Source organism: Crinia signifera, chromosome 19, assembly GCF_055691185.1.
Source record: "Crinia signifera chromosome 19, ASM5569118v1, whole genome shotgun sequence".
NCBI classification, from domain to species: domain Eukaryota; kingdom Metazoa; phylum Chordata; class Amphibia; order Anura; family Myobatrachidae; genus Crinia; species Crinia signifera.
In genome coordinates this window covers 91,004,763-91,076,851 of record NC_139226.1, presented here as the reverse complement: position 1 = coordinate 91,076,851, position 72,089 = coordinate 91,004,763, and the positions used below count along the sequence as shown (strand labels likewise).

Here is a 72,089-nt window from a genome sequence, read left to right as displayed (position 1 = left end):
CCGCAGGCTGCAATGTAACAGCCGGGGGGGGGCGGGGTGAGCCGGGGCGCGGCGGAGGGGAGGGAGCCGGGCAGCGCTGAAGCTGCCTGAGTTCAGCTATGAACTCAGCAGCGCTGCCCGGTGCTAATCACTGGCAATCCCGAGAATTTTCCGGGCTTGCCAGCCTGGGTATTAAGGCATAGCCAGGAAAATTCTCGGGATTGCCAGTGAAGGGGTTAATACCACAGATGGTACAGATGGCAACTGGTGAGACTTGACGTGAATATAAATGGCAGCAAATACAACAGGAGTACCATAAGATGAGCATGAATAACAATAAGAGGTGCAGCGTAGGAACGCTGGTGCAGTCTATGAAAGTACAGCCTGCTTGGTAATGAATGGAGCAGTGTAAGACACTGATGGAGTCCTGATGAGGTGTAACATAGATGAAGGACTTGCAATTGGTGCAGTGTAAGAACACTGAGGGAGGCAAGACAATAATAACAGTAGCGATGGTATTGGTGCAGTGCAGGAACACTGATGAAGTCCAGATAATGACAGTCTCAGGAAATGCAATATGAATAAACAGCAGAGTGGTAATGACCCTTGAAGGCTTAGAGGAATGCCGTGGAAAGCGGGTCCATATAATAATACAGGAAATACTGGACAATCTTAAATTAACCGTACCAATGGTGGAACATCGATAGTGCTGATAATCACTGAAGAAACTGGAGTGTCACCGAGGTTGCAAGAGAATCACCGATGGTATATATCAATGAAGAATAACGAAGGAGCTGAAGAATCACTGATGGCGCTTGGATGTCACCGATGGTGAATACCGATGGTGGAACATCGATGTAGCTGAGGAATTGCCAATGGTGCTTGGAAGTCACCAATGGTGAGAACTGATGGTGGAACATCAACGGATCCAGGCGATGATGGTGGAACATCGATGGAGCTGAGGAATGGCCAATGGTACTTGGAAGTCACCAATGGTGAGAACCAATGGTGGAACATCGATGGAGCCAGGCGAGCTGCACACTTGGAGTACTCAGGTTCTGGGGCAGAAAGGAAAGCTCTTGGAGAACAGCACCTGGAAGCAGCTAAGGAGACAGAGAGAGAGAGAGAGACCCATACAGGTAGCACAATCTGGTCAGTATTACTGGCAACTGGCTTTACTTACCCAGCACCTATATAGCAGCAGGGAATTGATGATTGGCTGGGCAATTACCACTGCTGAGAGCTTCACAGGATAGGCTGAGATATACCACATGACCAGGAAGAACATGGACCGCTCCCATGTTTAGGGAAATCGGGAAAAGCTGTATGTACAGCACATGGAGCATGGCTATGGTAATAGTGGCGGGATAAAATCCGCAGGAGACAGGGGCTGACAGACAGACATGGATTGGTGTTTACCTGCAGCAACTGCTGCACTGGAAGACTGCTGGATAGCTGACACAGATGAACCCTTTGAGTGCTGGATCCCTGCACTGCGAGCAGAGCACACACAGCACTGATGGAAGCATGTTCTGGAATACAGTGACAGTCTTGCTAAACCATTGGAAGGTAAATATACCTGTCTTAATACTCTGGCCGTGACAGCATACCCCTCCCCCTTTAGGGGTGGCCCCAGTACACCTCTTCGGCTTATGTGGAAACCTGGCAGGGAATGCTTGAATGAGTTTTGGAGCATGGACATCTGACGCATTGGTCCTGTACCATATCCTTTCCAGTCAATTACATATTGAACTTGACCGTAGTGGATGCGGGAATACAGGATCTTAGCGACCTCATAAACACTTGGAATGTAAATACTTGTATACCTGTCTTAATACTCTGACTGTGACATTGTGTAAGATAGGGTCATATCTGGATATGTTTTTTAGACGCATGTAACATTATTTGGAGACAGTGTGAATGTGAGGAACAAAGGACAGTTGAGAGTTGAGAATGACCCATAGGCAATGAACTTGTGGGGTAGGGTAGATTGTCGAATTGTCAGTTATATATCAGGATGGTAACTGCTCTTGGCCGGCAGGAATATAAGTAATTCAGTTTTGAAAATATTGAGTTTGAGGTAGCGAGAAGACATCCAAGATGAGATGGCAGAGAGGCATTCAGAGACTCGGCACAAAACCACTGGTGACAACTCTGGGGTTGATACATAAATTTGAGTATCTTCCGCATACAAGTAACACTGAAATCTGAGAGAGCTGATTTGTTTTCCAAGAGATGAGGTATAGATTGAGAAAAGCAGAGGACCTAAGACTGAGCCTTGCGGTCCTCTGACTGACACTGGTAGTGAAGAGGAGATGAGATCAGAGAACTGAACACTGAAAGAGCGATCAGATAGGTAAGATGAGAACCAGGAAAGGGCTGTATCATTAAGACCTAGGGAGTGTAGTGTTTGTATGAGAAGAGTGTGATCAACAGTGTCAAATGCAGCAGATAAATCTAGAAGAATAATTAGTGAGTAATGGCCTTTAAACTTAGCAGTGACCAGATCATTCACCACTTTAGTCAGTGCTGTCTCAGAGGAGTGTTGGGAACAAAAGCCTGACTGAAGTGGGTCTAATAGGAAACAGAATGGCAGTAATCAATGCAGAATGGGAGTCATCACTGTTTGAACAGAGAAGGAAAAGTACCAGTAGCAAGAGATAGATTGAAGATTTTAGTTAAGGTTGGAATAAGCACAGGAGATAGTGTTCTAATGACTTGTACAGGTATAGGATCAAGAGGAGAGGTAGTGGAGTAGGAGGATAAGAAAAGTGTGGATACTTCCTTTTCAGTTGTGGGCTCAAATGAAGAGAAAGTACCAGAGGGTTCAGGTGGGGAAGTGAAATTAAATGCTGTAGCCATACTGTATATACCTCACGGCACCACTACTGGTAGCTTCTATTACAGAAGGTGTTATAAATGGCTAAGGATGAAAACAGCTTGTGTTGAGGTTGATGAAGGGTTGTTGGTACAATGATTAGAAGTTAGTGGGTGGTGATGAGTCAACACTTTATGGAAAGTTATTGGTTTATAGCCCCTGATCATGTTTGAGGTGCACTTGCCAATAGATAAATTGTATTACAGTATATCATCTGTCACTATATTTAGGGGATGTAGTTAGTATGCTGACATTCATGACACCGGCGGTCAAGATGCAGATGCCAAGATCCAACATAATCACCAGCCAGAATCCCGAAGCACAGGGTCTATTCTCACTCGTGGGGGTCTACCACCCCCATAGAGAGGGAATAGAACATTGTTGCAAGAAAAACGAGCCGCCACAGCATGGTGAGCGCAGTGAGCCCGCAAGGGGCCTCTTTGAGCTCCCCTGCTGCTAGCATACCCGTGGCCGGATCCTGATTGTCGGGAAATTATACTGAACCAGTATTTAAGGCTCTATTTGGTAAACATAAAATCCTTTCTTTTTTAAGCTTTTAAGCATTACAAAAATTCTCTTTATTTTATAAAAAGAATTGTAGTGAATTTGACAATTTCATTGAGTTTCCTCCTCTCTTAGGGGTGAATTTACTAAGATGGGAGTGCCATTGCAGGTGGGATGTTGCCAATGGCAACCAATCAGATTATATTATCTTCTAGAAGGTGCTTAATAAATAAGAAGTATAATTTGATTGGTTGGCCAGAGCAACATCCCATCTTCAATAGAACTCCCATTTTAGTAAATTTACCCCTTAGTGGGGGTTGTACTAATTCAAACTACTAAGTGTAATGCCAGAATTTGTTGGTGTTACCACTTATTTCTGTGGCCCTTGGTAAGTGGAATCGGATTTGATCCCACCAAGTATCCCACTCTGCCGCCACGTCCTTCTGCAAATGTGCAGACTCCCAGATCATAAACCCAGAAGTCCAGGGACCGGCGCTGCATATGTTATATCAAATGTTGGCACAGTGTCTGGAAGTACCGCAAAACATTGGCATGTATCATCCTCAGTGACACAGAAAAAAATTACGGGGATTCCTGGCAATGGCTACCAGCAGTGCCTCTGTCCTGGGTAACGCCAAACCTAGGGGTGAATTTACAAAAGCTTCTAAATATGAAAAGAGGTTATGTTGCCCATAGCAACTAATCATTTGGCAGCAATCATCCATAATTTATCTGGAAAGTAGAAGTCCTCTACGAGGACCCCCTGCTAAGCATTTCATAGCTCTCGTTTCTCTTGGTTGTATGTTTTATGACCAGGTAAATGAAAACATTTAAAAAACAAGAAAGATAAACATTTTCTGTTTTTTTTTACATTAATGAATGTATTTTGTTCTAATGGTCTCTTTTTTGTATTTTTTGTTTTATTTTTAAGGAAAAACTTTGACTGATGTTTCCTCTGGACCCGTCATTTTCCACTTGTTGACAGTTGTTGAATATTTCAATGAATTTACTGTTTTAGAAACACAGGATGTCTTCATTAAGGAATTGGAGAAATGGGTGAATAAAGAAGAAAAACTTTGTGACTGGAAAAAGCTCTCAGAGAGTTTTCCTGAACTGGGAAGTGACTGGTAAGTGAATGGTCTGTGATTAGGGCACATGATGCACACACTTCTGAATAATATATTATACAGTAATTACGAGACAATTGTATGTATGAATGTGCATATGTCCAATTGATGGTGGCACTAAGGGGTGTAACTAGCAATTTGAGGGCCCCATAGCCAAATCTTGTAAGGGCCCCCCTCCCCCCATCACAATGACCTATGGGAGTGGGGGCAGATGAAAAAGTGAACGGAGTAAGAGACAAAGAGGGAGGGAGGGAGGGTGAAAGAAGAAGAGGGATAAAGGAGGGTGGGGGGAGAAGGGAAAGCAGTGGGTTGAAACAGTTGTGACAGCAGGCATCACTGTTACCTTTCTAATCTCTCCCTTCCCCCAGTACAGGTGGGACTGTGTACCTTGCTCTATGCCTCCCACTGCACACACTTCTTGGCTCCTCTGCACTTGCAGCCTGATGATGCTGAGTCACCCTCACATGCTGCGTAGAGGAGAGGGAGAGGATCCGGGTCCCCTGCATGTGCTGTGGAAAGGATGGAAGGAGCCAGGTCTCCCACTGTCCCACACTTGCATCCTAGTACTGGGTCCTCCCCGCAATCGTGTCCCAGCACCGGGTTTCCATTCCCTGTGCACTCGCAGTCTGGCTCTGGGTCTCCACCTACTACCAGCCTGGTGCCGTGTGCACTACAGTCACAGCCTAGTGCCAGGTCCCCCCATACCCACAGCCTGATGCTGTCTTCCACACTTGCAGCCCAGTGTCGGGTCCCCCGCAGTCGCAGCCCGGGAAGCCACATGCACAGAAATATTAGAAAAAAATGGTGCAAGGGACTGCATTTGGGGCCATCCCAGCAGCCGGCCCCATAGCAGTTGCATCCCCTGCACCCTCTATAGTTACACCACTGGTGGCACTCATAGGGTTTTGTAGAAAAGGATTACAGCTAGAGCCATCCTCATCTAGCCCTTTAAAAGGATTAAGTGAGCCAGAACTGTTGGACTTAATCCTATGCTAATCCCCTACTGTATTGTTCAATGTATTGTATTGCTTCTGAGAACAATAGGCCTTGGTGAGCCATGGCTTGCCATGGCTATCCAGAGAAGGCTAGTTGAAGAATGCTCCATCTGTATAGCACAAATCGGTGTCTCATTTTGATGTTTCCATCCCCAAGGAGGATTATCAAGAACATGCAGCATATATCTTGATATATATATATATATATATATATATATATATATATATATATATATGTATAGGCGGCTGCTGATTGGCTGATAGAATTCTCTTAGTCAATCAGTGACAAAGCCAGTGTTTTGAAAGTGTTTTTTTATTCTGCCATCGCTTACCACTGCCTGCCCCACCGCCCGGCACCCTCTGCTCATTGCTGCCTGCCATATGGCAACCACCACTCACCACTCACTGCCCTGCTATCCAGGACCTGCCGCTCACCACTACCTGCCCCACCCCGTTGACCTACACATAGGTGTGTGCCCACGGTGCTTCCCTGCTGACACACAACTATGGTATCGGAACCAATACATCGTGGGTGCTAAAGAGCACCCACAATGTGCCACTGATAGGCCTGAACCCACAGATTTTATGTGCAGAACTTTCAATCTCTAGGGTCCAATCCGATACTCATGGGACCGTGCATCCGGTTGGATGGGATGTCTGGAAAAATGTTGCAGCTGCTATTTTTCCAGCGATAAACCACATTGCAGCTGCGCATTGCACATGAGCACAGCTCCGAAAAAATGATGCGGCTGACATTTTTCTGCCAATTTCCGCAGCATGTGTTATAAACTTATTTAATGAAAAAATTGTTTTGTTACACACTATAACATAAAATTGGCCAATTTGAAGACTCATTGGATTCTTCTTTATAACTGAATGTCTACAATTTTCTTTAATCATTCAGAAAGTGAGGTGCATTAATATTACAAATGAAAACTCCATGTGCTAGATGATTCTAGGACACAAAATAAGACCAACATTATAATATATTTATTATATATATTTCATGGAATAGTCGGCACTCTCCTCTCTGTCACAGCTGCCGGGTGCCTTGTGTCAAAAAGTATACAACAAGACTGCGCTTACCGGCACTCCTCGGACTCAACTCAGAAAGCAATAATACATGTACGTACAGTATGTACACTGCCTGATGACGGGATTACATTAAACGGTCCCGAAACGTTGCACAAAGCCAGTTGTGTCCGGTTGAAGTTTATTGCTTTCTGAGTTGAGTCCGAGGAGTGCCGGTAAGCGCAGTCTTGTTATATATATATATATATATCCAAGAAGATAAAGAGCGCACTCACCAGACTTGAGTTAAAACTTCAAACTTTTATTTGATCCATTAAAAATTCCACAAGGCAAGGTCGACGTTTCGGGTCATCGCATGACCCTTTTTCAATATTCTACTAGGACTATACTGTATATATATATATATATATATATATATATATATATATATATATATATATATAGATATATCTATATCTATATATATATATATATATATATATATATATATATATATATATAGATATATCTATCTATATATATATATATATATAGATAGATATATATATATATATATATCTATATATATATATATATATATATATAGATATATATATATATATATATATATATATATATATATACACAGTATAGTCCTAGTAGAATATTATTTCAATTAAATTGTTCATAGTACAAAAACAAGAAAATGAGTAACAATAATCCTTAACCCCTTCCCGACATTTGACGTACATTTACGTCATGGTCGGGATGTACTTCCCGACACATGACATAAATGTACGTCATGACTTTAAACTGTCACCGCGTCTATAGACGCGGTGACAGAGGGACGATGTCTGCTGTCCCTGACAGCAGACATCTTCCCTCATTGCCCAGGGGGGGCACTGATGCCCCCCCCCCTCAGCGATCGCTGCGATTGGCTGTTCAAACGTGAACAGCCAAAAGCAGCGTTTACTGTGTTAGGTGTATAATTTTGACTCTGCTGCCCCCTAGTGTCCAAAAAAAATTAAAGGAGTTTAAAATAATGATTAAAACATAAAGTAGACATATGATCTTTGTTAGTTATGAACTATTTTGAGTGGTATGATTATTTGTCTCACAAGCAGAAAATTTAACATTTTGCAAATTGCAAAATGTTCAATTTTTTTACGACATTTTGGTATTTTTCACAAAAAAAAAAAGACTGTATCGACCAAAATTTACCACTAACTTAAAGTACAATGTGTCACGAGAAAACAATCTCAAAATCACTGGGATAAGTAAATGCAAAAAAAAGTTATCCCCACTTAAGTGATACATGTCAGATTTGAAAAAAAGGCCTCTGTCAGGAAGGCAAAAACAGGCTGCGTCGGTAAGGGGTTAATTCAGCAAAAACAATATTAGATCACATATCTAATAGAGTAAGTCACATTAAATATGCAATAAATGAATCAAATAAAAAAATGATGTACAGTGAATGTACAGTGTAAATGTAGAAATGTTTATCTAATTACTTTTATCTCTTTCCTCAGGGAAAAGTGGTTGGAAAAAGAGGACACTCTAAGAGGAAAAATGAAATACATTAAATTATGTAATCTTGACAAAGATAACCCCACAGAGCCCTTTGTATTGGAGAGATCCGACTGTGTACTGAGTGCATACTTATTACAACATGTTAGCAAGGATAAAGATTCTTTCTGCAAAAATCTTAAAAAATTATCCTCCTTCATAAAAGAAGGCGGCCAACTTATATTGTTTGGCTGCTTTAATGGAGAGTATTATAGAGTTGGGAAGCATACATTCCATATCTTAAAAGTTAATGAGGACTTTGTAAGGAAGGCAGTAGCAAGTGCAGGACTTACCGTAGAATATCTTCAGGAATTGAAGAGCACAGTAGACATTGATATTGCAAAATATGGCAATGTGTACTGTCTTAGGGCTGTCAAAGAGACACAAAAATAGTACAAACATGAGTTTTAGGTCATTTTATAATTAGACCAAGAAAAAAAAGGATAAGGAAATGTCTTCAATGAAGGATTTCTTTTATTTTTTGAAGATTGGTAACATTTTATCATTTTAACATTTTATTAAAGTCATAAATAATTAAAGAGAAAATAAATTCTGCATCTACGAAAACTACTGTAATGATAATGCCATACAAAAAGACATATAAAAGTTGACAATTATAATGTTAGTAGTTATATTATGAAATGCAAAATGAAAAATCTATAATTGAAATGCATCTAGATTGTAAGCTTTACATAATGTTACCTAATTTTAATTAACCAGTACTTTATGTTGTAGTGTGATTACTGATTCTTTGCTTCTGGTTTCAATATTATTATATACAATTAACATGCCTAACAAATATCTCATTACTAATTAAATGCATAAATCACACCAAAATCATCATTTTAAATTTTGACATTAAAATGTTTCTGCAAATAATAGTAATAAAGACAGTTGCTGTAATTGACACTTTCTGGGATTTACTTTTTTTTTCACACAATGTTAGATATTTATTATTAGTATTTATTAATATATTTTTTTTAAGTTGTGCTGCACTATACAGTGCTGTATGAGCCATTGGCGTAACTAGTACTCTGTGGGCCCCATAGCAAACTTTATAAAGGGCCCCCTCATTGTCACTACAATGCTCCTTAGGGACGATTTAATTCAGAATGCTGTGAATAGCGCACTGTAATGTGTGAGAATGCTGGTAATCAGGAATGTAGTCGTAAGTACCTGCATTCTCTGACTAAAGTGCCCTGGAGATTGATGGGGGGGGGGGGGGTTAGAGGATGAGTGAAGGGTTGTAGAAGAGAAAAGAGGTGGGTTGTAGAGGAGGAGGGGGTGTAGAAGAGGAGAGAGGGGGTTGTAGAGGAGGAGAGAGGGGGTACAGGAGAGGGGGGCTGTAGAGGATGAGAGGGGGTTGTAGAGGAGGTGGGGGGGTTGTAAATGAGGGGAAGGGGTGTAGAGGAGGAGAGAGAGGGGGGCATATAGGAGGGGGGTTTAGAGGAGGAGAGGAGGAGAGGGGGTTGTAAATGAGGAGAAGGGGTGTAGAGGAGGAGAGAGAGGGGGGTGTAGAGGAGGGGGGTTTAGAGGAGGAGAGGAGGGTTGTAGAGGAAGAAAGGGGGTTGTAAAGGAGGAGAGGTAGGTTGTAGAGGAGGAGAGGGAAGGTGTAGAGGAGGAGAGGGTGTTGTAAAGGAGGAGAGGGGTGTAGAGAAGTAGAGAGGGTGTATAGAAGAGGGTGGGGGAAGAAAAGGAGAGGGGGTTGTAGAGGAGGAAAGAGGGGGGTGTAGAGGAGGAGAGGGTGTTGTAAAGGAGGAGAGGGGTGTAGAGAAGTAGAGAGGGTGTATAGAAGAGGGTGGGGGAAGAGAAGGAGAGGGGGTTGTAGAGGAGGAAAGAGGGGGGTTTAGAGGAGGAGAGGGTGGGGGTAGAGAAGGAGAATTTGCAAATTCAATGATTACTGAATGACTGCACATGTGTACCATTCACATTGAGCATGCACTGCTGCAAATAGCGACTGAAAATGTGAACAGATTGTAATTGCAATGTAGTCGCAGCTGGAATGACAGAAACCTGGCATTTGGGGTCAAACCTTCTGTTTTCTGGGTATGTTTGAAAAAACACAGTACACTACTGCAACTTCTTCGGTGGGGAGAAGTCGCAGCCGATCCCACTTAAGCTGCCCAAGAGCTTCCCGGGTGGCAGGAGCACATACAATATATTGTATGTGGTTCTTTTACATACAAAATATCGTATGCATTCCCACTCCCTGCAGCGATTTGGCTGTCTGATTAGTAGGTTGGACCGCACATCGAATCGGATATCAAATACATTTGATTTGACCACTTTTCATCTGACTTCTCGGCCGGATATGTCGGAATCGGGTGAAAAGTGGCCAAATTCCACTAGTGTATGGGCAGCTTCAGACATAGGAGGCTATATCCAAGGGAATAAACTGCACCTACCATAAGGCTGGCTCACGTTCCAATGGTGCAACCAGGGCTGGTGCTAGGGTGTTTTGCGCCTCCCTTCCAACTATAAAATTGCACCCTCTCTACCATATTTAATAAAAGGACAGAGTGCAATTAAGATGTGTTATCACAAGGGAAGAGTGTGCCAACACAACAGAACTCCCAATTGAAATTATTCTACATAGTAGCACAATCTTATGTTACGACACACAATGTATACTCCTTATTCACATTACGACACACAGTAGTACCCCTTATACATATTACACCACACTGTAGTGAAAAACCGATTAGGCCTTTCCTGTGTTGACCCTTTAATTGTCATCACCAGTGGCCTCCTTCTCCCCACAGCCTTTGCAGTGTCGAGTGAGTCATCTCTTATTTAGCGCTGCGAGTAGGGGAATAACCATTCGATGGTGAATAATGTTCCCCCTGTGTACGCGGCTGCATACATGTGCACAGTCATACACAGGGGCAGGGAAGTGTAAGGGGGAATGCATTCAGCGGGCGGCTACCTGCTCGCTGGGCTCCGAACACACGCAGCTCAGCGAGAAGGTCTGAATCAGGCCCACAGTCACTTGCCTGCAGATAATAAACAAGGTCAAGAAAGTGAAAGGTAGAAATAAAGCTATAGGAATTATAGACATAGTAACATAGGCCCTTATTCTGAATCGTGCGGTACGGCCCGCGTGCGGCCGTACCGCCGATGTTTTCAGTCTGCACATGCGCAGAGGTCAATCTGCGCATGTGCAGCCCAATTCGCCGCAGACGTAGTTCGTCCGCCGCAAAGGGGGCGTATAGGGGCGTGAGGGGCTTCATACCCTCATTTCCCTATGCATACGCCCCGCGTTTCATGGGCGTTCCCATGCAAACGCGGGGCGTATGCATGCTAATGAGGGTATGACGCCAGTGATGGGGGCGGGAAGCTGACGTCGCCGGATGTCAGCTCTCAGCCCCCATACAAGCTATCACACGGACGATTGTCCGTGTGGTCTCAGCTTGCGGGACCTGGTGGGGCGTGCGGCCCTGCCTTCGATGGTCGCCGACCATCGAATGCAGGGGGCAGCTCCCACCATGGTGGAGGCGTACGCCCCACCATTTTCTTGCGGATCGCCAGCCGTCCGTGTACGGACGGCCGTGGCGATCCGTATCGTGGGCGGGGATTGGTTTGTGCGGCCGGAGCACCGTGTGCGGCTCCGGCCGCACAGATCTGAATAAGGGCCATGGTTATTAAGGTTGAAAAAAAGGATATTAGTCCATCGAGTTCAAGCTTTTTTGACTTGAGTAAGTCATATCTATAGGATTCCCTTAGTGGCCAAAAATGTACTTCATGTAATTCAGTACGGAATTTATTTTCTTCGAGCCTCAGTACATGCCAGCGTGTCCTAAGTATAGATCTGTTAGTGAACATATGTACATGCCCGCGGGTCCTAAGTATAGATCTGTTAGTGAACATATGTACATGCCCGCGGGTCCTAAGTATAGATCTGTTAGTGAACATATGTACATGCCCGCGGGTCCTAAGTATAGATCTGTTAGTGAACATATGTACATGCCCGCGGGTCCTAAGTATAGATCTGTTAGTGAACATATGTACATGCCCGCGGGTCCTAAGTATAGATCTCTTAGTGAACATATGTACATGCCCGCGGATCCTAAGTATAGATCTGTTAGTGAACATATGATTCCTAATCCTGTATTTGAACATACTAATCATATCACCTCTCAACCTCTGTTTCTCCAGTGAAAATATATTCAGCCTGGTTAACCTATCTTTGTATTCTGGTGAATATTCAAGACCTTTTACTGGCTTAGTCGCCCTTCTCTGTACCTGTTCCAATTCATTTATGTCCTTTTTAAGGTGTGGTGCTCAGAACTGAACACAGTTTTCCAAGTGTGGTCTCACCAATGCCTTGTAAAGAGGCACCATCACATTGGCATCCCTTAAATCCATTCCCATTTTAATGCACAACAAAAACAAAATCAGGCTTAGTATCTACAAATTGTGCAACCACATGTGTATTACACACTGAAATTAAATATTTATCAGTGCAATATATATGTTTATTAAACCTTGACTACATTAATAATAATTGTATCTGCACTCACTTTTATACAATCTTTAAGTTCCCTTTTAATAGTATCCAGTTTGCTTTTGCTGCTGCATTGTGCACTATTACCCAATTTTTCATCTATGATGACCCCCATGTTCTTCTCTACAGTAAAATTCCCTATAATAACTACATTTAGCCTATAAGTAGCTTGTTCAGTTTTGTTCCCATACTGAACTACTTTAAATTTTTCAAAGTAAAACCGCATTTTCCACCTTTCCGCCCACCTTTTCAGTTTAATTAAATCACCTTGTAGTGTATACACATCCTCTCCTGAGTTAATTTCTTTACTCAATGCTGTGTCATCTGCAAATATTACTCACTATGGCCCTTATTCTGCCTGGTGCGAAACGGGGATTTTTTTCTTCTGCGCATACATACCATTCGCTATGCGCATGTGCAGCGACAGTACTCCACTCATGAACGGACCTTTCCGAGCAAAAAATCATGTCCGCAAGCACACGGTCACAGTGGGCGTAATGTGGGTGTTTTTAGGGGAGAGGCCAGAAAAGTAGGCAAAACTGGACATATTCCTGGGGTCAGAGGCAGAACTCTGGGAGACAATGGAGTCATCTGCCACCGGGCTCCTTCTCCCAAGGGGGCACCTCTCCTCCCCATGCAAGTATAAATCAGTTATTTAAAAGCCAACAATATTGCTTCTTTGGCTGAGTTCTGAGAAATATATATTGTATATAAGGTTTTATTGGGTTGTGTTGTGTATATGTTTGTGTGTGTGTGTGTGTGTGGGGGGGGGGGGGCACAAATATATATCTTGCCTCCGGGCATCTAGAACGAACTTACGCCACTGCTGGACGTACACAGGGGTGTGTACTGAAACTGCACGGAGGGGCAACCGCCTTGCTCGGCGAGCGCACGGTGCATTTTTGTCCCGAAACATTCGGATGCCAAAGAGTGCTCCATACCACTCTAAAGCTGTGTACACACGGTACACTTATTGCTGGCAATATGGTCGTTGAGCGATCATATTGCCAGCAATTGGAGTGTGCACCAACGATAAGTCGCCGGGTGCGCGCTCCCGTTTTCAGCCCCTGAATGGTCACTGGTCGCAGATTAAAATGGGACAATGAGCAATATGACTGCTGAGCAATATATTGCTAGCAATATATTGCCAGCGACATATTGCCCCGTGTGTACGCACCTTTAGACTTGAGTACGGACGTTCTGGGTCTGCTAATTAACGCGAAACACAAGTAAATTACATACACCTGACTGCAATATTAACCTATGCTGCAGGCTATTTAGTGAAATAGCTTATGTCATTACCTGCAAGCCATACACAGCCCTGACTTAATTTGTAAGGTTCTCTTTCTACACTTGTCACCATTTCAAGGTAGGTTTATATTTATGTTGTATTATACAAAATACACATGTTTGAATATGTGGAATTAGTTATGTGATAACCATCTTCACCCTTAATGCAAGTGTGCTTTTAATGTTAGGAAAACAGGATACACAATTCATTGGAGTCAACATGTGTCAACTGTTTCACTGCAACACAAACATACGCTTCACATTATTTATTTACACACATCTATCACGTTTAACTGCAACAATGTGGTTTTGTTTCACCTTTCTTACCTGCAATGTTTGTTAAGTGTCTTCTGCTCATGGACACAATTTTGTCCACAATCTTACAAATAGTTACCTTGGACATTGATGTTTAACTATCCAATCTTCTCCTGACTTTCTTTCTCACACTCTGTATGTAAGATGCCAGGAAGCACATTATTGACAAAACATATCTCTAGCAAAGGTTAGCAACATCTGCCCATCAGTCTGTAACATCTAATTTGTAACTTCTTAGGTGATGGTTTCACACTATCCATTTTTGCATGCTTGGTGGAATCACACATCTTCACCTCTACCACTCACTATCAACATCCATCACTGTTGTTTGGGAAGGGAGGACACATATGTATTCCTCTGTTACAAATGTCTCATTAACCCCATGGTTGCCTACCTGACCCACTCCATGAGGGAGACAATGCTCTGTTCCTGGACTTAACTGGTAATGTATGAGTAACATCACCTGCGGTGAAACACCTTTCTCAGCTATTAAGTAGGTCACCAATCATAAATTACCTGGTAAATGGTGGAGCTGAACATTTTCTTCCTCATGGAGAGGGTCAGCTAGGCAACCATGATCAAGCCATCCCTTCATCCACCTCAACACCATACTCAATGATGTGTATGTACACACAAATAATGTATTGATGTTACATAATTAACACAAAACATTTCACATCAAACACGTTCATTTAATGTTGGAAAATAATATTTATTGTTGTTAAGCAGCACAGCTATTTTCTTTTAAACATCACATCAATAAACAATGTATGTTACCATCAACAATGCAGTTTCCACATTTACCTGATATCTCAGCAGCAAAAACCTCAGCCGGGAGCTCGCTATCCATATTAGCTACCCCCCTGATCTCTGCCTCATCGATGACATCTAAGGCAAAGTACTCCAGGGGGGTATACTCCAGATTGGAGGACATAGGACCACTCCCGGTGGTCATCAGGGGCTGGCTGGCAACTTTTAGCCTGGGGGGGGGCAAGTCCAGGACACTGGCCCATAAGTAACAGCGCATCATTAAATGGTGTTTTTTTTTTATTGAAACAAAAGATGTATTAATAAAAATCTTGGGGGGGGGGGGGGGGGAGAGTATATATCAATTGGTAATGTAGCCTGTAGGTATTAAAAAGGGGGTGGTTCTGAATGTCAATGCTCCTAGCAGCAGGGCGGACGTGTCATTAATAAGTTACGCTACCCTGTGTGAGGCTTGTTGCGCATGCTGTGTGTGCTCAGCTGTCGCTCGCTAAGTGGAGCACAAGGGATGCCGGATGGGGTCCCGACAGGCATTTACCCGACGTCGGGATCCCGACTGTCAAAACACCGACAGACAGGTTCCCGACGGCCACCTGCTATTTTCCCTCGTGGATAGAATAGGTGGCCACCGTGCCCGCAAGGGGCTTAGTTGCGCTCACCACAGTGGCGTAACTAAGTTTTGGGCGCCCCCCCGCCGTTAGGGGGGGGCGCCCCCCCCCCGCCGCGCACCCCCAATCCCCCGCCGCCCATGCAAACCCCCCCCCAATCCCCTGCAACCTTACCTATAACGCTGGTCCCGGCGGCTCCGTTCTTCTTCTGCTGAGGACCACCACAAAATGGCCGCCCCCATACAGCAGACAGTTTCAGAGAACTGTGTGCTATATGGGGGCGGCCATTTTGTGGTGGTCCTCAGCAGAAGAACGGAGCCGCCGGGACCAGCGAGATAGGTAAGTCTGCGGGGGATTGGGGGGTAACTATAGCACCGCAGCCCCCAGCGCCCCCACATGCACAGCGCCCCCCCGCGGTGGCGGGGGCTGCGGTGCTATAGTTACGCCGCTGGCTCACCATGCTGTCTGGGTCCAGCCAGTCGGGATCCCGACGTCGGGCTATTGACTGTCGGACCCCTATACCACACCCGAGCACAAGAGCCGCACACAAATGACTCACTGACTATGATACTGTCGCCTATGCTCGGCAGTATCAATTTGCTTTGTAGCTAATTTTGGACCTGCAGAGCTTCCATAGCCCTGCAGGACACAGAGGGAGGTGGATTTGGACAATACATTGGACCAACAGGGCCCTTTTTTTGTTTTTAAGGCGGCCCCAGTTGTGCAAGTAAAGACATTTTCTTATTGGTACTGATAGCTAAAAATAGGCATGGCCATGTGTCATGAGGGGGTATGGTCACATTAAACTAGGGGTGGGGGTAGCCACATTATGCCACATTCCATCATGCCCCTTACACATTATGCCACACACCGTAATGCTCATTACACATTATGCCACACACTGTAATGCCCAATACACATTATGCCACACATCAGAATATCCATTACTCATTATGCCACATACCCCAATTCCCATTAAATATTAGGCCTCACAGTAAGGCTTCTAATTACTCTCTTATAGGGGTAACTTGAGTGAGACAGCGAGGGCGCCATGGAAAAAGAGATTCCCTCTCTTTTTTCCCATGAAGCCCTCTCTTTCTCACTCCTCAAAAGAAATAGGTGTGAGAAAAGAGAGATGGTATCAGATAGAAAGGAGGAGTGTGGAGTAGAAGTAAGAGAATGTCAGGGAGAGAGAGAGACAGGAGCAAGAGTGAGTTTCAAAGAGAAAAAATAGAGAGAGAGGGTGTCAGGGAGAGAGAGAAAACAAGAGTGTGTCAGGGAAAGAAGCATGGAGAAAGGAGGGGAGCTACAGAGACTAGGGGTAGAGAGACACAGAGGAGATAGATAGACTAGGGGCAGAGAGAGGTAAAGAGAGGGGGCGGAAGGAAGAGAGGAGGGAAGAAAGATAGGAGAGGGGGAAAAGGGAAATAAAAAGTGGAGAAACAGCAGGGGAGAGAGGGTGATAGAGAGAGCAGAGGAGAGAGAAAAGGGGACTGAGAGAGCAAAAAAAAAGGAAAGAGACTGAGGGGGTGAGGTGACAAGGGAGTGAGGTGATTGGACGCAAGGTGATGTGGTAAGAGGACGAGATAAGGTGACGTGATGAGAAGACAGTGGTGTGGTGACAGGGCAAAATGACGGTGGTAGAGAGGAGGTGACAGGGCAAAAGCGGGTGTGAGGTGATGGGGCGCGAGAGGGTGAGGTGATGGACAGTGAGAGGTGATAGAGTAATGGGGGGCAGGAGGGGGGTGTAGTGACAGGGGGTGAGAGAGGGTGATTTGAGGTGTGGGGGGTCTCCTTTTACCAGCATCGATTAGCCTCCATCTCCTGGCTGGGTGCCACTGCTCCTCCTCTCCCTGGCTGATTGCCACTGCTGCTCCTCCATCTCACCGGGCGGGCGCTACTGCTGCTGCCCTTCTACACATCTGGGTGATGCTACTGCTCCCCTCTAGCCAGCCGGGTGCCGCTGCTCTTCCATCTCCCTGGCCGGGCACCTCTGCTTCTCCTCCTCCTTGGCAGCTGGGTCTGAGCAGGATGAGATGGGTAGGGGGGTTGGGAAGGGGCAGGGTAGGAGGAGATGTGCAGCTGGGTATGAGCAGGGTGAGATGGGATTCTGGGTATGAGCAGGATCAGATGGGATGCTGGGTATGAGCAGGAGGAGATGGGGGGGCTGGGTATGGGCAGGAGATAGGAGTCTGGGTATGGGCAGGAGATAGGAGTCTGGGTATGGGTAGCAGATGGGAGGCTGGGAATGGGCAGGAGATAGGAGGCTGGGTATGGGCAGGAGATAGGAGGATGGGTATGGGCAGCAGATGGGAGGCTGGGAATGGGCAGGAGATAGGAGGCTGGGTATGGGCAGGAGATAGGAGGCTGGGTATGAGCAGCAGATGGGAGGCTGGGAATGGGCAGGAGATGGGAGGCTGGTTATGGGCAGGAGATAGGAGGCTGGGTATGAGCAGGAGGAGATGGGAGTCTGGGTATGGGCAGAAGGAGATGGGTAGGGGGTTGGGAAGGGGCAGGGTAGGAGGAGATGGACAGCTGGGTATGAGCAGGTGGAGATGGGAGGCTGGGTATGGGCAGGAGATGGGAGGCTGGGTATGGGCAGGAGATGGGTAGGGGAGTTGGGAATTGGCAGGGTAGGAGGAGGTGGGCAGCTGGGTATAAGCAGGATGATAAAGGATGGAGAGGAGATGGGCAGCCACAACCTGGTATGAGCAGGAGATGAGATGCTGGGTATGGTCAGGGGGTGAGCGGAATAATGGGTGGGACAGGCAGAGTGCCATCACAATCCCACCCCTATCCACCCGAAGTTTCCTGCAATCAGTTACGTGGCGCCTGCACAGCACTGGGGAATCTGGACGCTAGTCGGAACAGCAGCTGCTCTGTATCACAGAGGAGCAAGTGGTAGAGCACCATGAAGCGGCAGCATCTCGGCCATTTCAAATGGCGCCCGCATCGTGAGCCAATCAGAGCTCAGGACCCAGCTTCTGGTACACAAGCTCTGATTGGTTCAGGTCAGGAGCCGCGCAGCAATTGGCCGAGAGCCGCCGGAGGGGGAGGGAACTTGAAGTCTGCGGTTCTGTGCTCCGGCAGCTGTCCTACTCCCCACTCAGCGAGAGTAGGTGGTGCGGGTAAAGAATATGGCAGGGGATGTCGGCTTGCATCACTGGGCAGCCCACAGCACTAATCAATAGAGCGGTCCGGGGGTCACATGGCACCCTGCCCCCCGGTCCAGCCCGCCTCTGGTGGTCATGCTGTGAAGATACCGATCACTTATCTTCCTCTTCATGCCCGATTTGAAATCCTGCACCTCTGGTACTACACAGCATTAGTACTGATAATTTATCATTGTTGGTGGTATGGTATGTATCTGTATATGTTTGCAGGGCACACATTTCTGTAACCATTATAATGCATCACACTATCACATACGTAACTCTATTGAAGGGTAATGGCAATAACATATGTCAGTATGTTTTATTTAGAGGATTCTTATGACACATTTTTCTACTACTACATTTTTGACCCACAATTATGGATGACCCATCACATACTCCACATGACCTCAAATGAGACCCTCAACCAAATGGTGCAGGTGTCACCTACTGTATATATGTTGCTTATTACACATGTTTAAATTTACTTAAATTATTAGGAAAACCATTCACCTCATGTAAAGCACTCCCCTTTATGATTGTGTTCACACGTGTCACTGAAGTTTCAAACTAACTGCTAACACACCTTTATATTAAATGATATAGACAAATTTGACAGATTGACACAAATAAGTATATATATCTGGATAAACAACACACTTGTCTTTTCCTCACAGACTTCACATCCCTCTGCAATGGTGCCACCTTATTGATCCCAAATCTTGTCCTTCACAGAGGGGGTCATCCTCCTGGTGGTTAACTCTATCCATTCCTGTGCTCGGGGGACCAACATCTGTAATTCTCGCTCCTGAAAAGCAGGGCATTTGGTTCTTTTGGCTGGGATCCTGGCTAGCATGCTTCCTAGATGATGCAGTCCATTTCCTGGGGCGATCAGTCACCTCACCATGCACCTGCTGGGTCTCAGATGTTCCAAGTAATGGCACATCTTGTTCTGCCTGGTTACTTGGCCCTGCTTGAGCCTATGAACTTGGCCCAGGGTCTGGTTGAGAGCCTGACCCTTGTTCTGGCTGGGTTGTTTGGCTGCGGCTCTCTCTCCTCCTCCTCCGCTCCTCTTCCTTCTTCATGATTTGTAAAAAGGACTTGTTTACATCAGGTTGTAGATTCCATGCTTTAATCCAGGGTGATTGTGCCAGTGCCTATACATCAACGGGTCCAAGGGTATTATTCGACCCTGTTTTTGGTTCCAAAACCAAATGGGTCATTTAGGCCTATACTGAACCTAAAATCACTGAACAAGTTCATGAAGGTGTCAAAATTCTGCATGGAAACACTCAGGTCTATTGTGTTAGCAATGCAACCAGGGGTCTACATGGTGTCTTTGGACATTCAAGATGCGTACCTACATGTCCCCATTGCTCTGTATTCCGATGCTTAAAGGCTAATACTCCCTCTGGAAAAGAGCCAGCAAGTGCAGTTCAAGATTCAGAATCTCCTTCGACTACAGAGAGTCTCCATACACCAGGCCATGAAACTTCTTGGCATGATGGTATCCACGTTCGAAATGGTCGAATGGGTGCAGTTCCACTCTCGCCCTCTGCAGAGACTGATCCTGGCCAGATGGGACAGCCGCTTTTAGTCCATATGTTCCCGGACAATGTGTCTAACCACAGAGGTCTGGGAGTCACTGCGGTGGTGTTTGATCGACCTCGAGGGTGTTCCTCACCACAGATTCAAGTCTGCTGGGGTTGGGGAGCCTTGCAAGGAAAGTGCTCCCAAGAGGAGACAAGGCTGTCCATAAACTTGATGGAGTTAAGAGCAGTGTTAAATGCACTCCAGTTGTCGCAGGATCTGTTGCAGGGCAGACCTGTACAGATACAGTCCGACAATGCAACCATGGTGGCTTATATAAACCACCAAGGAGGCACTAAAAGCATAAAGGGCATGAGGGAGGTGTCCAAGATCCTCCAGTGGGCCAAAAGCCACCTGCCAGCCATCTCTGCTGTGTTTTTCCCAGGGATACTGAACTGGGAAGCCGACTTTTTGAGTCGCCAAGATGTTCACGTGGGAGAATGGTCTCTACACCCTGAGGTGTTTAGTCAAATAGCCAAGAGATGGGGCACTCCAGATGTGGACCTAATGACCTCTCAATACAATTACAAGGTGCCGCTGTTTAGATCCAGAGCCAGAGATCCTCTAGCTCGGCCCGTATGGTGAAACTTTCGTCTTCCATACGTTTATCCACCAGTATCACTTCTTCCTCAAATTTTCAGTAAGTTCAAGCAGGAGGGGAGGAGTCTAAACCTGTTGGCACCAGTGTAGCCCAGTAGACATTGGTTTTCCTTATCTAGTACAGCTGTCAGCTGCTCCTCCGTTTCAGTTGCCTCTGCGAATGGATCTGCTCAGTCAAGGTCCTTGTCTGCACCCGGATCTGAAGATACTAAATTTGATGGCGTGGCTCTTGAGACAGCCGTATTAAGGAGGAAAGGCTGTCTGGAAAGCAAAAGTGGCTAAGTGCCACACCCTCAGGTTTACTGTAGGGTGTGGCACACCTATTTCACTCATTATAAGGTGAGATCGCTCAACACCAAACAGTTTAAGGGGTGACACTGTTGTCCTTCCTTCAGAGTGTTCTGGATAAGGCTTTGCACCTGCCATCCATTAGGGTTCGTCTGCTTTATCTGTATGGTTCCAAAGACAATTGGTCACATTGGAATATAGCAGAAATGGTTGGATGTGACAATTTACAGGCGCCAGAGATTTGGTAAAAAACATATAAAATTTTATTTTGACAAATAGCATAGGTTCACATATAAAAAAAGGATGTGTTGAAGATGAATCCTTACCCCTAAGGGTATTTGGAGCCAGCAAGGGATGGAAAAAGTGCAGGGATGCAGTCCGGAAGTGCACCCTGCTGTGGCCCAAATACCTTAGCACTGGTCAGGTTCAGTCTAGTGGTAGTCCAATCAGTCACTGCCGCCAACGTGTTTCGAGCAACAGGTGCTCTTCATCAAGGGCACTTGAAGAAGGACACCTGTTGCTCGAAACGCATTGGCGGCAGTGACTGATTGGACTACCACTAGACTGAACCTGACCAGTGCTAAGGTATTTGGGGCCACAGCAGTGTGCACTTCCGGACTGCATCCCTGCACTTTTTCCATCCCTTGCTGGCTCCAAATACCCTTAGGGGTAAGGATTCATCTTCAACATATCCTTTTTTTATATGTGAACCTATGCTATTTGTCAAAATAAAATTTTATATGTTTTTTACCAAATCTCTGGCGCCTGTAAATTGTCACATCCAACCATTTCTGCTATATTCCAAGGTCTGAGGGAGACCTTTAGTGACAACCCAAAGGCAGCCTGAGAAAGAGCGCAGGACAAGGGGTACTCAAAATCTACCATTCTAAATTGGTCACATTACCAGACGTCTGGACAGTCTTTCAGGGATTCTCAGGATTCAACCCCCGTACACACCTCCAGCTGCCCCTTGGGATTTGTTGTTGTTTCTTGCAGCTCTTTCTGATCTGCCCTTGGAACCATTGCCTTAAGTTGAGTTAAAGTGGCTTACTCAAAGTGGTTTTTCTGATGGCCATTGCCTCAGTTGGGAGGGTGTCAGATTTGGGGGCCTTATCTTGTCACTCCCCATTTCTTATTTTTCATAAGGATAAGGCTGTCTTAAGGACAAGGCGCTCCTATCTACCTAAAATTGTATCTAAGTTTTATGTTAACCAGAAAATAGTGGTTCCTGCTCTGAATTCCACCAGGTTGTCTTCCAAGAAGAGATCTTTGGACATTGTGTGGGTGCTCAAGATCTATGTTCAATGTACTGAATCCATCAGATGTTTGGATTCTTTGTTCATCATGTATGCTTTTCACAAAAGAGGGTGGCCTGCTCACAAGCAGTCTTTAACTCTCTGGATCAGAATGGCAATCCAACAGGCTTATGAGAAGGCGAATATTCCATTACCTTCTTCTATTTCTGGACACTCCACAAGGTCGGCTGGTTCTTTGTGGACTGCTCATTTTGGTGCTTCCACTGAGCAGCAGTGTAAAGCAGCAACGTTGTCCTCAGTCCACACATATTTGAGGTTCTATGCCTTTGATACTTTTGCTTCCCAAGATGCTCCATTTCAAGTTCTACTGGCCCCTCAGGCGTCTACACACCCTTAAAATACTGCTTTGGGACATCCCTGGTCTGCTATAAGGGGGCGGACATTTTGTGTGGGAGAGTGCTGGGACCGTAGAGAAGTAGATCTGCATGTGCCGGTTACAGAGGCCACGGCAGGGCGGTTATGGGGTAAGGCAGGCAGCAGCGGAACACAGTGCCTCTCCACTGGCGCGGGGTCTGCAGGGCTATTGTTATGCCATTGCATACACCCAATGCTCTTATAGACCCTGTACCTGTGGAATACTACAAATGTACTGTATATACAGTATAGCACAAATCATTCCAAGTGTACAACTCAGTAACATGCCCATGGCAGCTGGGAACCCATGGCCACTAGCACCATGTATTTGCCTCACCCCTCTCTCATACCTCCCAACTGTCCAGATTTTTAATGTACGGTCCAGTTTTTTGGGACTGTATCACCCAGGAAATGGCAGTATCCCACGGTGTGTGGGGTAGTTGGGAGACACTAGAGGTGCTCCTGCCTATTATGCAGGTAGGGCTGGTATGCTGGCAAGGGGAAGTATGTAGGCTGGGCAGTATGCAGGCAGGGGGTGATGTGCAGGCAGGGGGTAGCATGCAGGCAGGAAGGTGTATGCAGACTGGTGGTGGTATGCCAGTGGGAGGTGATATGCAGACAGGTGGTGGTATGCAGGATAGAGGTGGTATGCAGACAGATGGGGGTATGCAGGCAGAATGTGGTATGCAGACAGGAAGTGTTATGCAGACATGAGGTGGTATGCAGGTAGGGGTTGGTGTGCAGGCAGGAGGTGGTATGCAGGCCGGGGTGGTATGCAGGCTGGGGATGGTATGCAGGCAGGGGTGGTATGCACCTCCTCCAGTGGATACCAACTAGTGTGGGGGTCTGACTTTGGCTCAAATCTGGTCCTCTGTGGCCGCTATATAGATGATTTATTTTTCATTTGGGATGGGGATGTCACTTCTATTAATTCCTTTGTTTTGCACCTTAATTCCAACTCTTTTAATTTAACCTTCACTTCCAATCACCACTCCCACACTATTATTTTTTTGGATATCACTGTGGAATTTGTTGATGGCAAGATCAAAACGTCCAACTATCGAAAATCTGTCAATTCTAACTCTTACCTGAACTTCAAAAGCTCTCATCATCCTACCTGGTTTAAAAATATTCCGAAGGGGCAGAGGCTTCACCTTAGACAAAATTTATGGATGTTTGACCAACAAGCTGTGAAACTGATGGAGTCATTCCAAACCTGTGGATATCCTAAACAACTGGTAAAAAGGCCTATGAAACCACTAGAGATAGGGATAGAGACACCCTCTTGTGCCATAAGACTCCAAATATTGGACACACTGTTGATGCTCTTTTATCTCTACGTTTAACAGCCAATGTTGTAAGATTAAAAAAAATTATTTGCAAAAATGATTCCATCCTTAAACAAGACAAAACTCTTAGGGATTTGTTACCCACTAAACCACTTTTCATTTTCCGTAGAAATAAATCTCTCAAGAACATACTTGCACCTAGCTTTCTGAAAACTATCGAAACTGACATCAGGTTGGTTTCCAAAAAAGCCTGTTGGTTGTTTCCGATGTGGGAAAACAAAATGTATCACCTGTGGCCATATAGAGAATAAAGCTACCACTATTGAAATCTTGGCCGACACAATCAATATTCAGAGTTTTATTAACTGCGATACAGTTTTTGTAGTTTGTATGCTATCCTGCAGCTGTAACCTAAGATATGTGGGTAGAACCACCAGATCTCTGAGAATACAGTACGCTATCTTCAACACCAGAGGAATGTCCTGAAAGGGTACATAGTGTCTCAGGGCACTATGCTGAATGCCATAAAAACAACCCAAAATGCTTGTGCTTAACAGGACTTGAGCATATACCACCCACAATACGTGGAGGAGACAGGTTCCATACCCTTTGCAGACAGGAAATCTTTTGCACCTTTAGGATTGATTGTCTGTTTCCAAAAGGCCTTAAGGAGGAAATGGAATTGAGCATAGTATTTTAGGTCCAATTGATTGCCTGTTTAACTTTTTTTTTCCCAATCAGAGATATTATTAAGATCTATTAGCTATATATAAAATTCCGAGTCTATTCTAACGTCCCTACAACATCTTGAATTTATCCCTTTATTTCTGATTGTGACAAATCCCAATGTCACACTTATCCTCAAAGGTATAAACTAAAAGTTGTTTTATTATAATTCCACTCTGCTTATTATTTTTTCTGTTATTATTGTGATATATATTTCTCTGTCCACTGTCTACATGTATTACCACTCTATTTTGTGGTTAACATTATGATTTATTATATGATATATGTTGGGCACTTATGTAGAAAAGAAAAAGCAAATCAGTTTCACTGTGACGCACTCCTAATTCACACAATGTCAAAGTTGACTAAAATTCAAATATATCTTTATTGAATAATTTATAGTAATTAGTATCACTTACAGGTCATAGTTATTTAAGTAGTAATTTTAAATTTTTAATATTTATTAAATAATGTTTGACCCGATAATATGTTTCCCTGTGTCAGGGATTATGATGGCGAAAATGTTAAAATAAGAAGAATGATAGGTATAGAGAAAAAGAAATTTGTAGAAAGATTAAAATTGTTCTCTGTTGGCCGTTAGTATAGAGTATTTCTGAAATAATTCCTGTTAATAATTCAGGTAAGTATGGTACATAATGTAAGTTGAAATGTAATAATAAATGGGTTTTTATTCCCAACTCTGCAGCTAATATCATCTTGTCTTGCGTGCTCTTTATTACTTTATTGATTAATCAATCAAGGTGACACATTCACTGTATTGCTACCACCATGGAGTGTATGCTATGTTAGTGCAAGCTTAATCACGTTGTTACTGTGTGTGCGTTATTTGGATCGCACGTCTGCTAAACCTTAGCACTTAAATGGGCTTAAATATCATGTGTACCCCGAGGTTAATATTTCCTTCTCAGAGGGGATTTACACTATTCACATGTGTGCATTAATTCAAGAAGTGCCCAAGGTCAGCCTTGAAAAAGCCGACACAGGCGAAATGCGCATCGGCAGCTCGCTCTGTTGTAACCGTTAAATGTATTAGTTGAAATGTATCCAAATGTAATTATGTGTCAGTAACTCTGTATCTAACACGCAGCGTGTAGCAGCGCTTACCACAGCGTGTGTCTCAGTCGGGATAGCGGGGTGCACGCGAGACGCTGCAATACAGGCAGAGCTCGGTGACCCGAGCGTGGGCTGCGGACTGCTCAGCTCTCTGAGAGCGCTCCGGCGCATCTATATCTCAGAAGTGTTTATAAAACACACAGATTAGAAGCGCTATTAATACTGGGCGCATGCATAAGTTATGAACTGTTCACCCAGTAACTGGTAATAACAGCCTCGAAATAAAGTGACATCAATTCACGCCTAACAACCTTGACGCTTTGCAAATATCTAGATGGTAGCCAGAAGCATGTAATAACATGAAATTGGATTAATCTCAGAATATTACTGATATATAAAATACATCCTGCAGAACGGGCATTAACTGACCAGTCAGGCATGAATATATCTGAACTTTAATTGCGTATATGATTGGCTGTAACACATACAGTACAGACTGTGCAATGTGCTCTTATCAATCTGCATGAATATATCTAAACAACAATTGCATGTATGATCAGTTGCAACATACACAGTACAAATTGGACAATCTGTTGTGAATAATTTTTTGCATGCAATATTGATTGCAATACATGCAGTACAGACGGGACAATTTGCTCTAAGCCAATTGCTGAGATAACTGTGAATGCTTAAAACATTATAGATGTGGTTCTAACGCACACATGACAACGCGTTATTATATGAGCATCACAGCAACAGATATGCACGGTGTATCTTACTGAATACATGCCAGATGCACGCCAGAACACATGCAAGGAGACGCGCAATAAGGAGCGCAGCTACTTATTATAGTGACATAAGAAGCACTGACAGTGAATTAATGCACCTACTTATATGGATGTGACTATAAGATTTGATTGATAGGATTTGGAGATAGAAATGGTGCACTAGGCCGTACGGCAGGTCACCACCCTTTCTCCTATCTGATACTCACCTGGCCCATGGGCACTTCTTGAATTAATGCACACATGTGAATAGTGTAAATCCCCTCTGAGAAGGAAATATTAACCTCGGGGTACACATGATATTTAAGCCCATTTAAGTGCTAAGGTTTAGCAGACGTGCGATCCAAATAACGCACACACAGTAACAATGTGATTAAGCTTGCACTAACATAGCATACACTCCATGGTGGTAGCAATACAGTGAATGTGTCACCTTGATTGATTAATCAATAAAGTAATAAAGAGCACGCAAGACAAGACGATATTAGCTGCAGAGTTGGGAATAAAAACCCATTTATTATTACATTTCAACTTACATTATGTACCATACTTACCTGAATTATTAACAGGAATTATTTCAGAAATACTCTATACTAACGGCCAACAGAGAACAATTTTAATCTTTCTACACATTTCTTTTTCTCTATACCTATCATTCTTCTTATTTTAACATTTTCGCCATCATAATCCCTGACACAGGGAAACATATTATCGGGTCAAACATTATTTAATAAATATTAAAAATTTAAAATTACTACTTAAATAACTATGACCTGTAAGTGATACTAATTACTATAAATTATTCAATAAAGATATATTTGAATTTTAGTCAACTTTGACATTGTGTGAATTAGGAGTGCGTCACAGTGAAACTGATTTGCTTTTTCTTTTCTACATGAATTCATATTTACTAATCAGTAGACAGCACCCTTAACCTAGGAGGAAAGTGTTTATATATAATAAACTTCCCATAGGTGGGCTCACTGCCATTCACATACACACTAAAAACCCACATAAACATCCTACGTACCATATATGGTGCGGGTCGCTCACTCTCTCCATATGTTGGGCACTATTATATTGACCCGCCTTACTTGAGGTCATCAATATTATATCCAGGTTGATTTCAGGTCAGGCACATGTGTGCTCCGCTAGCTTGGTTTCTAGGGCTGCACCCCAGTCTCCATGTATTCCATTGGATGAAAAGCAGAGGGCAATATATGGAGCGCATAGTGTTCCACAGGATCCATAATTAGGCTGGAACTATATCTCTTGTGGGCCATTCTATGCATACATTTGGCACACCTATTGAACCTGTCCTCCCCCCCGTGTAGTGCACTGCCGGGGCCAGCGGATGGAACGCATATGCGTTCCACCTGAGACTTGCTGGAAGCTGAACTGGTAACATGCCTCTAAATTAGCTCTGCAACGTCATACCCGGTGGGGGGCAGAAGCTGAGGACCGGTCGGTGGAACGCAGAAGCGTTCCACTGTTGCTTTTCTCTACTTCTACCATACAAAATCTTTTTATTTCTCTGAATCTACCAGCCGCAAATGAGCTGTTTATTATCTAACCTTCTATATCCATCTATATATTTTTATTTTGACTGTTACCTTTGTTATTATAGAATTTATGCCGGTCATGTGACCAGAATCAGGAAATTACCTCATTATTATTTTATACGGTAGATGCTAAATTGTGTTGGGCTAAAGGACCTTCCAAGCCCAGGGGCAGGAGCAAGGCCAGGGGGCTTGCTCCTTCACTATCCACGCCACCACTGGTTGCCGAAGCGTGGCGAGCAAAGTGAGCCCGCAAGGGTCCGTTTGGGACCCTTCTTCCGACCTTGCTCCACCTCTCTCCACCCCGTCTCCTGCCCGAGGTCCTTTAGCCCAACACATTTTAGACCTAACCTTATTATGACTTTCCCACGATCTGGTTTCTTTTCATCCAAAATAAGACTTCTTCAATAAAAAAATAAAAAATGAATGTCTACATATTGGCCCTTATTCACATTGGGCCGTTCGCATGCGAATTCGCTGTTATCTGCAGAATGCATCCATTGCGCATGTGCAACATACACAATGCGCATGTGCAAGGAGACTTCAACCTATTCGCAAGCAACCTACCGAGCAGCAGAACTCTTGCGAACGAATGATTTGAAAGTAGGCGTGATGTGGGCGTTTGTATGGGCGCGACCAGAATAATGAGCAAAACTGGGCGTATACCTGGGCGGACACATGGGCGTTAACTCCAAGTGGAGGGGTTTGGCTTGGCATGTGTGCTTGCGCGCTTGTTAGCCTCAAACTGCAAAACATTCGAAAGGACCAAGCAGGTTTTAAGTTTCGCAGACCATACTTTTGCCGACTTCTCATTCGCAAGCCCAATCCACACGCATGGCTAAATCAATGGCACCTGCACACCATTTACACCAATCAATGCGTCAATTTGTTACTCAATTAACTCAGCACAACTACTCAATGCCTACCAACAGCTATGAGATGTTAGCACCTCAAAACCACTGTTCCTGGTAAGTTTAATGTCTAAAAAGCATTTTAAAAATAATACAACAACTCACAACATTATGAAATGTTCTGATGTAGCATCACACCAGTATATAAAAAAGTACTCCACTAGGTTGTGCATGTTGGCCATTTCTACATTTGTCGACATGTGTCAACTCTCAAATTTACACACACAGAAAAAAAAAAAAAATATATATATATACATATATATATCACATATTGCCATCACAACACAACACGTGACACATGTTAACGATTTTTTATTTTTTTTATTTTTGTTGCATTGTTTGAGAAACACAAATTAAAATATACTGTACTACAACAATGTACATTTTAAAGCAATTACACACATGTTTGCTTTTTTAGGCAGGGTGAATTTTATCCAAGCCACCTTGAAAAAAACTAAGCAAAATATTAAGCCAATGAATGCCCTTGTTATAGTCACATACTTAATGTGCATTTGCACCACAAATAGTGTAACTCATACTTTTTACAGTAAATCCTTTATATGTAAAGGGAATAAACAAAGTACACTTACTTTATAGTGCTAAACTTAATAAAGAAAATATGCATAAAGACCTTACATCTGTAATGTCTCTATACCCCCACCTCAGGCTTTTCGCCCTCTTTTGGATATACCCCCTTTTGCGGCCCGACCAGATGTTTGTCTCCTTGTTAAGGGTTTTTTGGAGGGCCCTTCCCCAGGTGGCCCAGAAGCAGGTGGTGTCGGATTAACAGGTGATGTTCCTGCACGTCTTGAAGCATGCTGGGATGCCATGTATTTTTTAATGAACCCAAGAAGTGAGCCTAGAATCTCATTCAGGCGTTTAGCTTCCTGTTGTAGGCCCTGTTGGTATGATGCTATCTGGGTTAAAAGCTGCAGCATCTGCCCTTGACCTTGAACAGTAGCCACTCCCTGCTGCCGGATGTCGCCCAGCATCTGTCCCATGTTAAAGGTCTCCTCAGGTGTTGTGTTGACAGAAGCAAGGGAAGGAGGTGTTGTTGGTGGTACAGAAGCCACACCATCAGTGTTGTCATCTGTGAATAAATCAGAATTTATGAGTATCAGAATATTAACACTTGTGCAAATAAGCGTGTGAATCAAACTTATATTTACCTCCAATGTCAGCACCAAAGTCATCCCCCTGTAGTTCACTGTCCATTGATGAGACACCCTGGATCTCCTCGACTGCGATACGTTCTTGGGCCATCTCATCCAGGGGTGTCAACATAAGGTGTTCTGGAAAGTTGCCACCCCCTGTTGTTTGGCTGGCTTTCCAGCGCTCCGATAATTTCCTTTTAAGGCGAGATTTGTAATCTTGCCACCTTCAGAATAAGATTACATACATATTAATATATTATGCATATATATTTCCGCAGCATTTAATGTTTTCAAAGCACATTTTTACAATACAGCACTTCCTACAATGCGAAACCTTATACACATGGCATTTTTTAAGTATATTTGGTGCTCTAAAGCATTGTCACTGGTTTGCTTAATGATGTAGTACCCAAGCCCTAATTAAAATCTTAAGTGAGTAACCCCGTTTCAAGTTTACTTGGTTAAATGTTTGCATATCCACACAGAACACAACAATCCAGTATTATAGTATATAGATATATTATCCTTGCCAAATAAACAAACATACTCTTGATTTTTAAATAATTGATAAAACATGCATCTCTTCCCCACAATTTACATCACACAAACACATACAGCAGAATACACTTGCCTTCTCTTGACATGCTGCCAATCACGGGCCTGAGGGGACACCTTAGTTATGGCATTGGTAATGTCTTTCCATACTTTGTCCTTTGCAGTAGGAGTCATTTTTTTGGGGCCAAATTCCACAAAATCCCGGGCTTGGGAAATTAAAATGGCCAGTTCGGCCTTAGTAAATGGGGTGTTTCGACTTTTACTACCAACATCCTGACTGCCAGCAGTACTTGGTCCAGGACATCCTGCAGGAGTATGGCCTGCCACTCCAGCACCCAAGTGCTGTGATTGGGATGATGTTGAAGACTCAGGAATGGCTGGTTCACTAGCTGGCCCACTTTCTGCTTCCTCTCTTCTCCTCCTTTCCTGGAGACTTGTAGTAATGGCAGCCAGTTTGCTAATAATTGCCTCGTGGTCGGAGGTCACCTCTCCTTCCGAATCAGAAGTCATTGGACCAGCAAATGACTCATGTGTTCAAGTGCACATTTATATGTTTGCTCTAAGCTGCGTTTCGCAGGCAAACGTGCACACCTGTGGCAGCACGCAAAACATGGAATTGGGGGTCCGTGCGTATAAGATATGCGCAACATTTTGATTTACTGTGGTGTAATCTCCCTAAATCAATATTTAACACACACATTACATGTGTGCGTTTTAGGTCTTTAAAATGTGTCTGTTGCTTACTTAATATTTTTGGTGTTATATAGTAACTCCATGTCTGTTTTTTCTCATTACCCCTTATCCTTTCATTTTGGGAGTGAACGCCAAACACATGCTATGCACCTATATAAATGCTGATTTGTTCGTTGTCTCACACTCTTTGCTAAAGTGTTAGCAGTACTTGCTGGTTGCGTAAGATAATTCGTTATACACGGTGAGTTTTTTAGCATGATATTTTCCAATGTGAGTTTACAAAGGTGATTAAAATGTGTTATATGCACATCATTAAACGCAAATCCTAGAGCAACTTCTTGTGCGCACATAATTGATAATCATTTTGATTGAATCAACATGAAAAATTAAAGTGTGTGACATGCGTACATTGAAATGGTGATGTTTGTTAGATTGCATGTGTGTACATGCAGGTGTTATGGTGTCCATTGTATGTAAATGGCTACTATGCAAAGGGTGTATCAATTTGTTGTTGTTTAGATTGTCTACAGGCATTTGGAATTGTGCTGAGTGATTTTCTGGGGTCTAACATTGGTAAGCCTCAATTTTATCAACATACATGTTTAATTTATTGGTCCAGATGTTTGTTGCCATTTATTTAGATTGAAGCAATTGTCAAATTCTACTGATGCTAACAGACATTACTAGCACTATTGTAATGTGTTACAGTGTTAACCAGTGATGGTTTATATACCATCAAAGTGCATACATATTTTGTTTTTTAGATTGTGACATCTATGGATTTCTTCCGCCATCCTTTGGCCGTATGTATTATGTTATATGTGTTATTGGTGTGTGTTTGTATCGATGTAATATTGACATTTTGTTGTCACTTACAGATTTCCGTGGTGGCAATACATGCGGGTGTCAGACAACATGAACTACGTGTGGCTCCACCTTCTCAAGGAAGGAGGCTGGGGCGAGCAAAAATCTACCGCACACGTGTGACCCTCTTCGGGATGCCTGATGATGAAGTACAAACTAGGTACAGGTTACCAGCTCATGTCATCTTACACACTCTCTCATTAATAGAGAATGATATTGAAAGTGGTCACAGACTCCCGACAGCAATACCGCCTCTCACACAGTGGTTAGCGGTGCTGCATTTCTGCGCCTCAGGGTCATTCCAGCAAGTGGTGGCAGTGCTTGCTGGAGTTTCACAACCTACTTTCAGTAGGATCCTGAGGCGTGTGATGTCGGCCATGTTTCGACGCAAGGGGCACTTCATGGCCATGCCATTGGACCAGGATACCCTTGATAGGGTTAAGCTGCAGTTTCAACACCTTGCAGGTTTCCCTAACGTGATAGGTGCTGTGGATGGGACACATGTACCATTTGTGCCTCCATCACGTACTGAGCACATCTACCGTAACCGGAAGATGTATCATTCGCTCAACGTGATGCTGGTGTGTGGACCATCCATGGAAATCCTGGCCTTTAATGCAAATTTTCCTGGAAGTGCCCATGACTCCTATGTCATCCGTCAAACCGGGATATGGCGTAGACTGAAAGAGCTGGAAGGACGTGATGCATGGATTTTGGGTGACTCTGGTTACCCATGCACGCCCTGGCTCCTAACTCCTTACAGCTCACCCACACCAGGCCCACAGGAGTCATACAATGCGGCCCATGTCGGCACCAGGCAAGTGGTGGAGCACACCATTGGGCTCCTAAAGGGCAGATTCCGTGTGCTCCATCGCACTGGTGGCGACCTCCAGTATGCGCCTGCCATGGTGGCTAAGATTGTGGGGTTGTGTTGTTTGCTACACAACATTGCTGTAACGAGGGCGGTCCCCTTCCCAGAGGAGGAAGTCCATCCACCTGAGCCACAGGACGTCGCCCCCTGCCGCTCCCGCACCCCACAAAATGTGCGTGGATACAACCTACGCGACTCTGTTGTGGCAAGATTTTTCAGGTATGTTTCCCAACATTGTTTTGGGTAATATTTATGTGTACTTGAATGATTGAAGTAAAAATTTGTTTGGAGTGTCACATATAATTGTTTTTTCCAATCTTTCACACAGTTCATGGTCCCATGTGTCATTTGCTGTAAACAGATGTGTGTTATGATGTAGTGCTTGAATGTGTTGTATGTATTGTATGAAATGTGGATAATTATTTGTCGTTTCATTTCCTCTCCTTGTAGCTGAGTTACAAAATCGTGACTGGTGAGTAACAAATGTACAAATATAATTTTTACATGCAATATACAATTATTAGCTAGCAGTGTGATAATGTAGTGTTGGTGTGTATGTAAATGTGTTACAATAAGGGGCTAGGTAGAAGAATTCGGCAAGATTGTTGGACAAACTTGTTTAGTATAACACACAGGGCGAAATGTAATAGGGTGCGATTTTTAGACTAAAAAAAAATCGCACCAAATCGCACCTTTAAAAATCGCATTTTTTGCCGCGAATTCGCATATGTAATGAGATGCGAATTAGCGGCAAAAAATGTGATTTGCCGCGATTTTTAGTCATGAAAATGTGCGCATTTTCAGTCATGAAAATGTGCGCATTTTTATAAATGCGATTTTGTGCAAAAAAAAAAAAAGTAAAAAAAAAAAACGGCGTGGGGTCCCCCCTCCTAAGCATAACCAGCCCCGGGCTCATTGAGCCGGACCTGGTTCCAAAAATACGGGGGGACAAAAAGCATAGGGGTCCCCCGTATTTCTGAAACCAGCCCCGGACTCTTGGACCGGTCCTGGTTCCAAAAATACGGGGGACAAAAAATCTGGGGGTCCCCCGTATTTTGAAACCAGCACCGGGCTCCAACAGCCCGCGGTGTCATGCCACAGCCGGGGGACACTTTTTATACAAGGTCCCCCGGCCAAAACATGAGCACCGTGGCTGGTCAGCCTTGGACGGGGTACCTGGAGGAGTGGGGACCCCCCCAATAAAGGGGTCCCCCCCCCCAGGCTTCACCCGTCCAAGGCTGAAGCCCGGGGCTGTCACCGGCGTCCGTGGCCAGTGGACGCCGGCCTGATAGGGTTAAATCCATCATACATATCATTACATTGCTTTTTACCGGCGAACTACAAGTGCCAGCAGACCTCCCCCGCATGCTGGGACTTGGAGAACCACAAGTCCCAGCATGCAGGGCATTAATGGGCCCGCTGGGACTTGTAGTCCACCTGTAAAAAGAATGTTTATAAAAAACACACACACAGAGAAGTACAAGTTTATTACACACACACACCTCAATTTTACACCAGCATACTTACCATTCCTGGATCCAGCGCTGGTCTGGCTGCTTCACAGCCGGCTCCCCCCGCACTGACAGGCAGCGGGGAGAACTGGCTTTCTCCGTTGCCTGTCACCGGCTTTCTCCGTAGCTTCTGTAGCGCTGTCCCAGTGCTACAGAGGCTGAGAGCGTGATTGGCTGAGCTACAGTATGCGTCTCCATGGAGACGCATAGCTCAGTCCTGATTGGCTGAGCTATGCGTCTCCATGGAGACGCATACTGTAGCTCAGCCAATCGCGCTCTCAGCCTCTGTAGCACTCAGTAAGAGCTACAGAAGCTACGGAGAAAGCCGGTGACAGGCAACGGAGAAAGCCGGTTCTCCCCGCTGCCTGTCAGTGCGGGGGGAGCCGGCTGTGAAGCAGCCAGACCAGCGCTGGATCCAGGAATGGTAAGTATGCTGGTGTAAAATTGAGGTGTGTGTGTGTAATAAACTTGTACTTCTCTGTGTGTGTGTTTTTTATAAACATTCTTTTTACAGGTGGACTACAAGTCCCAGCGGGCCCATTAATGCCCTGCATGCTGGGACTTGTGGTTCTCCAAGTCCCAGCATGCGGGGGAGGTCTGCTGGCACTTGTAGTTCGCCGGTAAAAAGCAATGTAATGATATGTATGATGGATTTAACCCTATCAGGCCGGCGTCCACTGGCCACGGACGCCGGTGACAGCCCCGGGCTTCAGCCCTGGACGGGTGAAGCCTGGGGGGGGGGACCCCTTTATTGGGGGGGTCCCCACTCCTCCAGGTACCCCGTCCAAGGCTGACCAGCCACGGTGCTCATGTTTTGGCCGGGGGACCTTGTATAAAAAGTGTCCCCCGGCTGTGGCATGACACCGCGGGCTGTTGGAGCCCGGTGCTGGTTTCAAAATACGGGGGACCCCCAGATTTTTTGTCCCCCGTATTTTTGGAACCAGGACCGGTCCAAGAGTCTGGGGCTGGTTTCAGAAATACGGGGGACCCCTATGCTTTTTGTCCCCCCGTATTTTTGGAACCAGGTCCGGCTCAATGAGCCCGGGGCTGGTTATGCTTAGGAGGGGGGACCCCACGCCGTTTTTTTTTTTATAAAAACACTTTTACACATTTTTATTAACAGAACCATGCACAGATCTCAATGATCTGTGCATGGTTCTGTCAAATTCGCCTGTCAGAACCTGGTCTATTTTTTTTGCGATTTTTGGTAACATTGACCAAAAATCGCACCCTATTACATTTGCGAGTTGTATACTTTATAATGGGAAAACATCTTGATGCGAATTGAAATGTGACTAAAAATCGCACTTCTAAAAGTGCGATTTCGCGGTAAAAAGTGCGATTTTTTACCGCGATTTTCAACCTATTAAATGTGCGATTTTCGAAAAAATGTGCGATTTCGGCCGTTTTTGACCAAAAATCGCACATGTCTAAAAAATCACACCCTATTACATTTCGCCCACAGTTTATGTGATGTTTGTGAATGTTTATTTTTTTTGATTTTAGGTTGACAATGGATGGGCGATGCTGTTTTTTTGGTTAAATTATTAAAACATTGTAACACTATTAATTTATACCATGACATTATACATAAACATTATTATTGCTTGTTTGCTTCTTAAGGAACCAATCTATATTTATGTATGTGCAAAGTCAAAAACGCTAGGTTTGATATATGCAAAATTGCTTAAAAATACATCCTTTCCCAGCCACAAATGCACGTATATATACGCCTGTATACAGTAAGATAGTGGCGCATAGATGCAGGCAGACATGAAGTTTGAATTTATATATTAACATACTCGTGTACATATATATATATACGCCTGTATACAGTAAGATAGTGGCGCATAGATGCAGGCAGACATATTTGTCCCATAAGTTTGTATGGATAAAGTTTTGTACAAATTACAGATAACCAATCAGAGAGCATCATAGTTTATATATAGTTAAGGATTTATTTGCTGCGCCATTGCCAATATGAGAGCTGCTACATTCACAGAGAGGGAGCTGCGCGTCCTTACAGAAGTAATGGACAAGAGGGTAGGGCGCGCAGCTCCATACATATCAAATGAGGGTAAACGTGCAGCATACAGAGAGGTGAGCAGGAAAATAGAGAGGATGACAGGATCGAGGAGGACCATCCTGCAGCTTTAAAGGCGTTGGTCAGACCTGCGGAGAAGAGAACCCGCCCACCTTGAGCTGTTGCGGAGAAGTATCAGGCGCGGTAAGTTGATACAAAAACCATTACCCTGTTATGCTACCAATTGCATGCTAAAAGTATGATACAGTAAAAAGTTGTCACCTGTACTATGACTATGTATATTGATGTATGTATGTGTGTGTATGTCTGTCAGTGTAAGTGTCTATTGTTCTAAAGTTCCAGGATGTGTGATAGTTTATTTGTGAATGTACAATGCTAATGAGAATACATTTTTTCATTCCCAAACCATTCACAAAATACATATTTCTGGTGCGGAACAAAACACAGCACGCCAACGCAGACGCCTCCCCAGTGTGACACAGCAAGAAGATGTGGGGCCTCAACATGACCCAAGCTCATCCAACCCACCTCCAAACACCGAAGTGGAGATAGCACCCACCCCAAACCTTGTTCCCTACACTCCATCCCCACAGTCCACCAGTAGCCACACCCAAGATGAGGGTACACAAACTGAACCCCAGCCAGGATTGTCATCTGCTGGCGAGGTGGAATGTAAGTACTATTTGTTACTACTTATGGATGTCTGTGTATGCATATGTGTTGTTCTGTATGTGGCTCTGTGTGTGTCATGACCTACATGTATATGTAGTTGCGTAGTTCATTTCATTTAGTGTTTCTCTATCAATTGCAGTTGGAACACAAAGAAGGCAGGCCTGTTTGGTAATGCTGCGGGATGTGGCAGTACATGTGAGGGATGCAGCTTGCTGTCTTGCTGCATTGATGAAACTTGTTCAGAATTAATGTTTTTTTTTTTTGGTTTTGTTTTTTGACATTACACATGTCACAATTGTGACAATGACAAAATAAATCTGTTATATTTCACATTTATGGTTAGAGCGAGATTGGGGTGGAAATGTAAACATATGAGTCAGATGACCTGTTTGCAGGATATCTAAAAGATATAACTTGTACTAGCAATGTATAATACTTGTAACACATAGAATATAAAGGTGCATGTTGATTTTTACAACCTGGTTTAACAGACAACATAAATTGTTTACAATATTTAACAATTACAGTGCAAAATAATGTAGGTAGAGTAGTTGAGCAGCACAATCACGAGCCATTCCGTTAAAGTGAAATGTGCCTGTTGTATTTGTTTGGGAAATTTAGTATTGATTCCAATTAACTGCATTAATTGTTGAACCTGATGTCAATCATTGATGTTTGCCTAATTGCGTGTTGCGTGCGTTTGTTTATGCCGTGAGCAGACAAGCGGGACCAGAGCATGCTCGTTCGCAGAGTTTGTTGTATGTGTGTATGTAAATAGGGTTGTGCGTGTGAACTGTTTTATGTGCTAGCAATGGAAGGCAACTCCCCTTTTGGTATGTTTGCGTGCGAATGAATTAGCAAGGACTATAGGCGTGATTAAGGCGGATGCGTGCGTGCAGAGAAATCTTGTATGGATGCTTGCGTATGTGCATGCGAATGACTGAATCTGAATGAGGGCCATTGTTTTCAATGTTGTATTTATACGTTTGTCTCCCAACCTTCTTATATTTTTATTACTCATATTATTTACGATAATTGATTAAGTGATTGATTGCCTATTGAAGGACAGACTGTTTATTAGCAGGGACATTTATAACAGTAGCTGCCTCACCATCAGTCACCTTTGAGAAAGCTACAGAAGGTAGTGAAACGCGTCAGTGTCACTGCTTCACTCCCAGGACCAAGTTTTACACCTAAGGAGCTGACCATCATCCACCGTTGCTCACTATTCATGAATTGGTTCAATTGCTGCCACGACCAGCCTTGATCTCAAACATCGGCATCCCCCTTCTCTGGATATCCAGACCTAATCCATCTGCAGCCACCCTTGAGTGAGGACGCTTGGTTCCAGTATTTGGGTTCACTAGGACACAATCCATCCAGCAGTTTCGTATTGGACACCATACAACTAGAGAGGATTTTGGTACCCATCACAGGGGACATAACCATAATATCTACAGCAGTAGTAACACAGCAATTTATGGTGAAATGCACTTACTTGGTCATTTGACTCTTTCCAATATACAACCTGTTTGCTCCATCATCATAACACCTGCGAGTGAGGCTTTCCAAATATTTTCTTTTATTTATTTTATTCTGTATTTCATACAATTTTAAAGTGGCTTAATCATGTATACTCCGTAAGTTTTGCATTATAACATTTACCTTGTTTTTTTTTGCTTTTTTATTGTATCAGTAGCGCTACTATCTTCTTTCATTTTCTTTTTGGTAAATTCCTATAGGGATTGACTACCCCTACTCCCTAGCAGCTGCTCATTGGGAATCAGCTCACATCATAGGTGCCCAAATTTATTCTTAATTGAAAAAAACCTGTTCTTTTATGCAACAACTCCTATATGTGCACTAATAAGGATCACGAGCTGCTTAGCATGTACTGTAGAATGCATAATGTATCAGGATCATAGCCCATAGCAATGCTGCACAACGAAACTCAAACACAGGATTAATTTGTATTCCTAATATGTTTATACCTGGGGCAAAGTAGCTGTGTTATATCTTTAATGAACATTTTTTATATTAACAACAAGTTTCATATGATAATGCAATGATTCAACTTTACCTGTTTATAATTCTTTACATTAGTTATTTTTGCTTGCAATTAATTAGTTTTTTTATGTAATGTTTAATGTATGTTCATATTGCTCAATAAAACCTATTTATATCTTCTGTTCAGCCTCATTAGTATCATCGGACTCTACTGCGTCAGGATGGATACCGGCAATGTTAAGAACTATCATGAACAGGAGTATGATGCAAAAGCTTTAACGGATAGATATTTCTCACCTACTACTGACAAGCAACTGTTTAATGCAACTGCAATATTCCTTATGAAACAGCTTCAGACACTTAAGACTACAGGTAAGTAGATGTATTGAATTACAGTATGTCCGTCTTTAACCATATACAGTATGTCTGATATATAAGAGTAGTCTGTGTAGTGTGGTCAATACCTTGTTCTACTTCACTGTTGGATGTGGTATGGGTCATTGGGTCGACCAACCAAATGACGACACACTGATGGTCAACATTGCTTAGGTAGACACCTGAAATAGGTCAACATACCTAAGGTTGACATTGGTGGAAGGTCGACACAAGCATTAGATCCTCAATGGCTAGGTTAACAATCAAAAGGTCAACATAGGTTTTTCACTTTTTATGAGTTGACATGTGCTGACAGGCAATACTTCATCCCCTACCATCAACTAGGGTGTGGAGGGAGAATATAATAGTGTACCAAGTGTACCATCTTGGAAATTGTGACAGAAAGTTTATTAAGTAGAAGCAAAGCATAACGGGGGAAATTTACTAAGATGGGAGTTTTATTTCTTATGGGTTGTTGCTATGGGCAACCAACCAGATTATATATATATATATATATATATATATATATATATATATATATATATATATATATATATAGGCAGCAAAAGAGAAGAAAAAGGTGCGCTCCATAGTGCATTAAAAGAGACAATTTATTGAGGAAATAAAACAATTCCCAGGTACAGCAAGATAAAAGCCTCGTACCAAATTGTAAAGCTCTGTGGACTGGCTACCACATGACATGTACATACGATCCAAGGCAATACTGCTCACAGGTCCGGACCCTCTGGAACTCCCCTCCGGACCCTCTGGAACAGGTCCGGACCCTCTGGGCGCCCTCTGACGAAGTCTTTGTGACGAAACGCGTCAGGGCGTGGCTTACGTCGCTCACCTATCTCACTACCTCCTGTGTCGTTCTACTCTGGTGGCTTCCCCCGTCCTCTGCACGGCAAACCAGCCTGGCAGCGTTCTGAAGGGAGTTCCAGAGGGTCCGGACCTGTGAGCAGTTTTGCCTTGGATTGTATGTACATGTTATGTGGTAGCCAGTCCACAGAGCTTTACAATTTGGTACGATGCTTTTATCTTGTTGTACCCGGGAATTGTTTTATTTCCTCAATAAATTGTCTCTTTTAATGCACTATGGAGCGCACCTTTTTCTTCTCTTTTGCTGCCTAGAAATCTCCTCTGTGGATACCAGAGGCTCCTTGTTGGAAAAAGGTTGTTGCAGGGACGCATTGGTCCTTATTGTGTTTGAAAAAACCCCAAGTGAATTGCCTGGAGGTTCCTTTTATACTGGACTCATATACCTTTATGTGGCGCATGGTTTACCTTTTGTGGAAAAAAAAAAAATATATATATATATATATATATATATATATATATATATATATATGGAAAGCTGGATACATACAGTGCGCAATAAGTGAAGGTAATTTTTAGGGATTAAATATTCCCAGAGTCTCTGAAAAGAGTCCAACTCCTGTGCCTCTTTGAATGCACTTAGATCCTTAATCCGGCAGCTCTGTTTTCCTGTGTCCAAACAGGTAGGTAGATCTAAAATCAGAGTAAGAACAGGCGCTCCATAGTGCAGATAAAAGATATATTTATTGAAGACAGGGTAACATGTATAGGGATAGGGTCACAAACCTAAACAGGCGGTATAGGGTACCGCAGACACAATCAGCATGCATTTGGTCCCCGGCACCGTTTAATCCTTGGCGCTGCTTCCACCACGGACTCCTTAGTTCTTACTGACGTCGCTAGGCCACGCTCCAACGCGCTTCGTCATCGACTTCGTCAGAGGGCTGGCCTAGCGACGGTCAGTTGCCTCTTTTATCCTCCACCAGTATACACAGGTGTCGGTGATTGCAATTTGTTTAAATTAATAGCATTCAAGGAGCTTTGCCACACAGCTTACTATAAGCCTTATCTTGTACATACAAACATATCATACATGTATTAACAATAATCCATTAAAAATACATACATATTTATAAAAAATACAACTCAATGAAAATGAGTACAATAAGAACCATTTGGTACATTAAATAGGTATACATGTTGCACACTTATTAAAAAATATATAAAACAATGTTTGTAAAACTGAGCACACTTTAACACATTCAAATATACATATATTCTTAGAGTGAATTCACATTCTTAAAGTGAAGGGGACCGATTTTCTTTCCACCCTCATAGGTGTCTGTACACACTCTCCAATTTAGACTTTGGAGAGATTTCTATAAAACATTCCCCAATCTACAAAAGAAGAAACTCAATATGATAACTTTTTCAAAACATTTTAAAATTTTATAGAATTATAGCGGTGTTCCCCGGGTGCCGCTTTTGTATACAGTTGCAAACAGGTTTTTCTTTAAGAAATATATGCGAAATATTCCTCAAAGAATACCAGTTAAATTATCCCAAAGAATACGAAGATTTCCTTAACAATTAACAGAGAGATTTTCCTAAAGGGTGTCTAAAATACACATTGTATCACTACTTGTTTCTCTCTCTATATGTACATGTGGACTCCCGTCATTTTAACAGGAACATGCAAACTGTTAACATATTGCAAATCTCATGAAATGAATAGATGACTGGATTCGGTAAAACCAAGTAAAGACCCCGGTAGGAATGGCAATATTTTCAGTGTGGGTCAGCCTAGGAATGGAGTGATCTCCAATCCCTCGTTTAAACCACTTGGTGATAGAGTTGCCAAGTGATACATCCACCATGACTCCCTTTTCAGTAACTGTTTCTCCCGGTCACCCCCTCTAATATCCAAATTCACCACCTCTAAGCCAACAAATCTGATACCTCCTGGTTCCCCATTTTGGCATGTTAAAAAATGTCTGGGTACACTATGATTTTTTATTTTATTCTTTATATTCCTAAAGTGTTCTAGAATACGAATTTTTAGTGCCCTCTTCGTTTGTCCGACATATCTTTTGCCACAGGGGCAACTCAGGAGGTATATTACATGGGTTGTATTACAATTAATGGGACCCTATCCCTATACATGTTACCCTGTCTTCAATAAATATATCTTTTATCTGCACTATGGAGCGCCTGTTCTTACTCTGATTATATATATATATATATATATATATATATATATATATATATATATATATATATAATTTTCTAGTAGGTGCAAAATAAATAAGAAGTAGATTCTGATTGGTTGCCTATAACAACATCCCATGTGAAATAGAACTCCCATCTTAGTAAATTCCCCCAACATTTCTCCCTCAGGACCCCCTGCTAAGCTAAGGTAAATGAAAACATTATGAAAATCAAAGATTATTACAATGCCAATTTTATTTATTTTGTAACAAAAATGAATGTTTTTGTTCTCATATTCTTATTTTTGTATTTTTTTGTATTTTTAAGGAGATGTCGTGATTGATTTTACAACTGGACCTAACATTTTCCACTTGTTGACAATCTGTGAAGATTTTAATGAAATTACTGTTCTCAAAGTACAGGATGTCATCATTAAGGAAATGGAGAAATGGGTAAATAAAGAAGAAAAAGTTTATGACTGGAAAGAGCTCTCAGAGAGTTTTCCTGAACTGGGAAGTGACTGGTAAGTGCATGCTCTGTGATTAGGGCACCACATGGTGCACAAACTTCTGACTAATATATTATACAGTAAGTAAGAGAAAGTTATGAGCGTGTTTACACATACACACACTCACACACACACACTGTATAATATATTATTGGAGAGTTTCTTGACTCCTCAATCGCCTTCACACCACACATTCAGCCAGGGCCATCTTAACAGCAGTGTGGGCCCCTGGGCAAAGCAATGCACCGGGCCCTTACCCATTCTCCCCTCCTAGGGGTGGGGGGTGCTATAAGCAGCAGCTTTGATGTCCCACTGGTGGCAGGGGGTGCTCTATCTTCCCTTTAACATGTAGGACCTGGAGCAGTAACTTCTGCTAATTACTCCTTTACTGCACAGGTGGTGGGAGGGTGAACACTAACGTGTGGAAGGGGGCACTAAGCTGAATGAAGGGTCCCTTGTAAATGACTTCCAGGGAGGTAGGGGGTGTTCTATATGCAGGGGAGGGTTGGATAATGGAGTGGGCTTAATATTCGTCATTTTCCGGTGGAAGGGCAGCTTGTACACCTGGGGCCCCTGGGCAAGTGCCCATTAAGCCCATACGAAAAGACGGCCCTGCATTCAGCACCTCTCACAAAACTGCCATTTTTTTCTCAAAAATATTTTCAGGATCAGATCCTTTCTCACCTGGGATTATCCACTCTCTGGTCATCTCCAGACTGGACTACTTTAATCTCCTTCTATGTGGAATCCCTGACTAATGACTCTCTCTGCTCCAATCTATCCTCCCCAGGACTAACAAAAAAGTCAGGGCTCCCCATCCCCTTTTTGAACTCCTGGTGTGCTTAATGAGGCCTTTGGTGTCTGTAGTACTGGCCGCACCTGATAGATACCTGTCCTGGGCCCCCGGTCTGGTCTGGGCCCAGGACTGGAGTCACAGCAGTCCCCCCTTGCTTGCAAGGATACACTTGACACCTTCCACTGGCACAGTGGGGGGACCCATTCCACTATGTATCCTAATCTCTTAAAATGCTACTATTTCTTTAGAACTTAGGGGCAGATTTATTAAGCTTGGAGAAGAGATAAACTAGAGATAAAGCGAAGAAAAGGTAAAAGGAGATAAAGCACCGGCCAATCAGCTGTGTTTTAAAAAGACAGTTGGGAGCTGATTGGCTGTGCTTTATCTCCTTTTACCTTTTCTCCGCTTTATCTCCAGTTTATCTCTTCTCCAAGCTTAATAAATCTGCCCCTTAATGTCTACAATTTCCTGTGAGGCCTGGTGCATTAATATTACAAATGAAAACTCAAACTACAAAAATCTCTCTCTAAAATGTTAATTGTGTCTGGGACTCAAAATAAGAGCAACCTTATAAATTGCATCAATTTATAATATTTTCATCCACAAATGTAGTGTAGAAAGTGTATTTCTAGTACAATTTTATGTAAATGAAATTGTTCGCAGGACAAAAACAAAACAATGAATACCAACAACCCTTAAATCAGCAAAAACAATATTAGATCAGATATCTAACAGATTAACTCACATAAAAGCATACCTTCTTGTAATAATAATTTTGCAATAATAATAATGCACTGTATAAATGCATAATGTTTTATATAAGTGTCTTTTAATTACACTTTTATCTCTTTTTTTTTCCAGGGAAAAGTGGTCGGAAAAGGAAGACATTCTAAGAGGAAAAATTAAATACATTAAATTATGTAATCTTGACAAAGATAACCCCACAGATCCCTTTGTATTGGAGAGAGCTGACTGTGTACTAAGTGCATACTTATTACAAAATATTAGCAAGGATAAAGATTCTTTCTGCAAATATTTAAAAAAATTATCCTCCTTCATAAAAGTGGGCGGCCGTCTAATACTGATTGGCTCCTTTAATGGAAAGTATTTTAGAGTTGGAGACAGTACATTCAATATCTTAACAATTGATGAGGACTTTTTAAGAAAGGCTGTTGCAGATGCCGGACTTAACGTAGAATATCTTCAGACATCAGAGAGCACAATAAACAGTGATATTATAAAATATGGCAATAGTTTCTGTCTTAGGGCTCTCAAAGAGACAGAAGAATAGTAAAAAATCAAAACATGAGTTTGAGGTCATTTTATGATTAGACCACAAAAAAAAAAAAAATACACATGAGCAAGAAAATGTCTGGAATGGAGAAAGTTTTAAGTTTTTAAGACCGGTAAAATTTTATCAAAAATTCATAAATAATTAAAGAGAAACTAAGGTTTGGATATTATAAAACCACAGTAATGATAATATCTAATAAATGGACAGTAAAATTGACAATTATAATGTTAGTTATATTGTGAAATGCAAAATGTAAATGTCGTAACCTAAAATTTAAATGTTAGATTTCGAGATTGTAAGCTTTATAGGCAAGAACTTTACATAATTTAATCAGCCAGTATTTTATGTTGTAGTGTGATTACTGATTATTTGCTTCTGATCTCAATATAATTACATAAAATGATCAAGCCTTACAAATATCTAATTTCTAATTAAATGACACCAAAATCAGGTCCTTGGGTCACCTCATTTGTAATGTTTTCAGTACATTAAAATGTTGTGCATATTGGAGCCAAGTAGTTTTAGAGTGATATATACCAGCAGATGCTCAATCAGTTTAGTGATATCACTCAGGTGCGCGAAAGTGTATCCGGTTGATAGATCTACATTGTCTGGATAGACAATCAGTAGGTTGACATTGACCAAAAGTCGACATGCAACAGGTCGAAAGGGCCAAAAGGATGACAGGGTCTACATGGTGAAAGGTCGGCATTTAAAAGGTTGACATTCAAAAGGTTTACATGTTTTTTTTCCACAATTTTTAAACTTTTTTGGACTTTTTCATACTTCAACCACGGCTGTTTGTAGGCAATTGTCTCCCAGTGCGAACAAATAAAAATGGACCCTCCCCATACATAATTTGGGGCATGCACCGTAAAAGGGGTGTAGCTAAATATAGGGTGTGTGGCCTTGTTATACTGGGTGTGGATTAGCAGAAAAACAAGCCGTAATGCCCCTTACACAATATGCCACACACCGTAATGCCCATTACACATTATGTCCCAAAGCTTAATGCCCATTATACATTATGCCCCACAGCAAAATGCCCACTACACATTACGTCCATTATGCATTATGCCCCACAGCTTAATGCCCATTACACATTTTGCCCATTTTGCATTATGCCACACACCAAAATGCCCATTATGCATTTTGCCACAGAAGTGACACTTACCTACATGGTAGTTGCCAGTACTTACATTCTCATTGCCATGAGGATATCCTGCTTGTTCCCATAAAATGATGACATACTCATTGCCCAGGGTAGATTCCAGTGCCCGGTGGTAAGGGTTTACATGCTCTTTGCCTGGCCCCAGGGGTTTACTGGCGCACTGTACTTAAAATAAAATAAAAATGGAGGATCATGGCTTCCAGGAGCTCCCCTCCGCCAGGAGCTGGCAGAGAGGGAGGACACATAGTAAAGGAAGGACTGAGGGGGACAGGGGCACTGGGTGAGACGAGGGATGCAGGGTGAGAGAGAAGGATGCAGGGTGCAAGAGCAAGCAAAAAAATTTTGTGGAAAGTGTGATTCTTATTAAAGAATCAGTAATAGTCACTGTCATATTTAGTCCAAAATGTGTGCTTTGTAAATGTATAACACAGCTTAAAGTTTTCTACACAGGACTTTAAAACCATATGTGGCAGCTGCTGCTGTAGCGCTATCTCCTCCCTAAGGCCCTTATTCTGGTTGGTGCGGCCGGAGCCGCACACGGTGCTCCGGCCGCACAAACCAATCCCCGCCCACGAGACGGATCGCCACGGCCGTCCGTACACGGACGGCTGGCGATCCGCATAAAAATGGTGGGGCGTACGCCTCCACCATGGTGGGAGCTGCCCCCTGCATTCGATGGTCGTCGACCATCGAAGGCAGGGCCGCACGCCACAGCAGCTCCCGCAAGCTGAGACCACACGGACAATCGTCCGTGTGATAGCTTGTATGGGGGCTGAGAGCTGACATCCGGCGACGTCAGCTTTCCGCCCCCATCAGTGGCGTCATACCCTGATTAGCATGCATACGCCCCGCGTTTGCATGGGAACGCCCATGAAACGCGGGGCGTATACATAGGGAAATGAGGGTATGAAGCCCCTCACGCCCCTATACGCCCCCTTTGCGGCGGACGAAATACGTCTGCGGCGAATGGGGCTGCACATGCGCAGATTGACCTCTGCGCATGTGCAGACTCAAAACATCGGCGGTACGGCCGCACGCGGGCCGTACCGTCCGATACAGAATAAGGGCCTAAATTATCTGTAGAAAGTATGGCTCCTATCTAGAGAAACAGCAAAGGTTACTTTCAATGATGATCAAAAATATGTGCTCCTGATGTATTAGCAACAATATATAACGTATAACACAGCTTAAGTTTTCTGCACAAGATTTTTACAATCTTTTTTACATAACAAGTCGACACTGACTGCATGTCGACCATTGTGCCTAAGGCTAAAAACTGTATATACATATAATTAGTGATTGCAATTGTTTCAGTGAGTTAATCAACATAGAAAAAGTTTGCATAAATAACTGTCTAGAAACAAATTGTTGATGTGATTTGTGGTTATACTAGCAGCAAGATACAACTTTCGAATATTGGGTAACTATGTACACAGACCTGAGAATATATTGAATATATATAAAACAAACTTTTTCTCATTCATAAAATCGACACATGTCAACTACTGTGTTCAAAAACAAAATTGAATGTAATGTTTAAAGCTGCACCTTAAAAAGAAGTCTTTACTGCAGGATATTTATATGCCTCAGAAAAACACTTTCTTTGTTGAAAATAAAAGCCGACACTGTTTGCATGTCGACCATTATGTCTGAGTGATTATGACTCAGATATAACATACACGTATCAATCCACAATTGTGTTGAAAAGAAGCATCACTCTGTTCAGATATAATCTATAAACTTTCTTTACTCAGTAGTCTCTCTCATTCTGACAGGAACAGACGCATGCCCTGCAAATGCACTAGCATCAGGCCTAGCGTCTGCTACCAATTGTCAGAACAGCAGAGGACCGCTACCTATGTTTTTCTGTTTGGGTGACACCAGCCGATATCTCTCATCTGACATTCTATGTGTGGAATATAACAAATGCCAGACAGCAGAATAAAGGTCTGTGAGAATATCCCAAACCTCTTTATCTCCTGAAGAGGTGCATACGCTCCCTTTTTGAACTCCTCTATTACAATCGTGGTTCAGTGTAACCTGTTTGGGCCAAACCAGCCGTTTGTACTCTCTGCACTGCATTTATTGCAACAGGGACAATCTGAGCAGGATTATTTTGGTCCAAGGAGAATTATCACACCACTTTATACCTATACCTTAGTGCACATAGGACGGAGGGATCTAACTCTTACCCGGTATCTGATGTAATCTTACATGATACTGGAGAGGAGAAAGGACCCAGCACAAGAGAAAGTGCACCTTTCCCCTGTTCTTTCTATATACCAACCAAATTGAAACATTGTATGAAACACACAGAATTTTGAAGAAAGGCAACAGTGTCACAATTGTTCAGAGTATCAAACAACAATCAGTGTTTGGAATAACAGTGTGGTGACATAAACCCCAGACTCTACATACTTAATCAAAAGAATATACTAATCATTATTATTTATAGGAGTCAACTAAGGGGCGTGTCGTTTTTCCATGTTGGGAGGAGAGCAGTGGTAACCCTGAATATTTATACAGGGTATCACGCAATTATGTGGAATTGTTTTATCTAAAAATATTGATGTAAAAACACCAATTTCGCTAACTGGGTAATCACCAATAATTTTATTAATTCATGTAGATCTGTTTTGTGCCAATTAGGCAAAACACCTTCTGGTGTAGGAATAATAATTTTTGATACAGATCGGAATTCAATGACCTCAGGAATAAACTGGGGATATGTGTATTTTTGTCTGTCAATAGGACCGACGTGTGTCTTATTTGACAGGGCACATAAAATTTTAAGGCATATCATAATAAAAGTTAAATCTTAAATGTAGAAATATACACAATAATTAAACAATAAAAGAGTGCCCCAAAAAGACTTAATCAGCCTTTTTCTCTTGCATCTCTCTTGCAAGAACCCCAATCCCTTAAAATTGAGTTTTTTTCTGAACTTATACTGGGAGCACCACCAACCTTCTTAATAGGCATTAATAGCCACGATGACTGTATGTTGGTTTACAATATAATACTAACCAAAACGCTCATGAGCAAGAATTTTTGTGTGCGGACTCACTCACGTCTGTTTTGCAAGAGCAAGCAGGCTGAGAGGGGGGTGCAGGTTGAGAGAGGACGCAGGGTGAGTGGGGAGGTAACGCAGGCTGAGAGGAGGGTGCAGGGTGAGAGGGGAGATGCAAGGTGGGAGAGGATGAAGGTTGAGAGGGGGATGCAAGGTGAGAGGGTGCAGACTGGGAGAGGACACAGGCTGAGATGGGGGACACAGGGTGGGAGATGACGCAGGGCGAGAGGGGGAATGCAGGGTAAGAGAGGGGATGCAGAGTGAGAGGGGGATGCAGAGTCATGGGGGGGCAGGTGAGAGTGGGGAAACAGGAAGATAAAGCAAAGGTGTGCACGCCAAAATAGTGACTTGGTCAATCACAAGGGCCGTGTTTTTAAAAGACAATGGATGAGAGGGAGGACACATAGTGGATAAAGGACTGAGGGGGACAGAAGCACTAGGTGAAAAGGGGGAAGCAGGTTAGGAGAGAACTTGGGGCGAGAGAGAGGGAAACAGGTTGAAAAGGAAGCAGATTGAGAGGGGATGCAGCGTGAGAGGGGGGGAAAGCAGGGGGAAAGGGGGACAAACGGAGAGAAAGTGAAGGTGTGCATGCTGAAATGGGGGAGTGGTCAATCACAAGGGCTGTGTTTTTAAGAGACAGTGGGTGGGATGTACAAACCAGTGGCGGTACATCCCGCCACCCATCGCCCCGTTGCTTATCGCATATGTTCTGACATATGTGATGAGCAACTCAAAGGGCAGCACTCCCGATAAGTGCTGCCCTTTGCGATCCCTGCCGCTGCCTGTACAGCCTCTGTGTATGCACATTTGGGTCATGCTGGGAGAGTTCCGTATCGGATCCCTCACACAGCTGTGGATAGGAGCCATAAACTTCTATGGGGTTATGCAAGCTAGAGCTGGCGTAACCTTCCGCAGCAAAAACCCACCTAGAGGAGCATTAGTACATTTAAAAATATGGTAAAAACACAGAAAACAGGTTTTCACTGCATTTTTTCTTTAGTACATCGTGCCCAATGGATGAGAGGGAGGACACATTGTGGAGAAAAAACTAAGGGGGACAGGGGCACTGTGTGAAAAGGGGGATGCAGGATGGGAGAGTACTTAAAGTGAGAGAGAGGGAAGCAGGTTGGGAGAGGACACAGGGTGAAAGAGAGGGATGCAGGGTGGGAGAGTGGGACGCAGGGTTAGAGAGAGGGACACAGGCTGGGAGAGGACTCAGGGTGAGAGAGAGGAACACAGGGTAAGAGGAACACAGCATGAGATAGAGGGAAGCAGATTGGGAGAGGACACAGATTGGGAGAGGACACAGATTGGGAGAGAGAGGACTCAGGGTGGCTGAGAGAGAACTCAGGGTGGGAGAGGACTCAGGGTGGCTGAGAAAGGACTCATGGTGGGTAGATGGGTGGGAGGAAGAGGACTCAGGGTGGGTGGGTGAGAGGAAAGGGAAAGGGTGGGTGGTTGGGCTGGAGAGGACTCAGGGTCTGGGAGGGAGGGAAAGGACACAGGGTGGCAGGGTGTGTGGGTGAGGACTCAGGGTGGGTGGATGGCCGGAGGGAGGAAGGAGAGGACTCAGGGTGGGTTGAGGTCTCAAGGTGGGTGGCTTGGAGAGGACTCTTTGGGCGAGGACTTGGTGGGTGGGTGTATGAAGACTCTTTGGGCGAGGACTCTGGGTGGGTGGGGAGGATTAGGTCTGGGTCTTGGGAGGGTGAGGACTCTGGTTGAGAGAGAGGAACACAGGGTGGGTATGGACGGGCTCCAGGGGAAGCAGGGACAGAGTAGTAGGATGGCCACTCCATCTGCCTCCTGCTGCTCAGTTCTTTTAAATAATAAAAAAAACCACTTCCTGTTCAGTGGAAATTAAGTGCCGATATTCCATACCGCTGCATACCGGCCCAATGCGACCACTCGTTCTCATTTTAGCACCTTGATAAAAAGGCCTAAGGGCCTTGAAACGTTGGTCCCCACACCGCTTGTTGTCCTGCCTGATTCTTTCTGAGTGCCACCACCACCCTACTTGCTACACACTGAGTGGTCTACTCCGACCATCTCATAGGAAGGCACCAGATCTTCACAACACTTGCCGCCGGCCCAGCTATCCAGGAGTGCCACCCCATGGTATACTATATATATATATAGATATATGTAGATATGGATATATATAGATATATACTGTATATATGCAAAGAGAAATAGAGGAGGTGCAAGCATGAGCATATGGTAAATAAACACTTTACTAATGCAATAAAAGCTCACATACACTTAAGTTTCAAAAGATGAACAAACAGTTCAGTCACCAACGTCTGTACGGCAGCAAGCGGATATTTCCAAGGCACCGGCAAGTGGCTCTATGGCAGCACAGCAGTACCACCACAGCTTGGGACAAGACCAGCCGGTTCTCAGCATCACTGGAAACATGCCCTCAATGTGTTTCGTCACAGGGGACTTCGCCTCCTGACTTAATTAGCTGTAAGGCCAAAAACCAACGGGTCACACAAGCATTCACCTCTTTGTTCATGTGCATCCTTTGCAAGAGTGCATGGTCTGTGACCAATACATACTTTCATCCCAACAAATAATATTTTAAGGACTCCACTGCCCACTTAATTGCAAAGCACTACAGCTGAATACTCTCTGGGCAGTAATTTACAGCCAAGACAGAGGATAATACCAGGACACCACAGGCTGCACCCCCTGCATAATAGCAGGACACTGTAGGCTGCTCCCCCTGCATATTACCAGGACACCACAGGCTGCTCCCCCTGTTTAATATGAAGGATACCACAGGCTACTCCCCTGCATACAGGACACCACAGGCTGCTCCCCCTGCATAACACCGGGACTCCACAGGCTGCTTCTCCTGCATAATACCAGGAAACCACAGGTTGCTCCCCCTTCATAGCTCTCTGGCAGGTTGCTGGGGCACCATGTACACCAAATGGGAATACTTTATACTGGAATAAGCCCTCCGGGGTAGATAAGGCTGTTCGGGGCATAGGGTACACATCAAAGCAAGAAACTTGATTTAATTTATTGAAGTCATTGCAGAATCTTAAAGCACCCGAAGGCTTAGATACTAAAACAATGTGATTATTACACTCGCTGGTTGATTTCTCTATGCCTAGGGCATGGGGGTGTTTTGGGAGTCAATAGCACAGAACAAAGCAGAGAAATGGGTATTATAAGTAGGGTGACCCCCTGTTTCGTATGAGATGATACATATAGTTAATATATACGGAATACAGGGGTGTGCTACCACGGACAAATTGAATGTACAATTAGAGGGGGATAGGTATTGGTTTGTCTCGGTGTGGTGCACCAAAAGGGAGAAGAAATTGAATACAATAAAATATACCTTTTAATAAGATAATTCTGACTAAGAAAAAACACATTGTTTCCCCCAAATGATACAGTATCTAGAACCACATGGTTGTAGGATTCAGAGATCTTGGTTACATATATTTTCAACGGATTCAGTACTGAATCCCGGCGGTCGGGATCCCTGCGTTCAGAATCCCGACGCCGGAATCCCGACAGCCGAAATGCCGACAAGGGGGGGACGTGGATCGCCCCCCCTTGCGGGCTCGCTGCGCTCGCCACGCAGCAGGCCCGGTGCCTCGCTACGCTCGGCACACTAATTTATTCTCCCTCCAGGGGTGTCTTGGAGTGCCTTTTCAACTATATGGGTAAGCATACATTAAGGCTTCTCTGAGTACTGGGGATCCCTTTTGCTATATCTAGGTGCGAGTTGGGGAACCCCACAATTCAGCATGAGCCAGAAAGCCCAGAGCAGAATACCAGTGCAAAAACTAAAATGTTAATAAGTATTAATAAATGTTAAGAAGTCAGAGCTCTATACATATACATAAATAATGCAGTCCTCAGCACTCTGATATCCCAAATCTGGGTGTCTGGCTTGGGTGCCCTCCTTAGGGATGTTCTGAGGAAGGGGATATGACACTTTGCCGCCTATTTTCCTTCAATTATAATTCTCTCTCTCTCTCTCTCTCTCTCTCTCTCTCTCTTATATAGATATATTTCTATATAATCTAAAGAGAGATGGCGGCACTCGGAGACTTGGTGAAATAGTATCTTTTATATAAACAATTTAAGGTGCAAAGGTTAAACCAACGTTTTCAAGGTGCAGAGCAGTGACTGGTCACTGCTCTTTCTTTGGATTATTGTTATTTACAGGAAGGCTACCTAAGGATAGAGTGCCAGTTCTCCCCTTGGATCTATTATATATATATATATATATATATATATATATATCACACAAATAACGATGCGCAAAAATAGGAAAAATAATGTCCCTTAAGGGTGAGGGAAATACCGTCCCAAAGTCTGTGTAGTCACAGTCCACTGGATAATGTCCAATAGATATGTCCAATCGGTAATTGTAGCACTCAGATCTTTTAGGATCCGGCAGCACTGTTTTCCACCGAGCCGGTGTGTTCCTGGGTCCAAACAGGTAGAGAATCTAGAAAAGTTTTGAAAACAGGCGCTTCATAGTGCAATAAGCCTTTTTTTTAAATTTGTATTTATTCAGGTGAAAATAATGAACAGATAGGGATAGGGTAAACGTACCAAAATGAGCGGTATCGACAACCGCAGTACATAAAACATATAAACAAAGTGCAGGGCACCAGAGATACGGAGCCGGTGTACACTCACTGCTCCTTCTTAGTAGTGACGTCGCTAGGCCACGCCCCAACGCGTTTCGTCATCGACTTCGTCAGAGGGCTGGCCTAGCGACGGTCAGTTGCCTCATTTATCCTCCTTCCTGCCTCAATCACAGATTGAACGCAGTTGGAGTCAATTAATTAATAATTGGCACCCAGTGTGTGCTCTAGCATGTTTACTATGTCTATCACATTTTAAAAGACATCGTTATTTAACCTGGCATTATATAAGATTTGTTTGCATCATCAAACAGAACGATAAAAACTCATTTACATAACAAGTTATAGGGTCAGGTGCCTTCACCCAAACCAGATAAATATACAATAAATTGTCACATTTTAAAAAAATCACATTTTTAAAAAGAATCACTTTTTTCATAAACACATTAATTGTATAAAACACTACTAACTTTACATATATCATGGCATAAATTTTAAATTTAAACACTAAATACAGAGACATAGCGTGGCATAAGTTTTAGAACTAAATACATGGCATTATTTGTACTCATTAGCATCGGCTTTCATAGCGCTGATATACTCAGCGGATATACGAAGGAATAAGCATTTAATAAAACAAACCAACCTTTATGAAGGCATAAGTTTTAGAACTAAATACATGGCATTATTTGTACTCATTAGCATCGGCTTTCATAGCGCTGATATACTCAGCGGATATACGAAGTTGATAAAGGTTTCTCCAGCTTGTTGTTTGTAACATTGGTCTGACAGCGTATGTTGATGCTTTAATGAACTTAAAAATCAAAAAAACTTTTTCGTGGTAACCTTGTATATAGAACCTACTATAACAGACTTACAAAATCTGTCTATTTTCTGTTGTATCTTAAAAAGTTCTTAAAAAGTTCCTAAAAGGTTTTATCACGCTATATATCTGCACAAGTAAAAATAATGTCGACAATGTCGGCTGTCATGTCGCTATTGGTGATTACTTAGGAAACCCATTGGAGTGGGGTTATTCCTACTTTTACATTAAGAATGATTGAGCTGTAAAAATCTAAAAATCTAAGAGAGCCCTCATAAAGGTTGGTTTGTTTTATTAAATGCTTATTCCTTCGTATATCCGCTGAGCTATGAAAGCCGATGCTAATGAGTAAAATAATGCCATGTATTTAGTTCTAAAACTTATGCCTTCATAAAGGTTGGTTTGTTTTATTAAATGCTTATTCCTTCGTATATCCGCTGAGTATATCAGCGCTATGAAAGCCAATGCTAATGAGTACAAATAATGCCATGTATTTAGTTCTAAAACTTATGCCACGCTATGTCTCTGTATTTAGTGTTTAAATTTAAAATTTATGCCATGATATATGTAAAGTTAGTAGTGTTTTATACAATTAATGTGTTTATGAAAAAAGTGATTCTTTTTAAAAATGTGATTTTTTTAAAATGTGACAATTTATTGTATATTTATCTGGTTTGGGTGAAGGCACCTGACCCTATAACTTGTTATGTAAATGAGTTTTTATCGTTCTGTTTGATGATGCAAACAAATCTTATATAATGCCAGGTTAAATAACGATGTCTTTTAAAATGTGATAGACATAGTAAACATGCTAGAGCACACACTGGGTGCCAATTATTAATTAATTGACTCCAACTGCGTTCAATCTGTGATTGAGGCAGGAAGGAGGATAAATGAGGCAACTGACCATCGCTAGGCCAGCCCTCTGACGAAGTCGATGACGAAACGCGTTGGGGCGTGGCCTAGCGACGTCACTACTAAGAAGGAGCAGTGAGTGTACACCGGCTCCGTATCTCTGGTGCCCTGCACTTTGTTTATATGTTTTATGTACTGCGGTTGTCGATACCGCTCATTTTGGTACGTTTACCCTATCCCTATCTGTTCATTATTTTCACCTGAATAAATACAAATTTTAAAAAAAGGCTTATTGCACTATGAAGCGCCTGTTTTCAAAACTTTTCTATATATATATATATTCACTGTTTTATCACCTTGACAAAGGGGCGCATGCCCCGAAACGTTGGTGTCAGAATCTAATACAAATTACTTTTGAAAAAACCTCGGAGTGCCGCCTATTCCTTTAGCGTTGTTGTTCTATTCTATTGGAAGGCACCGGGGTACTTTCCAGGAGGGGAGAGTGCCGGACCGCACACCCATACCTTATATATATATATATATATATATATATATAGATAGATAGATAAATAGATAGATAGATACTGTAGATAGATAGATAGATAGATAGATAGATAGATAGATAGATAGATAGATAGATAGATAGATACTGTAGATAGATAGATAGATAGATAGAGATCTATATCTATATATATTGTGGTGACAGGGCATTTGTCTTACCACAATTGTCCACATTCTGGTGGAATCAGTTCCCTCCGAGGAAAACAAGGCCTGCACATTCTGCACCTGTACTGGCTGGAAGTTTATAAGGCTTTCTAAATTACAAAGCTATAACTGGAAAAACAGAAGTCCGGATTTTCCAGCTCACCCAGTCAAGTGCAGGTGAGGGGTTTAAAAACCCCATTTGCCCACAATGCAGTGCACTGATGCCTGTTAGAGACCAGTGAGCAGGGCTCAGTTGTCTGTCATGGACTGTGGAAGTTGGCCAAAGCCAAAGTTCAGTAAAAGGACCCTTAAAAAAATGAATGTAAAACTAGCCAATGTGCCATTTACAACACGGAGTGGCAAGGAATGGCTAAGGCCATGTCCTCTGTTCATGACTGGTGGTTCAGCTCGCACGATGATTAAAGTCCACCTCCTCCTCCTCCTCCCCCGCCCTCTAGAAAATTTGAGAGAGTTAAGCTGTCATTGAAAAACCCATTAAACACCTCTGCCTTCTAAAGACTTTTGCGTAGACATTTTTTGCGTAGACATTTTTACTGGTTACACTTCTAACATATTACTGTTTAGAACACATTTAAGCAGAAATCATGTAATGCTTCACAAAAAAAACCTTGAGAATTATGATGCATATCATTCAGTATTCAGACGGCAAATGAAATGTACAGACTACGCTGAAACAGAACAGTCAAAAGGAAGCTTGTAGACATAGGGTAAGCAAAAAGCTTATACCCCTTTCACACCAGAAATGCAGAGACAAACCCGGGAATTAAATTCCAAGGACAAGCAGGGACATTCCCGGGTTGGGACCCATTCACACATGCTTTTGAAGCAGGGACAACCCGGGTCGGCACCTTTCACACTGAACCCGGGATGACCCTGCATTTCTATGAGAATAGCATTGAAAATTGCCTTTTTTAGGCTCACATTAGATTATTGATTATTAATAATAAAGACACAAAACATTTGTAGTGTTTCAGCCTTTGTTTACTTGTATAAAACAAATAAAAAAGGCATATGAAAGCATCTTCCCCTCTTATGCTGGCCACACATCAGACCAACTATCCTCCAACCATCCAACTAGTTGGTTGGTTGGACTGAAAATCTGGTACTGTATGGGGGGCAAATGCCAATAAGCAATTTGCTCACAAACTCAGGAGAATGGACAAAACCATTCAGTGAAATTGTGTAAATCAAATAGGTCCAACTACAGTGCATTGTCTGAGTGACAGTTGTTGTCCATTTTCCGATTTGGGAAACAAATGACTTAATTACAAATTACATTTGCCCCTATCCAGTACCAGGTTTTTATTCCATCCAACCAACTAGTTGGATGGTTGGAGGAAAGTTGGTCTGATGTGTGACCAGCATAATGATTAACAGCTTTCTCACCTCCTCATTTGTCCAAGACAGGGCACACATTGCAGGCTTTCAGGGGTTAATATTAACTTCTGGGGTCTGTGGTGCCACAGAACATACACAGTCTCCCTGCACCCTGTTTGCTGTCTCTGGGCATGTCTGTGAGTGTCCAGCACAACAGGAAGTTGCCCTGCTAGGAAATCTGCACTAGCAGAGGCAACACGGGAAGCAGGGACATGTACCTGCACCTTTCACACCAGCCAGTAACCCTGGAAGGACCCGGGAGCAACCCTGCTACCTAGCAGGGTTGAATTGCCGGCAAATTAACCTGGGAATTTGTCCCTGGAACTTTTCACACCAGACCTAGTCCCGGGTTGTTCCCGGACCCAACCCGGGAATTTAGGCTGGTGTGAAAGGGGTATTATAGACTAGATTTCGAATAGATCCCTCATATGCAGATTCACTGGCACACCCCATATACTAAAGAGGATATGACAAGGGGGGGAGGAGGGTTATGTCTGGCCAGTAGGTTCTGCTCCTTTGCAGCTCTGCAGTGCAGCTATTCCATTCATTGGCTTTCTTTTCCACCCGGGTAAGAAACCCTTGGCCATTGACAATGTATTTGGGTATTGCTTTCTCTTGCCTAACTTGCTGTAAAACAGAAAGTTGCTGAAGTTCTTTTTGAAGCTCAGAGCAGATCTCAGTGCTGCCCAAATCATCCGCTGCTCCTTGGCTATACGTAATTATATACCCATCACCCAATAATGGAAAATCAGCTAACATGGCATCCAACATTGTTAGGCGCAGAGCCAAGTGGTGTAAGACTTCCAGAGCCAATTCTTTCAGCAAATGTGTAGACATTGGACGATCAAGCCATATATTGGCGTTATACTTTATTAACATTTGCTTGTAAGTCAGGAATGAAACTTGTGAAGACGGCATGTTGAGATGTCGAGTCAAACATTCCTTAAGTGAACACGTACAATTAGGAAGGAAGCCCTCGGTATCCATGAAGAACATCTCCTACCTCTCGTCCCATATTGGTGGGATGAGACATCCCCCAGCCAGCGACAGTCATGGACCACCTTTAGAATGCTTTTGTCTTCAAGCACCATTTGAAGCCTGTTTCTGGAGACTCCAGGCCCCAAGAGAAGGACATCAAAAAGATAAACACATCTTTTTGTAGCCACCTGCAGCCAGCACAACTTTCCATGCTAATACATGCTAATCAGGCCAGGATGCTCAGAGCAATCTTACATATGCGTGCACGTTGGCGACCATCAAAAGATGTGGGCATTCCCCCCTGGCCTGCAAATGGATGTTACTGTGTAATATCCATTCACATGCCCTGTGAGCGAGTTGCTCTTGCGAATGGGTGGCGGCAGCCAACCATTCACAAGGCTGGGTTTGGTTGACTCACAAGGATGCAAATTTGCATCTGAGGGAATCAACCAGAATAACCCCCAAAATTTGGGCTTCTGCAGTGGGCAGAATGAGTGGCCCAGGCCCCTCCCTCTCTGTCAGAGAGGCCGGGCCCAGAATAGCTGTACCCACAGCACACCCTTGATGGCGGCCCTGGCTATAGTTAACATTGTACCACACACTGCCCACAGTTCATATTATGCCATGTTATTGTGTAACCAGTTCACATTATGACACACTGTACAGTTCCCGCCACAGCGATTGGGAAAATTCTGACTGCTTGGACAATGGATACAGCAGCGAGATCAGAGCAAATGTGATGCTTATTTTTGTACCTTTTTGTATTACGCAGCCAATCTAATTATGTGATTCAGCAACAGATGCGGTTTCAATGTTCCCACATGTTTTTTTGCTACTTTGTAGGACTAAATTATCCAATGTTATACACAATTGTGTATGTCTAACACTTGAGAAGGGGTTTGTGATCCTTGGGCTTTTCTGAGTACACAATGAGGTAAACTTTTACTAAGATGGGAGTTCTACAGAAGATGGGATTCTATCTATTATCTTCCAAAAGGTGCTAAATTTATAAAATTCAGACCCGATTGCACAGCCGTAAATTCACACGGCCAGATATTAATGTAGGCTCGGCCCACTAGAGTGAAATCCCACCTTGCGAATCAACGTGCATGCTGTGCGTATGGATGTGTATGGCTACACTTCCATTCACTGCCATGCGAATATGTGCAAAACCCATTGTAACAGGATCACCAGTGAATCATTTTTACACTGGTCACAACTCATCTCCCGTGTAACCCTGGACTTACTCGGCGGTGCGATGGAAAAAGGCATATATGGGCTGGAGATAACGTCACACACACCCTTCCCTAAAATGCTCAGGGACACCTAGCGTTATTCCAGACACTCCCAGCCTTTCCCTAGGCACACCTAGCATTTTTCCAGACACTCTCAGCGTACTCCTATGCATACCAGTGTTTTTCTTAGCACTCCCACTAAACGGGCGGTTTCCACCCTGTCAATCACATTGAAAACGGCATGCAACGTCACAGGATGGCCTCGGGCATGCGTTCTATGGGCCGTATACATGAACAGTTTATCAATAATCAGCCTCGGTGCAAATACGCAGCCATTCGATCATGTCTGGATCATGCCTCATATGTAGTTGGGATGCAATCAGCATCCCTGTGGTCAAAATAAGGGATACTCACAGGACTCCTGTTGGGATTCCCCCCTCTTTTGATGCTGGTACAGGTATATTTACAGCCGTCATCCTGGCCAGTGATCATCCATATGTATACCGTTTATTTGGATTTGAGTAGAGTAGCTGCAGTAAACCCTAGGCTACCGTGAATGTCTACTGTGTGAGTGATGTTGCAGTATCTACAATCTCCATCAATTACAGGCACCAAAGAGGCAGAACATGGGTGTCTAGATGCCCATACACCTCATTGCCCAATGGAGAGCAAGAGATTAACATTTGCATATTATTTATGTAACCACTTCTGGGCTAGGTGCTGCAATTCCGGCTGCATTACCAACTATGACAGAAGCAAGGGATACAGTATCATACTGGCGCACAAGGAGCAGCAATAGAGACAGGAGAAAGAAGGTCACCCAACCCTCAATGTGGACAATGTATACAAAAATGGTTTCTCCTGTCGCAAACCGCGCTCACAACCTATTAGTAATAATATAGAGTAGTGTAGTCTTTTGTTTAGTCCAATTTCAGATGCAGACTTTTTCTGTTTCTTTCTTTCCCTTTTTGCAGTTTTTTCTAATTTCTTATTTTCTCCAAAGAGGAAGTATGGAAAAAAAAGAAATGGAAGATGATATATTATATATTCTACACAGTCGTTTAGAGGGTAATGACCACCACCTCTATACGGAAGTGGATATATTAATTCAAGAAGGGTAGCGTACCCTACTCACACCAAAAGAGGGTTGTGCTCCACACATAAAGGTATCTTTTATCTGTGATAGGGAAAGCAGACTTCAATTCAAAACACGACCTTTGCCCTTTCTGGTATAGATAACTTCACCCAGTGTGTTTCAGATAAATAGCGAGGGGGACGTACCACACTTACACGGCACAATGTGTTGTCAATCCTATCTCGGTTTCATTGTGGGAGTATCCTCCTCCCAGTATTGGTGTTTTCTTTCTCAATAGATATATGTATAACAAGAGAAGAGAAAGCGTACTTGAACGTGTAACAAGCTTTTATTTTTCCAAAAGATACAATTAAAAGATATAGGGCACAATGGACCACAACACCTGCACAACAAAGATGAAAAAAGGCACTTAACTTTGTTCAGGGGATCAGGTCCGGACTGATACCCCTGAATTGAGAAGTGAGGCAATGCAGTGGTGTAGGTCTCTTAGATATGTCCCAGACTCTCCATCAACGCGTTTCAACCGTACCAGGTCTTCCTCAGGATGTGAGAGTCTGGGTCTGCAGCATGGGTATATATACCCTTAGTAGTATTCCTCCCCTTCCTGTGGGAGGGTTTGTGGTTAAAAACCGGAAGTGGAACAAACGCTATATACAGCGTTATAAATAACCTTAAAAAACATTAAACATAGCTGGTATAGTATAAGCCAGTGGTTCACGTAGTAGGTCCTCTGCGTATTCTTATGACAGCGAACGCTGTCAGAGTAAAGAAAACGGAGAGAGCGAGGTGGAACGCATCATTATCCGGAAGTCCGGCCGTGACACGCATACTGACGTCAGCGGTCTCGGACTTCCTGGTAATTCATACCCCCGACGCTCGGGATGCTGGGAGCGGCCGGGTCGGCTGTGTTATCTATGTGGGACATTGAGACGCATCCCAGAAGTCGCGCTATGGAGCACAATCCGGAAGTGCACTAGGGTGTGCATGTATAACGTGCACTCCGGACCATGGAACGCAAATAGAGCAATGGAACGCACCCGGAAGCCAGCCTGATTTTATACATATATCGAATATTAAAACGGGCAGTACATTATTCCATAAAAACCATTAGTGCCATAATATAAAACATTCACATAGTGTGACTGTAATACAGAGACATGAATATGGTAAAACATGTATATGATTAAAATCCGGTATAAATATAATAAAATATAAATAAAACATGGAAATAGACATGTTAAAAACATAGAAATAGATGAAGATGAAAAAGGATGAAAAAGGAAGGGGAACATCTACGGGAAAATGGGAAAAGATTAATGAAGATGGGGAATTGATAAATGACGAATAGGCTGGGAAAAAAGTGCATGAGGACTGAGGACGGGAGACTATGGTGGAGGGAGTGTTTACAAGAACCATTTTGTCTCAAAGTCCAAATTCAATCCCTCTGGGTGCATTGTTCCCAGATTGAAGATGGACCGCATTTCTGTTTTTGCTAAGGATTCTTCCAAGATATCCTTTCTCCAGCTCCCCACTACCTTCCTAATTCCGCAAAAAGATACCAATTGGTCTGTTTTACAATCATGATGATCTTTAAAGTGGGCTGATACATTGTTAGACAGAGTTCCTTTTCGGATATTCCGAAGGTGTTCCCCCATACGCTCTTTAGTTTTCTACTCGTCTTTCCTACATATTGTTTGGAACAGGAACAGGTCAGGATATAGATCACGTTCTTACTATCACAGGTAATGAAATCCTTTATCTGGTGGGTGGTGCCTTTACAGGTCGATACAAATTCTTTTATGGAGAAAAGAGAAAAACAGAGTGCGCCCCTAATGTAAATTCCACCACAAGAATATAACCAATAACCAAAAATCAATGGTAATTCCAGCACTAAATCCACAGTTTTTTATTTAATACAACATTTATTAAAAACATGTAGTTTTCATCTGTGCAGTATAATTCATACAGAAACAAGGAAATACACCCTGGGTGTATTTCCTTGTTTCTGTATGAATTATACTGCACAGATGAAAACTACATGTTTTTAATAAATGTTGTATTAAATCAAAAAACTGTGGATTTAGTGCTGGAATTACCATTGATTTTTGGTTATTGGTTATGTTCTGGTGGTGGAATTTACATTAGGGGCGCACTCTGTTTTTCTCTTTTCTCCATTTCTTCCACTTCCCCCACTAACAGGGGGGACTAATAGAGTTGCTGCCCCGACAGATATCTTCTAGCGCATTGAAAGGGTATTTCTTTTGTACAAATTCTTTTATAACTGAATTTTTGCTCTTACAGTTCCTGCACATCATGCATGAACCGCATCTATAAAAGCCCGTTGATTTTACATCTTTTTTTGTTGGTTTATTTATAGTACTTTTTACCACCATATTTCTCACATTTTTAGCCTTACGGTACACAAATTTTGGATCTGATTTTAGATATTTTTTCATGACGGGATCTTTTAGCAACACACTCCAGTGTCTTTTTATGATCTTCTCTATATCCCGATGTTGTCCATTAAATTGTGTGATAAAAGGTATTCCAATATCTTCTTTTATTTGTGGTGCTGATGAGTCGATTTTTAATAACTCCTCCCGATTTTTCTCTCCAAAAAGCTCACAAGTTTTTTCTATAGTTTTCCTATTATACCCTTTTCCCACGAATTGTTCAGTAAGGATGGCTCCCTGTTATTTGTAGTCCTCAATTTTGGTACAATTTCTCTGTGCCCGATGTAATTGGCCGGAGGGAATTGACTTGAGCCAATTCGGGTGGTGATTACTATCCGCTTGTATATAGGAGTTACAATCGGTGGGTTTACAATATGTTTTTGTACATATCTTACCATCATCGATGAAGATATTTAGATCCAAAAAGCTTACTATTTCTCTGCTCTTTTGGAACGTAAGAACGATATTACTATCATTATTGTTCAAATGTGTACAAAAGGATTCCAGAAGAGTTTCTTCTCCCTTCCATATAAACAATATATCATCGATATATCTTGTCCATAGCACCAGGTTCACCCAAATTCATGTCCCTCATACACCGAGGACTCCTCCTATTGGGACATGAATAAGTTTGCATAACTTGGGGCGAACCTGGTGCCCATCGCAGTTCCCTCTATCTGCAGAAAAAAGGTATCCTCAAACCAGAAGAAATTGTTCTTCAATATTAATTCGATCCCTTCAAGTACAAAATTCAACTTGTTGATCTCCATATTCTCCTTATGTAGGTGGTATGATGTAGCTGCCACTCCTTGCTGGTGATTAATAATGGTGTACAGCGAAGTAACATCCGCTGTAACCAATATACATTCGGGATCCCATACGACGGTTTCTAGTTTTTTCATCACATACACTGAGTCTCGTGTGTATGACCAGGTTTTCTTCACCATAGGTTGTAAGATGGAATCGATATAATGTGACAGGTTCGATGTAATCGATTCTGTACCTGCCACAATGGGCCTCCCTGGAGGTTTACTTTGATCTTTATGAATTTTTGGTAAGGTGTATATCACCGGAATTGCTGGTTTCTGGATCGAAATGTATTTTATCTCCTTTTCACTAATCACCCCTTTCTTTTCATATTTTGTTAAGAAGGTGTTCATTCTATTCGTGATTGTCTCGGTGGGGTTCCCTCTTAGTTTCTTATATGTCTTTGTATCTGTTAGTTGTCTTTGAATTTCTTCCTTGTAGTCCTCTACATTTTGTACAACTACCCCCCCACCCTTATCGGCTGGCTTGATAATAATCGCCGGATTATCATTTAGTGACTTTAATGCATTCTTCTCCTTTCTCGTCATATTTGATACTTTTGGCCCCTTCAATTTCTTTTCACCCGCAGCCTCCAGGTCCTCTTTAACTAATTTCTCGAAGGTTTCGATAAAACAGCCTTTCTTGAAGATGGGGTAAAAAATTGATTTTGGTTTGAAGATGGTATCTCTTTGTGTTTCACCATCCTCCTCCTTATCATAAAAAATTTTTTTTAAGGTTAATTTCCTTATGAAACGTTGTAGGTCCACATAGGTCTCAAAGGGGTCCATTTTGCTCATAGGGGCGAACTTTAACCCTTTCCTTAGAACGTTTTCTTCCTCCGGGGTCAGGGTATATGAACTGAGATTATAGATCTTGGTGTATTTCTCACCTCCTATGTTCGGATCCTCTTGTTCATCGTTCCCCGAATCATTGGTTAATATATTTCTTTTTCTTTTTTTCTTATTAGGCTGCCTTTTCTTTCCTGCTCTTTTCCCTCTTCTGGTTCTCATATGTGTAGGAGCATTGGTGTTTATTCTAAAAAACACCGTTCCTCCCTATCCCTAAGTCCATCGAAGCTGTTAGACCACCTTGATCGATAGTTTCTGTTTGGTGAGTTTCCATACTCCTGATTATCCGATCTTCCATACCTTCCTGAATATCTCTCCCCATTCGTTCTCGCTCTATTGGAGCCTTCGATTCGATTCCTCCTGTATCTACGATGTGGGGGTTCATATCTTTCATATCTCGGGATCTCTTGGTATTCGTTATGTCGACCTGATGGTAATCTTGATCTTAATCTCCTTTTTTCTTGGTAATCCCTATGTGGTGAGACTTCTCTCTTATTATTAATTCTTGGTTGGTTCTCTCGCCATCTAGGTCTCCTTGATGGGGTCCTTTGTTTGTCTTCCCCATACTGTCCAAAGAAATTTCGTTCCTTTTTTGTAATAAGATGTTGTCTGCCTTCTTTATAATCTTCCACATCTCTCATATACTTTCGTTTTTTCTTCTGCATTAGATCTCTTTAGTTTTTGGCAACTTTTTCAATCACATCTTCCTCCATCTCCTTATAGTCTGCAGAATCCATAATGGGTTCCATGGTTGATTTGAGGGTATCAATATTTTTTTCGAGTTCCTTTAGCTCTCTTCCCCTTTCTGCAATAATTAATCTCATCAGGGATTTTGAGCAGTTATCCAATATTCTTAACCATTCGGTTTCGAAGGATGACGATTTATTCTGAAAGGTGGGTAGTTTGTCGATCCTCAAACCCCGTGGGACGATATCTTCACTAAGATTTCGCTCCATGGAGATGATTTCCCACCATAATTTTCCCTCCTTAATCAAGGAATTCTCTATTTTATTCATGACATTTTCCAGATCGTCGTCCTCTACGACGGTTAGGTCTGGTTTTTCTTTAGAAAAGATCTCCTCAAATCTTTCCCTCCTCACATTTCTGTGAGCAAACATGTTAGTGCGGCCTAGGGACAACTGTGAGGTGAATTTTACTAAGACAGAAGCAAGGGATACAGTATCCTACTGGCGCACAAGGAGCAGCAATAGAGACAGGAGAAAGAAGGTCACCCAACCCTCAATGTGGACAATATATACAGAAATGGTTTCTCCTGTCGCAAACCACGCTCACAACCTATTAGTAATAATATAGAGTAGTGTAGTCTTTTGTAAAGTCCAATTTCAGATGCAGACTTTTTCTGTTTCTTTCTTTCCCTTTTTGCAGTTTTTTCTAATTTCTTATTTTCTCCAAAGAGGAAGTATGGAAAAGAAAGAAATGGAAGATGATATATTATATATTCTACACAGTCGTTTAGAGGGTAATGACCACCACCTCTATACGGAAGTGGATATATTAATTCAAGAAGGGTAGCGTCTAACAATGTATCAGCCCACTTTAAAGATCATCATGATTGTAAAACAGACCAATTGGTATCTTTTTGCGGAATAAGGAAGGTAGTGGGGAGCTGGAGAAAGGATATCTTGGAAGAATCCTTAGCAAAAACAGAAATGCGGTCCATCTTCAATCTGGGAACAATGCACCCAGAGGGATTGAATTTGGACTTTGAGACAAAATGGTTCTTGTAAACACTCCCTCCACCATAGTCTCCCGTCCTCAGTCCTCATGCACTTTTTTCCCAGCCTATTCGTCATTTATCAATTCCCCATCTTCATTAATCTTTTCCCATTTTCCCGTAGATGTTCCCCTTCTTTTTTCATCCTTTTTCATCTTCATCTATTTCTATGTTTTTAACATGTCTATTTCCATGTTTTATTTATATTTTATTATATTTATACCGGATTTTAATCATATACATGTTTTACCATATTCATGTCTCTGTATTACAGTCACACTATGTGAATGTTTTATATTATGGCACTAATGGTGTTAGGAGTCCCTTTGGACAGCACGATAGGTATAATTGCTGGAGGCACAGACAGACAGAGGCAGGATGGATGGAACTCACTGCTTTATCGTAGATCAGGAACAGGTACACGGTACAGGATACAATTACAGGAACAGATGCAAAAACACGATAACAGGACTCAGGATACCGGACAAAAACACGATTACAGGACTCAGGATACAGGACTCAGGATACAGGACTCAGGATACAGGACATGGCATAAGAAAGCTCTCAGCAAACTAACAGGAAGCTAACAAACAGAGAACTATCAAAGGCCCTGAGCTCAGGGCCAATTCCTCTTTTAAAGGCAGCCCAGACCAATGGCTGCAGCACATAGAGACAAACCAACAATTATTCACATGTGCTGCAGCTGGGGATGGCACTCCGAGAACAGCCCAGCCCAGCTGATTACACCAGCTGGGACTGTCCTCAGAAACCACAACCCTGCATGCAGGGCCAAAACAGCAGCACCTCTGGCCACACAGAGGTACTGCAGGATGCAAATAATAACAGCAGCACCTCTGAGTAACCAGAGGCACTGCAGACCACACAAGACCCAAATGGCAGTGCTGACATAACATAATGCCCCCCTTGAAAAGGCGGATTCCAGACGCCTTTAGGAAAGTTCATGCTGATGCCTCTTTTAATGGGAATAGCAACAGTCTCTTTGAGAACGACAAGGACATCATATGTAGACTGGACCTCCGCAATGACAGACACCGGCAAGATCTTGTTCCGTTCGAAAAAAAAAATTCCCGGAATGACGGCCACCGTGACGGCTCTCCAGACAGACGGGACCTCATGCCCGTAGGCAAGGGCAGAAAGAACCCCTCCTGGGTCTATGATGCAAGGACCCCCTTCTGGGGCTGGACCATCACGGACCTCTGGCACATCAGGTGGACCCTCACAGACCTCTGGCATGGCAGGCATTAGTGCACTAAAAGAAAGAACATTGCGACTGACAGCCGACACGGCGGCTCTCAACTTATGCTCAATGACATGGGCATTAACGGACTCAGGCCCGGAGGCCGCGGAGGCAACAGACTCAGGCCCGGAGGCCGCGGAGGCAACAGACTCAGGCCCGGAGGCCGCGGAGGCAACAGACTCAGGCTCGGAGGCCGCGGAGGCAACAGACTCAGGCCCGGAGGCCGCGGAGGCAACAGACTCAGGCCCGGAGGCCGCGGAGGCAACAGACTCAGGCCCGGAGGCCGCGGAGGCAACAGACTCAGGCCCGGAGGCCGCGGAGGCAACAGACTCAGGCCCGGAGGCCGCGGAGGCAACAGACTCAGGCCCGGAGGCAGCGGAGGCAACAGACTCAGGCCCGGAGGCAACAGCGTCCTCTGACCCGGAGGCCAGGGCAATAGCATCCTCTGACCCGGAGGCCAGGGCAATAGCGTCCTCTGACCCGGAGGCCAGGGCAATAGCAACCCCCTCCTGGGGCTGGATAGGACCCCCTTCTGGGTCTAGAGAGACGGAACCCCCTCCTGGGGCTAACCAGACGGAACCCCCTCCTGGGGCTAGACAGACTGAACCCCCTCCTGGGGCTAGACAGATGGAACCCCCTCCTAGGGCTAGACAGACGGAACCCCCTCCTGGGGCTAGACAGATGGAACCCCCTCCTGGGGCTAGACAGACTGAACCCCCTCCTGGGGCAAGACAGACGGAACCCCCTCCTGGGGCAAGACAGACGGAACCCCCTCCTGGGGCTAGAACATCGGGCTCCTTGGCGGGGACCGGATCATCGGGCTCCTTGGCGGGGACCGGATCATCGGGCTCCTTGGCGGGGACCGGATCATCGGGCTCTATGGCGGGGACCGGGACATCGGACCCTCTGGCGGAGACCGGGACATCGGACCCTCTGGCGGAGACCGGGACATCGGACCCTCTGGCGGAGACCGGGACATCGGACCTCTGGCGGGGACCGGGACATCGGACCCTCTGGCGGGGACCGGGACATCGGACCCTCTGGCGGGGACCGGGACATCGGACCCTCTGGCGGGGACCGGGACATCGGACCCTCTGGCGGGGACCGGGACATCGGACCCTCTGGCGGGGACCGGGACATCGGACCCTCTGGCGGGGACCGGGACATCGGACCCTCTGGCGGGGACCGGGACATCGGACCCTCTGGCGGGGACCGGGACATCGGACCCTCTGGCGGGGAATGGGACATCGGACCCTCTGGCGGGGACCGGGACATCGGACCCTCTGGCGGGGACCGGGACATCGGACCCTCTGGCGGGGACCGGGACATCGGACCCTCTGGGATACATGCCATCGGCTATGACATCGGCCACCTCTCCTGGGAACACACCATCAGCTACGGGATCGGCCACCTCTCCTGGGGGCACACCATCGGCTGAGGCATCGGATGCAGCTTTGCGGAAGTGCACATTGGACACCGCTCTGGGGGGCTGCACCCTCCGACACAAGTCCGACAGGGCACGAGTCAAGGCCATGATCTGATCTGCCAGGACTTGATTGCGGTTAACAGGCTCCATAACAAGATAGGGCAAAAGTTACAATGTTCCCCCTCCAGCAATTCGGTATGGCCTTTGATAATGTTAGGAGTCCCTTTGGACAGCACGATAGGTATAATTGCTGGAGGCACAGACAGACAGAGGCAGGATGGATGGAACTCACTGCTTTATCGTAGATCAGGAACAGGTACACGGTACAGGATACAATTACAGGAACAGATGCAAAAACACGATAACAGGACTCAGGATACAGGACAAAAACAAGATTACAGGACTCAGGATACAGGACTCAGGATACAGGACTCAGGATACAGGACATGGCATAAGAAAGCTCTCAGCAAACTAACAGGAAGCTAACAAACAGAGAACTATCAAAGGCCCTGAGCTCAGGGCCAATTCCTCTTTTAAAGGCAGCCCAGACCAATGGCTGCAGCACATAGAGACAAACCCACAATTATTCACATGTGCTGCAGCTGGGGATGGCACTCCGAGAACAGCCCAGCCCAGCTGATTACACCAGCTGGGACTGTCCTCAGAAACCACAACCCTGCATGCAGGGCCAAAACAGCAGCACCTCTGGCCACACAGAGGTACTGCATGATGCAAATAATAACAGCAGCACCTCTGAGTAACCAGAGGCACTGCAGACCACACAAGACCCAAATGGTAGTGCTGACATAACAAATGGTTTTTATGGAATAATGTACTGCCCGTTTTAATATTTAATATATGTATAAAATCAGGCTGGCTTCCGGGTGCGTTCCATTGCTCTATTTGCGTTCCATGGTCCGGAGTGCACAATATACATGCACACCCTAGTGCACTTCCGGATTGCGCTCCATAGCGCGACTTCTGGGATGCGTCTCAATGTTCCACATAGATAACACAGCCGACCCAGCCGCTCCCAGCATCCCGAGCGTCGGGGGTATGAACTACCAGGAAGTCCGAGACCGCTGACGTCAGTATGCGTGTCACGGCCGGACTTCCGGATAATGATGCGTTCCACCTCGCTCTCTCCGTTTTCTTTACTCTGACAGCGTTCGCTGTCATAAGAATACGCAGAGGACCTACTACGTGAACCACTGGCTTATACTATACCAGCTATGTTTAATGTTTTTTAAGGTTATTTATAACGCTGTATATAGCGTTTGTTCCACTTCCGGTTTTTAACCACAAACCCTCCCACAGGAAGGAGAGGAATACTACTAAGGGTATATATACCCATGCTGCAGACCCAGACTCTCACATCCTGAGGAAGACCTGGTACGGTTGAAACGCGTTGATGGAGAGTCTGGGACATATCTAAGAGACCTACACCACTGCATTGCCTCACTTCTCAATTCAGGGGTATCAGTCCGGACCTGATCCCCTGAACAAAGTTAAGTGCCTTTTTTCATCTTTGTTGTGCAGGTGTTGTGGTCCATTGTGCCCTATATCTTTTAATTGTATCTTTTGGAAAAATAAAAGCTTGTTACACGTTCAAGTACGCTTTCTCTTCTCTTGTTATACATATATCTATTGAGAAAGAAAACACCAATACTGGGAGGAGGATACTCCCACAAAGAAACCGAGATAGGATTGACAACACATTGTGCTGTGTAAGTGGGGTACGTCCCCCTCGCTATTTATCTGAAACACACTGGGTGAAGTTATCTATACCAGAAAGGGCAAAGGTCATGTTTTGAATTGAAGTCTGCTTTCCCTATCACGGATAAAAGATACCTTTATGTGTGGAGCACAACCCTCTTTTGGTGTGAGTAGGGTACGCTACCCTTCTTGAATTAATATATCCACTTCTGTATAGAGGTGGTGGTCATTACCCTCTAAACGACTGTGTAGAATATATAATATATCATCTTCCATTTCTTTCTTTTCATACTTCCTCTTTGGAGAAAATAAGAAATTAGAAAAAACTGCAAAAAGGGA

The 72,089-nt window shown here is 43.6% G+C and overlaps 2 protein-coding genes across 2 annotated transcripts in view; both read left to right on the top strand.

Annotated features, from left to right (window-relative positions):
* Nucleotides 1–8,459, top strand: part of LOC146041896 (nicotinamide N-methyltransferase-like) — a 9,893-nt gene extending 1,434 nt beyond the window's left edge. The window contains exons 2-3 of the mRNA XM_083161755.1: nucleotides 4,293–4,488; nucleotides 8,024–8,459. Of these exons, the coding sequence (XP_083017881.1) occupies nucleotides 4,293–4,488; nucleotides 8,024–8,453 (626 nt within the window). The 3' untranslated portion in view covers nucleotides 8,454–8,459. The remainder of the gene's footprint in view (nucleotides 1–4,292; nucleotides 4,489–8,023) is intronic.
* Nucleotides 8,460–13,878: 5,419 nt separating this feature from the next.
* On the top strand, nucleotides 13,879–46,258 carry LOC146041894 (nicotinamide N-methyltransferase-like). The gene is made up of 4 exons (XM_083161754.1): nucleotides 13,879–13,933; nucleotides 39,745–39,929; nucleotides 43,287–43,482; nucleotides 45,125–46,258. The coding sequence occupies exons 2-4, from the start codon at nucleotides 39,779–39,781 to the stop codon at nucleotides 45,552–45,554; spliced, it is 777 nt and encodes a 258-aa protein (XP_083017880.1). The 5' UTR covers nucleotides 13,879–13,933; nucleotides 39,745–39,778; the 3' UTR covers nucleotides 45,555–46,258.
* The last annotated feature ends 25,831 nt before the right edge of the window (nucleotides 46,259–72,089 follow it).

Bases quoted from the DNA above. Each gene is read 5' to 3' on its own strand.
- LOC146041894 (XM_083161754.1), top strand. From the start codon at position 39,779: ATGGATACCGGCAATGTTAAGAACTATCATGAACAGGAGTATGATGCA. The intron at 39,930-43,286 runs GTAAGTAGATGT...TGTATTTTTAAG, and splicing joins TCAGACACTTAAGACTACAG to GAGATGTCGTGATTGATTTT. The intron at 43,483-45,124 runs GTAAGTGCATGC...TTTTTTTTCCAG, and splicing joins CCTGAACTGGGAAGTGACTG to GGAAAAGTGGTCGGAAAAGG.